We start from the raw sequence: 72,089 nt of genomic DNA, 5'->3' as shown, positions 1-72,089 counted from the left end.
GTTGTTGAATGGACCACTATATTTCACTTTCAGTGGTGCAGATCGCGATGTACAGTGACTGCGAACCTCAGAAAGACAAACCATCTGAACACTTTGTGATGTCATAATCATCATAACAAGTCAACCATCATAAAGGTCAACCATAGCGGGCGTCATGCAAGCGCTTCTCTCTCATTGGCTCCATACCTCTTGCACATTGTTGGAGCTCGGTTGGGCGCGACAGGCAACAGGTGCTAGACTCTTCACATGATATCTCTGTAGCTCAGCACCATAAAACTACCAATGTCTCTCGGCCTGAAGTGGTGCATTCCTGGCTTCTTCCGTGCAGGCAGCTTCAGCAATGCGAAAACACACACACTACTGCTATTATTAATTATTTCTATAGTGTTACCAGATGTACGCAGCACTGTACAGAATCACAAAGAAGATAGTGCCTGCTCCAAAGAGCTTACAATCTAAACAAACAGGATGTCATGGATATAGTTAAGGGGAATGGTTAATCTGCTGGCTGGGCTGCAGGGAGTAGGGTTATGGATTGAAGGCTGGAAAGAAGAGGGTGGTGAGAGCAGTTTCTATCAAACAGCCACAGCCTTCACGGTAGACACAGATAAAAACGCTAGGTTTGCGTTCGATTGTATTCATAAAAGCATTTTGGCTAATGTCCTTGGCTCCATATACTGACTCCAGTGTTCATAAGTACGTCAGAGAGCAGGGGCTGACGCTTCCCTGCGAAGGAGTGCAAAGCACCGGAGCCCCCTGTGGGCGTCTAGTATCCCAGAGGCTTTTCCCACAGGCCAAAAAGACAAAATCTGGGTAAAAGGGACAATGGAAAGTTCCCTATTTGAAGGTCATTGTGGCTTTGTGTTTTGTTATAATGCCGACATCAGTCAGCCCTATGGGATTGGATCTAAGCCAGATTGTTAATATGTACTTCTAAGTTTGCAATATTTACAACTAGTGCAGAATCCCTAAACCTTGCATTCTACCAGACATCCATTACACACACATAGATGCTACTGAGGGCCAAATATTTTATACATTTTATTACTAAAATAATAACAGTTATGATCGTAGCTGGACTCTAGGATCCATGTCATACAGAATGTGTTTTCATCTCCTGACTGGTGCTTCTGAGTCTCTGATTTAGCCTAGAGTTTGAGTGTGGGTCCTCAGTATCCTTTTACAGTCCGAGCGTGCCTGGACAGCTGGAGGGTCCACCTGCAATGAGCTGAGCTAAAACTCAAAGAGTGTGAGGCTAGAGGCTTCTGGAATGGGGATTTTCCAAAGTACAGAGAGAGTCAGGCTAGCGGTTTCTTCCCATGGGCAATGAGCACCTACCAGAGTACAGTGAGAATCAGGGTTGGGAGTTTGACACCCCCTGGAATGAGGACTTTTCAAGGTACAGAGTGAACCAGGCTAGGAGCTTTGTTCCAGGTCTCAGCTGTGGGTTGATGAAGCACACCCTGGCCTCTGGAGTTATGTAAGCAGGTGTGAGCATTACTTGAGCAATGCTTCCAGTTATTTCTCTTGCCTGTGTTTTTCCTGTGTAGGTGTGTCAACACAGCAAGATCTGACGTAGAACAGAGTGGAAGTAGCAGCAGCCCAAGCCGAGACCTGTCAGTTGGAGCCAGGAGAGCGAGTGGACTGGAGAGAGCAGAGGCATCGCTCTCCCTCTTCACTGTCACCAGGTTTCCAGGAGACATTCCCGGGGCAGCAGGCTCGTTCTCCAGCACAGCCTTCAACATCCACCACGGGTCCATTGCAATGCATGCAGGGCTTGAAGATGACCCAGTGAAACCACGAGATCCTCACCTCAGGAAGATCTGGAGAACCTAACGAGTCTGCAGCTGCCCTACCGCTCTGGGGCGACAAAGGATTTCTATTAAAGCCTAAAAACAAAGAGAGACTAGTTCAGCCCCAGGTCTAGGAAGACCCAATCTTCCCTGGGATTATTCACGTGTCTTTCTCACGAGCCAAGAAAAGAAAGCCTCTTGCCTGTCACCCCGTGGAACCATGGAGGAGCTCACCTCCTACTCATCCTGTTTCCCCATTCATCAGGGCCGAGCAGTGCTGAGGGTGCGAGCCCCCAAAACCAAGCCCAGCCTCAGTTGCCGGCGGAAACGGGAGTTCATCTCGGAGGAAAAGAAGGACAACTGCTACTGGGAAAAGAGGCGAAAGAACAACGAAGCAGCCAAGCGCTCACGAGAGAAACGCCGCCTGAATGACCTGGTGCTGGAGGGCCGGGTGATGGCACTAAACGAGGAGAATGTGCAGCTGAAGACAGAGCTGCTGCAGTTGAAACTGCGCTTTGGGCTTATCAGCGCCTCCTGCTTCATGGAGGAGAGTCAACAGCTGGGCAGCGGAAACCGCACTGGCCACTTATATGGTGGCTACACCAGTGGTTCACCTGCCACCCTCAACTCTGACTGCTCAGAGACAGAGCAGTCAACTCGAGACCCTGCCAACCTTTCTTTGACAAAATACTCCCCCCGTGGATCCCTCTCCGACATGTCTGATGGGTCCTCCAGAGATAGCCCTGTCCCATCTATGTTCTCCGAGGTCCAGATGGTGGGAAGATCCTTAGATCACGAACTACACCCTGCGTACAGCATAGACACAGACCACTGCAGGATAAACAGTGAGTGTTTCCAAACCCCAACAACCCCCCAGTGTGAAGAGTTCCACAAGCAACTGAGCCCAAGAGGAGGGGTCATTCTATTCCGTGCCAATGGCTACACACTGGACCCTCAGCAGAGCCAAGAGATGTGGGAGAGGAATCCTTTGCATGGACAATTGGACGAAGGCAGCCCCACGACTGCCAGTCCTCTCAGTATCGCTGCACCCACTGAGGACCAGTACAAGATCTCCAGCGACTCTTTGTCTTGCCATCAGTCTGGGACCCTTCCAGAAGCCTATGGGAGATCAACAGCAACAGTACCCCATGAGAGCACCGTGACAGGCAGCCTCAAGCCTCACCAAGAGGACTTACTCCAACCAGTCGTGCCCCAAGACTCCCTCTGCAAGGGCGCAGGACCAACACATGTCTGCCAAACTCCCAGATCTGGCTCCCCATACGATGTATATCAGAGCAAAGAGAGTGACTGTGAACAGGAGGGGGCTCTGGTATCACCAGCCCCCACTTTCCCCATGCCCTCAGACTCACAGCAGGACGTCAGAGTGTCTGCCCTACCTCACAAGCTGCGTCTAAAATGCAGGGAGCACAGCAGCGGCTGCCAAGAGCAGGGAGCCGGTGGCGCTTTGCAATCCAGTGTGGTGAATGTGGACCAAGCCCAACACACGAGAGAAAGTCCTGAAGAGGAGAGCCAGTTGCTTCAGCGGCGTCTGTTGGTGAGTGAGCAACTATGCCGTGGAAGAGAACAGTTGTACCAGGCAACAATCACCAGTGGCTGGTCGGAAGCAACAGGCCTGGGCTGCCCAGCTCCTTCGGAGGCAGCTGCCAGGCTTCGCCTGGTGTATGGGCTGCGGGAGCAAGACTGTACTGGCCTAGGGAGAGCCCTCGGAGAGAGATGCACATAATTCCTCTTTTGACACTGCTTCGGACATTTTCAGAAAAGAGGCAAGTGCGAGAGGGACTCAGACTTTTTTAGGTCACCGACTCCGTCTGACTCTGACCTAGCACAAATGAAAGCTTAACGCAAATCATGTGTATAGAAATGTGGTAATAAAAGTGTGAATAAACTGAGTGGGCTTGCACTGTATCATTAGGGGCTCTGGGCCAGGGTTCAGAGGTGTCGTGGGGAAGCTTCACTGTGGAGTGCAGGGAGTTGGCAAGGTGGGTCATACCAAGGGAGAGAAAAAAATACCCAGCTTTGCCTTCTGCAGACAAGTTAGCCCTGCAGTAGGTGTGACATGTGTTGGCTTAGTGGAACAGGCTTGTCTGAGCGGAAGAGTTGGAAACCCCTCAATGTTCCCCTTTCTCTGTCATTGCGTTGGTGTGTATATGTGTGTCAGTGCATGTCAGCAAAGCATATATTCCTGCAGTGATGTTTGCAAAGTCTATTTTCCACAGCCCCTCTAGACCATTCCCTGTCCCAGGAGCCATTGGCATTCTTAATTTAACCATGGACAGTGCCCCTGAAGCCTGTGACAGAGGGAGGGACAGAGAGGAAAGGGTGGATGTGCTGAACTCCTAGACACTGTTTTCTTTCATGTGTGCCATGTGGGGGTGGAAAGAGGTGAAGCTGGTACACAGCCAGGCTCAAGAGCCTCAGAAACTATTTCTGCTAATTAGCTGACTGTATAATCTCTCTCCTGGGAATGTAGGTCAGGAATGTAGGTCAGGGAGGTGGGGCAGAAGGGACAGGACTCCTGGTACAGTGATTTCCCCCCCCCCCCCCTCCTTCTGAGCTTGAGGTTCTGCAAAAGATGGGATGAAGTGGACTCATCAATCCTGACAACTCAGGCCACAGTGCCACCTCCCTCTCTCATTCTTGCTGGCCCAAAATAACATGATTTAGGAACTGGAAGTTCCTGCACCATCTCACAGCACAGCAGACACTATCCACCACTCCCTCTAATGTAGATATCTAGGGCTTCCTTCAAGATCTCACCGCACAGCAGACACTGCCCAGCACTCTCTCTAACGCAGATATCTGGGGGTTATCTGTCAGTGCAGGAGACATTGTCCAATATTCTCTCTAATGCAGATATCTGGGGGTTCCTGCAGGATGTCACATCACAGCAGACACGGCCTTGCACTCCCTCTAATAGGAACTATCAGGGAGTTCCTCTACGAAGCCACAATGTTGAGAAAATATTCTCCTTTGTACCTAATGCATTCTGGGGAAGACGGGCTGTAAAGCTAAATAAAGAAATATTGGGAATCCATACATCTGAAATCAGGGCCTGTGTGTGGTCTTAAAAGTTCTCCTATACCACCTCTGGATAATTGCCTCTTTGTCCAATTAAAAGTGTCATAACTAACACCCCCTTTTACAAAACCACAAAAGCAGTTTTTAGCACAGGCTGGTGTGCTGAATGCTTTGCGCTGCTCCCAACGCTCATAGAAACTCTATGAGCGTCGGGAACAGCACAGAATTCAGCGCGCCGACCTGCACTAAAAACTGCTTTTGTTGTTTTGTAAAAAGAGGAAGGGGATAACTTTGCAGGGGTTTGATGTTCAGAGGTTTTTAAGCCACTACCAGTGCAGGCAGAATGAAGCTGGATATTCTGGGCCAACCATGTCCAAGTAGTGGAATTGAGTATCTGGGGTCCGGCACCCACATAGCTAAGCCAGCAGAGGTGGAATTCCTTTCACGCACTCCTATCTGCCTCCTTAGCCATGCCAGCCACCGGCTGTGAAGATGCTTGGTACCCGGATAACTAGCTCAGCTTTGGATGCGAGGACTTGCGTCAGCTGAAACATACTGTAAATTCTGGTGAGCAAATTGGGCACGGATCCCCAATATTTGTGAACGCCCCTGGTCCATCCAGGCCAATCCAATTCAGGCACTCATTGTTACAGAATAGCGCACAGCCTGATCAGATCTTGGGTATGCAATTAGCGTGAATGAAGTGCCAAGATAGAAAATTTGAATATCCGACCTCCCGAATGTCAGGGCCTCAGAACAGATAAACATAAGTTCATTTATTGCTGCTACACAAGTGATATTTTTGGATGACCTTCATAGGAGTGCAATGTTTTACAAGTGTGAAAAATGCAGAAGAAATCCTGTCCTCGAAACCCATATGCCATCCCGAGCCGGCGGTGCATTTTCAGCATTAAGGCCAGTATTAGTTCCCGGGCTGTCTTCTGAGCATACGTAAACACCCTGATCTGAACCCAATTCAATGCACTTAAAAACAACTTGCACTAATCTTCTGCGGACTGGAGGGTTTTGCGCAGGCTGCGGACATTAACACACACACAGCTGCAGTGCCATTTGCTCCAAGTGCTGGCCTTAGGTTTTGAGCATCTGGGCTTTTGTGCATCAACATTAACAACTTGAATTATATCCTACACCTACATTGGAGCCAATAGGCTTCTTTCATCAAAGCGCTTAGCACCTGCGATAACTCTTAACAGCTCAGTTTTGAATGGATCGAAGAACTGTGGGAAGCCATTGAAAAGAGAATTAACAAAGTCCAATCTACTCCATAAGTTATCTAATTAAACCAAAGCCCCAAAGTGGCTCCAGGATATCAAAGATATACTGTACATATATGACTCAGATGTTAATAGCGAAGAGAAGTTAGCAGTCAGACTTAAAAGCTTGGTCCCTTTTCACGTCCTCATACTCTCCCTAATCTGTTACGTCATGGTTTTGCTCCATCCACTACGGTCCAAATTCTCTATAGTGCGCTGTAACTTCATTGTTTTGATTTTCATGGGCGATAAACACCACAATAATTGACTGCATCATTTAAAACCAATTACAATCTAATTTTAAAAAGTAGGCATTCAACGCTCTTTCATAGAGGTATCTACCAGCACCTATGTCTAAAGCAGGCGTGGATTACAGCAAAAGTGGACGTAGGTGCCTATGAGCGCCTCTATAGAAGCGATTCTCATTGAAAGTAGGTGATGGAAATGTAGGCATGTGAAACCCTAGCCTATATTTCCGGGGACTACTTTTGGCGTGGCTGAAATTCTCTAAACGTGATTGTCATGTGATTGGCGCCACTTTTCTAAGTGGCTGCTGCTAACGACGTCATGTAGAGAATCCGGCTCTAACTGACCTTCATCCTACATTTCTAAACACTAAACTCATGTTCCAGGGACTTAACAACATAAGAATTGCCGTACTGGGACAGACCGAAGGTCCATCAAGCCCAGGATCCATCAAGCCCAAGGTCCATCAAGCCCAAGGTCCATCAAGCCCAGACCGAAAGCCCAGGATCCTGTTTCCAACAATGGCCAACCCAGATCCCAAGTACCTGGCAGAAACCCAAAGAGTAGCAACATTCCAGAGCTGAGATTGTGACGTCATAATGCCTCATTCCACCAATGCCTAAGAGCCAACCTCAGCAGTGATGTCACAATGGCAGAAACCCAAAGAGTAGCAACATTCCAGAGCTGAGATTGTGATGTCATAATGCCTCATTCCACCAATGCCTAAGAGCCAACCTCAGCAGTGATGTCACAATGACTTCATTGCCCTAGACTTGGCTCACATAAGATCATAAGAGTTGACGTACTGGGACAGACCGAAGGTCCATCAAGCCCAGAATCCTGTTTCCAACAATGGCCAACCCAGATCCCAAGTACCTAGCTAGATACCAAGGGGAAAAACAGATTTAATGCTGCTTATCCTAGGAATAAGCTGTGGATTTCCTCAAGCCATCTCAATAATGGACTATGGACTTCTCTTTTAGAAAATTATCCAAACCTTTTTAAAATCCTGCTAAGCTAACTGATTTCACCACATTCTCTGGCCACAAATTCCAGAGTTTAATTACACATCGAGTGAAGAAATATTTTCTCTGGTTGGTTTCAAATCTCCTACTTAGTAGCTTCATCACTTCATCCCCTAGTCCCATTCACAGTGAGTTAGATTTACTGGGGAATAGCACTGTGTGTTCAAATCCATTGGGAGGAATTATAGAAACTTCCAGATCGGGGACTTCTCAAGCCGAAGGCCGGAGCATCCATTTGAGAACTGCAGTGACTTGCCTAACTGGCCTTCTAGGTTGAATGCAGGCCAAGGCATTTCAGAAACATCAAAGCAGGCAGACAAATGTTTAAGTCTCTGTATTTGTTCTGGCACAATAAACCAAAAAATTTTTGTGCATGAACATAAACTTTTATCTTTAATTTGTGTTTATTTTCACTTGGGTGACAGTTGTGTTGAAACTAGTACATGTATAATACTCTAATCCCAGAACATGCGTAAATGTTAATTCTACTTTATCTCCGACAAGGTTGAAAACCCCTCCCCTCCATCTCCTCTATTGTTTATTCTAGCTTTTAGAACATAAAACATAAGAATAGCCTTACTGGGTCAGACCAATGGTCCATCTAGCCTTGGGTTACCAGACTTTACTACCAAAACCAACAACCTGTTTGCATACCCGAAAATCGTTGGCTGCAGATATCGAACCTTCCTAGACAGAACTTTCAAGTTTCAAGCTGGTAGACAGCAATCGTGGCTAGGCTATTTCATCAATACCGCTAGGTTGACCTACAGCATCTTCCGGAAAGAACTAAAGACCACTTTGTTTAAGAAATTCTTGTCCTAGCCAGACACTCTCCCGCGAACATAACTTCAACACCTTATCCTGAATTTCTTCCTCACACTAGGTATCCACATTCCCTGTCTGCTAAAAATTCCCTCTTCATAATTGTATCCTGATATTTCGCTGATGTTAGAATATTTTCAATTGTAAGATGTAAAATACATTACTTGTTGGAATATTCATATTTATCTCTATCTCTACCTCTCTCTTTATATTTTTATCTTTACTTTTCATTAATTGTTTCTTCAGGTACTTTAGAGAGATTGGAGAAACTGGGACTCTTTTCCCTGGAGAAGAGGAGACTTAGAGGGGATATGATAGAGACTTACAAGATCATGAAGGGCATAGAGAGAGTAGAGAGGGACAGATTCTTCAAACTTTCGAATAATAAAAGAACAAGAGGGCATTCGGAGAAGCTGAAAGGGGACAGATTCAAAACAAATGCTAGGAAGTTCTTCTTTACTCAACGTGTGGTAGACACCTGGAATGCGCTTCCAGAGCACGTAATAGGGCAGAGTACAGTATTGGGGTTCAAGAAAGGATTGGACATTTTCCTACTAGAAAAGGGGATAGAAGGGTATAGATAGAAGAGTACTGTGCAGGTCCTGGACCTGTTGGACCGCCGCGTGAGCGGACTGCTGGGCGCGATGGATCTCGGGTCTGACAGAGGCAATGCTTATGTTCTTATGTGAGCCTTTGGGACAGTTAGGGAAATTTCCAAGTACCTATCTTATTTATTTTTATCTATTGCATCTTTTTAATGCATCATTTTTGTAAACCGCTTAGAAACCTCACAGTTATTAGCGGTATATAAGATTTAAATTAAATTAAATTGTGACTCTGGGCAAGTCACTTAATCCTCCAGTGGCCACCGCTTTGAATGTCAAAGCCACAAAAAGGTGGAGGGCAAAGGGAAGTACAGGACAATCAAGCCATTGTGACATCACTGATGAGGTTGTCTCTTATTGGTGGAATGAGGCATTATGACATCACAATCTCAGCTCTGGTTGCCAGAGACTGAAACTCTTCACACTACTACTATAGCGCTACCAGATGCACGCAACCCTGTACAGTCACAAAGAAGACAGTCCCTGCTCCAAAGAGCTTGTCATGGATACAGTTAAGGGAATGGTTAATCTCCTGGTTTGGATGGTGAGCAGTGGGGAGTAGTGGGTTTTCAGTCTGCTTTTAAACAAGGGAAGGGAAGGGGCTTGGCGAACAAATTACCTACAATGGATAAGTTTAAAAGAATATTTCCAAAGATTATACTATTTGCAAACACGATGTAGAACCTCTAATACTATCAATTTATTTGTTCACTTAGTCGTCTTGTATTCGTATTCTCTTAAATGAATGATTCCATTTCTGTAACATGTATAAAAAAACATTTTCAATAAAAACTATTAGAACTACAAAAATAAATTAGGGTTTATTTACTACCTTTTTGAAGACATTCAACCAAGGCAGCGCACAGCAAAAAGAAGTGAAACCTAGTCAACAGACACGTGTTCTCCAAACAATATGGCATCTAGCTGACAAGGGATGACGTCCCATCGACACTGGCAGCCACCAGCCTAGGAAAATGTTCTTCACATTTTCACACTAAAAATGCAGAAAAGATGTGCGACTCCACCCATGAGCAAATGGAAAATAATCATAATCTGACAGCCTCCCCATTCAAAGGTATTTAGCAAGGCAGATTGCCTAGAAAAAAGAAGCTTTCCTGCGGGGAGAAGGGGTAACCACGTTTGCATTTCCACATCTCCTTGTGCGTTTCAAGGAGAAATGGCAGATATGTGAAAATATACCTTGAAGCAAGACAAGATTCTAAAAATCATTCACCCCCATCGACTTCGTATTTAAATATCTCTGTGGCCTGAAAGCACCGGAGGAGAGTCTCTGGAATGAGGGGGCATAGGATGAAGGTGAAAGAGGACAGACTCACAGGTCACCTGAAGAAATACTTCTTTATGGAAAGGGGGGTGGAAGTGTGGAACTCAAGGGAGAGTAGATGGCGTGGATGGGCAGACTGAATGGGTCATATATGACTAGGGTTACCAGATGTCTGTATTTTCCCAGGCATGTTCAGGGGTGGACAGCTTTTCAAAACCCAGCACTTTGTCTGGGTTTTGGAAAAGCTTCCTCTAAATCACGCCAGGCAGGAGGGCATCAGTGCGTTTGCGTGATGTCATCGCATCGCATGGATGCCCTCCTGCCCGATGAAAGCAGGCAGTGGGGGGGGGGGGAGAATGGGTGAACTGGACGGGTCTAGGGGGGAGAGTCTGGATTTTACTAAAGTATATATGATGGTATTCAGATCCAGGCTAAAACCCACTTTTTTGAAGTTGCGTTTCAGTCCTTAGCCTTCCAACTTGTACTTCACTATATCGGTTTCTCTGTAGCCCCTACCCTCTCTGCTTTGTCCTGTCTGTCTGTCATCATTAGTTTGTAAGCTCTTTCGAGCAAGGACCATCTCTTGCGTGTTTAATGTACAGTGCTGTGTGCATTGGTAGCACTACAGAACTAATAACTAGTGGTAGTAGAAAGCCTTGATTTTTCTCTATTTTTACGTATTCTTTCATGAGCATCCCTTAATGTTATCACCTTCTCTGACCGAATGAATGGTTTCAGAAACCTCTCTATTTAAGGGTGTCTCCACAAATGTTCTCGGTATCCCAGAGAGGGTGAGAGTTCCTTGCATTCATGGTGACGAAGGAAGACAACCATCTCATTTCTCATTCTCCAGGGTGCATGTGAGCAGCTGCTCTCGTGCACCTCTTCGTTTCCCTCTGCGTCCTGCTCTGAGCAAACCTGGCCAGGTTTCACCACAGCTGCTCCTCCCAGGCCTAGAGGCCAGTCTGTTTCCTCCTCCACAGCCAGCAGCTAAACCCGAAGTGACTGAATTTACGTAATGGCAGGGCAGGGTGTTACTGTAACCTGTTGCACTGCTCCACAGTCATGTGTAGGGCCCTCACGTGGAGACCCACCGATACAGAGCAGAGAGCTTCCAGGGTTTGAGGTTTCAAGCATTTTATTTCCCACCAGTTTCTTTCTTCCTGGCACGCCTCTGATACAGAACACGAGCATGAAGGTGGATCTCCTCCTCGAAAAACAGTTCACTGAAATTCATTCATGCCATTTACAAACTGTGTGTGACCTTGGGGAGAGCTGCTTTATCTAGAGCTGAGAAGTTACTCCCACCAAAATTAGCACAGCTGGTCTAGTCCTATAATGAAGTAGGATGCGTTGTCAGAAATGCAGGAAGGACATAATATCTCCTGCCTGCGTATCCACCATAACTCAGTTCTAATCCCCGGATCTTTCTTTGGAGTGTATGATTGCCAAGTGAGCAACTTTATCTCGGTTCTAATCCCCAGCTCGGCCACTGACATATTTGTCTTATTTGGCAGACTAACTGGAATGCACTATGCATGGTCAGGGGTCGCCATTTTTTAAATGGCGGCATGGAAACAGGAGCGAGTGGGTTTTGCCCCTGCTTCCCACTTACAGGCGCACAGGGAGGGGGGCGGTGAAGGGTCCAGGGGATTCACCAGTCATTTGTGGGGTTGGGATTTGGGTGGGAGTTCTGTGACACCCACATGGTCCACCAGGTACATTTTGGGAGTCAGGAGTCTGGGACACCCTCTTGAGCCATGAAGGATGATTTTGGTGGCTGGGGGTGGGATCTTCTATTCCCGCGAGGCATCTTTACACCAGCCTTGAGCTTGTGCAAGAATTCAGTGCTACAAAATGAGACTCCAGACTACAAAACTTTCAGAAAAGAAATAAAGAGCCTGCTATTCAAGAAATCCATCAAAACAAACTAACACCACAGGAAGCTCTTCAGACCCCCAAAGTAACCCGTTCAACTCTGTAACTCTTCTGGAAATGTCCAGATAGCCTCTTATGTAATCCGCAAGGGAATGGCACTAGATTTTAGCTCAGCTTGTTTTTTTATTGGAAGACATTTCGTATGCAGTAGCTTGTGTGCATTTTATGTGTCCCCCTGTTCCTACCATTTCGCTCAGTGGTTTTGGGCTGACTTGCCCACATGCATTTTTCTTCCCGCCTCAGGAATAACATTAGCACAGTTCATTGCATCAGCCCCACACGTAGCTCTGGGGGGGGGGGGGATCCCCTTTGTTATGTGTCAGTTGGTACTATTTGGGTTTCTGCCAGGTACTTGTGACCTGGATTCGTCTGTTAGAAACAGGATACTGGGCTCAATGGACCACTGGCTGACCTAGTATGGCTATTCTTATCGCTGTGTATGTTCATCCTCTGAGGACAGTAGAGAACAGAAGGAATTAATATTTACCTTCTTTGGAATCTGCCCAGAGGCGGAATCACAAATCTGATCATAGAGCTCACTGGAGTCCTGCTCTTTCTTAAAATCTCTTTCCTTCAACTACTGCCTGCAGACGGGATTGTGCTCCTCTGTTAGCTTTTATTTTCTCTTGCTAACATCTGCAAATCACAGGATCACACAGAGCTTGCTTTTCCACAGCATTTACACTCCAGTTTACAACCAATGAGATAGCTAAGAAGCTAAATTTGTGTTCTGTGAGATTCAGGACAGCTAAGATTCCTCCCTTCACTTCGCAATCATTCTTCATGGAGGTGGTAGAGATATAAACAGGAGAGGCACCAAGAGTCCTGGGGCTGTATATAGCACCAGAACTGGAAGGGAAGATAAATATAGAAACAGAGAAAATGACACCGATAAAGACCCTACGGCCTATCCAATCTCCCATCCACACCAACTACTAATCTCTACAATCCCTTCCTCTCCCTCGTAGATCCTCTCTCTATATAGAAACAAACAAAATGACACAGATAAAGACCCTATGGCCTATCCAGTCTGTCTATCCTCACCAACTACTAATCTCTACCATCCCTTCCTCTCCCTGAGAGAAAATGACACAGATAAAGACCCTATGGCCTATCCAATCTCCCATCCACACCAACTACTAATCTCTACAATCCCTTCCTCTCCCTCGTAGATCCTCTCTCTATATAGAAACAAACAAAATGACACTGATAAAGACCCTATGGCCTATCCAGTCTGTCCATCCTCACCAACTATTAATTTCTACCATCCCTTCCTCTCCCTGAGAGAAAATGACACCGATAAAGACCCTACGGCCTCTTCAGTCTGTCCATCCACAACATTAATCTCTACAATCCCTTCCTCTTCCTCAGAGATCCTCTGTATATAGAAACATAGAAAGCGACAGAGATAAAGACCCTACAGCCTATCCAGCCTCCCATCTATACTGACTACTAATCTCTGCCATCCCTTGCTCTCCCTCAGAGATCCTCTGTACATAGAAAATAACATAAAAAAAGACCCCACAGTCTGTCCAGCCACACCAACTACTAATCTCTGCAATTCCTTCATCTGTGCTTATCCCAAGCTTTCTTGAATTCTGTGAAGAAGTATTTCTTTTTTTTTAATTTATAAATTTTACACATTATTATCAAGCATATCATCTTGTACAGAAAGTGAGATCAAGAAAACATAATATTATTATTTACTTTCAAACCTGAAAATAAATCAAAATATAAAAAGAAAATTAAACATCTTAACTTAATCACACACTAGTCCTCAATTTGGGATCCAAGATTAACGATAAGAGTAGAAATTAAATAATATTTTAACAGAGAAAATCACTTAAACTGCTACTGATAAGAGAGCTAATTATTACATGGGTACAGATGGTTCTACGCACTCGAAGAAAGGAAAGCAGTCAAATGAGCTGGTTCTACAAATACATATTTCAAGGAACTGTATCTAATGACACATTTACAAGGATACCTGAGAAAGAAAAGACCCCCTCTCTGTCACTCCTGGTTTTAACATTAAGCACATAAGCATTGCCTCTGCCGAGTCAGACCATAGGTCCATCATGCCCAGCAGTCCGCTCCCGCGGCGGCCCCCCAGGTCAATGACCTGTAGTGATCTATTACTCAAGAGCATTTTGTCTTGTATAGTAACCCTCTGATTGTACCCTTCTTCTCTTCTGAGTCTCTCTCAAGACATCAGGAAATATTCCATCTACCTTAGCTTAACAAAGAAAAGCCTCCATAGACTCCAACTAATCCAGAACACCGCGGCCAAACTTATCTTCTCAAAAAACAAATTTGACCATGCCTCTCCACTCCTGTCCAAGCTGCACTGGCTTCCTGTCATCTCCAGGGTCCATTTTAAATGTGCCTGCTTAACCTTCAAGATGCTCCACGGCATCCTTCCACCTCTTATTCCTCTATCCTGGAATTCCTCAAATCCACTCTCCACCAGATCCACGCAAAAATTAAAACTATCCTTCCCCTCCTCAAAGGGTATCTCCCTCGTCAGTAAACTCGGGTCCTCCCTCCACTTCAGAATCGCTCAGCTCTGGAACAGTCTCCCTTCCCCTCTCCGCAACTTGAGCCCCCTTCTATCATTCCGTAAGCTTCTGAAGACTTGGCTCTTCTCCAAAACGTAACCCGTCCCCTCCCCATTATTATCACACTTAACCTCTCTCTTACTTACTTTTATAAACCCACTGGAGTTCCGCTGCTTCCTAAACATGTAAACCGTGTCGAGCTCCACCAGTTGGAGATGATGCGGTATATAAACCCAAGATTTAGATTAGATTAGATTAGAATATGGAAGCCCAGGAAGTCCTTGGATCTATTTTTAAAGAAAAGTTTAAGAATCCAATCCTTGTCTGGGGCCAAAGCCAGTCAATAAGAGAGTGGCTGGAATAGCCAGTTCTCTATCTGACTGCTCCAATAAAGTAGAAACGTCCAAGGGTTCTTCCTGTGGTTTTCCCTCATCTTCTTTCTTTTGAGGATCCCGATTTCTTGTAGGTAAATAATATACCTTTGTAAGAGGTGGTAAAGAATTCTCAGGTATTTTAAGGATTTCCAGAAAGTACCGCTTTCTCATATCTCGTGGAGAGATTGATAAAACTTTTGGAAAGTTAATTAAGCGCAAATTATTAGCCCAAATATTATTCTCTAAAGCTTCCAATTTTTTCTTCATAATTATATTATCTTTAACAAATAAATCTTGATTACTCTTAATTGTTTTTAAATTCTTCTTTTCTTGGATATCTAATTTCAACGATACTGTCTCTTGCTTTATAATTTTAATTTCTTCTTTCTGGATTTGTATTTCTTTGTCCAAATTTTTTACTTGAAGGTTAAGGGAATTTCCAAGATTAGACACCAAGTCCCAAAGAGAGTCTAGAGTGACTTCAAAGGGTTTAACAGGGAAACAAAAGTTACTTGTGCCATTGATAAATGTTCAATCGGCTGGTTTACCTCTCTGAAATCTTGATTCTCTTTAGCTGAAGTTGTCCCCGTCACTGGTTTTTCTGAGAGGAGAAAATCACTCTTAGCTATCTTCAGTAGCAAGCCCTCCGATGTACTGGCCTCTCGAGAGGAGAACACTTCCTCCTCTGGCGTGCTCTCCTCAAGCGGTGAGCTTGCTCCCAGCAGCAACGGCTGTATGGGCGGTGTCCTTATGCCGGGGCTCAGTGTAACATCTAGCCCAAGGGAGTTTGCCGCGGCACTACTCTCTGCCGGCACTCCCAGCGGGCGATTCCACGACGAAACCTGCTCACTTAGGAGACGCTTAAAGATGTCATCTACAGCAGGCAATGGAGCTTCTGAGCATCGGGAGGCTCCACCAACGTTTCTACCCCTTCTCTTAGGCATTTCAAAAGGTAAGTGAGACACTCCTAAGTGCCCTTTCAGCAGCAGCAAGCGGCAGCCATATTGGATCAGGCCAAGAAGTATTTCTTTAGATTCCTCCTGAGTTTGTCCCCTTTCATCGTCATCCTATGCCTCCTCATTTCAGAGCTTCCTCTCAACTAAAACAATTGCATTAAACATCAGTGATATATTTATTGTTTATCATATCTACCCTTTGCCATGTCCTCTACATTTATCCCATGGATGTATTTAAATGTCTCTATTATATCTCCCACCTTTCTTCCAGTACTGGATCAGATTAAAATTCTATCAAGCCCAGTATCTTGTTTCCAACAGTGGCCAACCCAAGTCTCCACCAGGAGGTTATTCCAAGGATTCATCACCCTCTCCATAAAAAAGTATTTCCTGTTACTTTGAATTCTAAAATCCTGCAACCTTAATTCATGTCCTTAACTCCTTAGTCTCTAATTCTGAATTTGCCATCTTGCAGTTGCCCTTGCAAAAAGTTAACCATTTCAATATGGAGGGATACCAGGGTATGGTTAAACTTTAATGAGAAGTGGGCTAAGAATCAGAGTTCAAATCCCACTGTGAGTCTTTGGTTAAGTCACTTAACGTCATAGAACATAGAAACATGACGGCAGATAAAGGCCAAATGGCCCATCCAGTCTGCCCATCTGCAGTAACCATTCTCTCTTCCTGTCTCTTTAAGAGATCCTACATGCAAACTGAGATTGTAAGTCCAAGTTCAGGGAAATTCCTAATGTACGTAAATGCAACATCCCTTGAGCACGAGTCAAAATCCAAATAAATAAATAATTACATACATTCATATATGCATTATGTTCAGTGTTATGTTGAAGCTTTGCCGTTTAAATTGGTGCCATTAAATAGACTAAGTGGACGGTACTGAAAGTCAGCGCTCCGTAGTTCACCCTTTATTAGGTACTGTTGCTCTCGTTCAACATTGAGTTACGTAAAGCAGCCATTTCACCATCTGCCAATTAAAAGGTTAAAGTTTATCTGTTCCCCATAATGCTTCTGACTCCTCCCATACCTAACTGGCTAATTTTGCGCCCGTATAATACGTGGCAGTGACTTCACCAGACAGATGTTCATGTTAAGCAGATGTATCAAGGGCGAATGGCAGTCCCTCTGTGTCTACGGGAGGGGGAGGCCTGACATCTCAAGATCCAGATGGAGAGCGTTGTCCTGCTTTCTTCTGGGTAAATCACACAGAGAGGAAAGAAAGAAGGCTAAGTTGCCCTCACCGTCTCTAACCTCACCACAGGGCATAACTCTTTCAATTATATCTTCAAATTCCCCAGATTCCCTTAGCTAAGGTCAGGGCAGGTGGCGGAATGATGGCTCCTCGAGGCCCTGGCCCACTTACATTGCCTCTCCAGAGCATAATCTGCCACAACATTTCCCAGGAACGCTGCTCCCCAGCCTTGAAGCTCTCATTAGGCCAAGCACAGCAAGCCTGGCTTAATTACACTCCCATATTCAAAGTTATGATAAAATAGGAAAGGGATAATGGCTGCCTCCACTGCCCTATATCCGCAGGGCGGTCACACCTTCCCAGCTAGCACCTGAGCGCACGTGAGCAGCCAGTCTCGTGCGTCTCTTTCAGTCCCTCTCTCTCTCTTGCTCTGAGCAATCCTGGCCTACTGCTCCTCCCAGGCCTACAACTCTGGCCTACTTCCTCCCCCTCAGCCTGCAGCTAGAACCGAAGAGGCCTAGTGACTGTGTTATTTACATAATGGTGGAAGAGTGACTGAGTCACGGTGTTACTGTAACACTACAACAGTTCCACACGTGCAGAAGCCTCACATGGAGACCCACCGATACAAAGCAGGCAGAGGTTGGTAATTATAGAGAGAGATTACGGGGCAGAGGAGGTGCTCAATATAGGCCCTTTGTCATTTTATTCAGAAAATAACCTTCTAATTATAGTTCTCTGGGGAAAGAGGTGAGAAGAACACACCAGGGAAACAGAAAGAAAAGCAAAAAAAAACAGACGTAATTCCCTTCTTACCTCTCCCTCCCTGCTCGCTTACAGGCCTGTGCAGGCTGGCTCTGCTTTCAGACTGTGGATCCTAGTAGTGCAAAGCAAGGTTGGGAAGGGGATTAGGAGGCCCCTGAGGAACCTGTGAGATGCACTCCCAGAAGTCTGTGGAACAGCTTGCACAAAGCACTGGGAAAACTAGTTACAAGGTAGCTCACCCACCAGCTTTGCACTTAGGGGCTCCGACCAAGGTTGCCAAAGTGGTGCAGGGCCTCTAACACAAAACCGACACAGAGAGGCTTAAGCGTTCTTACGGGAGAGAACAAGGGGCAGCAGGACACAGTGAAGGAGTTACTTGCATCCCACAAGGTGCTTCAAGCATTTTCCCTGTCTGCCCCGGTGGGCTCACGGAGTTTGAACCCACAACCCTGTGCCACATTCTCCCTGGCTTCCTCAGTTCAGAACAGAATGAGCAAAAGATGACATTAGTAGAAAACATAAGCCACTCCTAAAATCATTTCATTGACAGCAAGAGGGGAAAGTGAAGGGGGAAGTATAAATTCTTCAATTCAGAAGGAAGGCCAAAACGTTAAAGATGAGAATATTTTTCTACATGAAATTATATATCACAAAACCCCAAGGGGGGGGGGGGCTTTTTCAGAAAGAGAAAGGGGATAGGATTCGACCTAATAGCTTTCTGTGGTTACACTCAAAGCAGTTCATGTATTATTTTATTTATATCCTAAGTGGTTTTACTTTCAGGTACTTTATCATATTTCTCTATCTGTGCTGGTGGGCTCAAACTCTATCTAGTGTACCTGGGGCAATGGGGGGATGAAGGGACTTGCCCAGGGTCACAAGCAGCAGTGAGGGATTTGAACCCACAACCTCAGGGTGCGGAGGCTGTAGCTCTAACCACTGCGCCACATGCTTGTACTTGCAGTGGTGGGTTAAGTGACTTGCCTAGAGTGGTGGGGATCAAACCCTGTCCCCCTGGTACTTAGACCACTGCGCTAACCACTAGGTTACTCCTGCACTCAAATATTTTAGAACAATCCAGGAACATGAAACTTTTGACGTTAACATGGTCAGAAAAGGTCAGAGATTTATAACTTATTATGAACCATAAAACTCTACCTGTCGCCTTCGGATCAACCTCCTCTTCTGCATAGCTGGTGAAGAAATGTGTGAAAAAAATTCAATTGCAGGGTAGTGGAAGTATTTTTCTTTGTCTTTATGTGTTAACCCTTTTCTTCTGAGTGGCTTATGACTGAAACCAAGCAATGAACAAGACCTTTTCATTGCTCTGGCTTTGCACACGTGCCAGCAGCCATGGATGAAGAGGTCCTTATACCCAGATTAGGACCTCTAATTCCCCCATCAATGGATCGTGAGCATCTGTCAGTCATCTTTAGAACCAAAAGCCCTCAGCGCCATCTGCTGCACGCACGATGAACTGCAAAGCTGGGAAAGTGGACACCTCTCATCTTGTTGTAGGATTTTCCAGATTTCAGAAATTGAAATTCCTGCTCTTTGTCACACATCCCTGCCACCTACCCCATGGACACAACCACGTAACGATAAGTATATACCAGTCAAGAAGAGTAGGGCCAGATTAGTGGTCTTCCCAAAAAAGGGGAAGAGGCCTGAAGAGCTCCACACAACAATTTTATCAAGTAACAGTGTAGAGGTAGGGTTACCAGATTTTCCTCATTCCGCCCCCCAGCCCCAACCCCAGACAGCATCTGCAATGGGCGTGATGTCACCGCATCCTCCTGACACGAGGACAGGAAGCTTTTCAAAACCCAGACAAAGTGCCGGACATGTCGGCAAAAAGGAGGATGCGTTTGGGGAAACCCTATGTAGAGGAAGAGTGTAGCGTGGTGGTTAGAGTTATAGCCTCAGCACCCCAAGGTTATGGGTTCAAACCCTTGTGACTCTGGGCAAGTCACTTAATCCTCCAGTGCCCCAGGTGCATTAGACTGAGGCCACCAGGACAGATAGGGAAAATGCTAGAGTACCTGAATATAAACCACTTAGGCTATAAACTGTTAAGAAATAAATAACAGACTTAACAGGTCAGAAGAATCCTCGGTGTCCACCACAAAGCTACATCTCAACACAGGGCCATATTTCGGCACTTAGAACCTGCATGAGGAGTTGTAACGCTCTATACACTAAGTTTAAGAGCAGTTCACATTCAATTAAGGCTGTTTTCAGTCCAACAGTAATGAAATCCCTCCTAAGACCTGAATGGTCTATAAAGCCAGTCGTAACCTCTTCATCTGGCCCTCCTCTTCTTGACTGGGGTCTGTTGCATATCATAACCTAAAGCCTGATGCACTGTGTTCTTCCCTGTCTGTCCTCTTCACGCCATCTCCAAATGTCTCTGCCTCTCCCCCGCCCCCCCCCCCCCCTTGGAGGAGCCATGTTAAGCACAAAGAGCCATTTATATTCTTCTTTACCACTTTATTGATAATATTTCCATGAATACATGAAACGGACATTTTTTCCCAGACTGAGACACAAGATTGAGTTTCTCACTGCCCCGCACTCCCACCCCCTCTGTCACGCTGTCCTCCTTTCCCCACCTTTCTCCAAATTTCCCATTGTTTTCCCTTCTCATTTCACCTTCCGTGTTCCTCCTTTTCTCTCCTGGGCCAGTAATCCCTCCCCCCCCCCCCCCCAAAGTGCTCCCCTAGGAATCCCATGAAGTATGTTTCTCATGTCATGGATAGTTTTCAAGAGAAGCCACAGCGGGGTTAGTGCCGAGTCTTTGAGACAGTGAGAAGGCCCTGGGGGGGGGGGGGTCAATAGGGGAAGTGTGAGATGCCCCTGCTATCCAGCAGTCTTTAATAGGGAATGCCACAGCTGAGGTATGCGAGAACTTTTCATGCCATGATTAGGGGATAGCATCCGCCCTTTACTTCACACACTTAGGGTTTCCCGTCCGCCTTCCTGGTAAATTGAAGTCATATATTCTGATTTCTTAATTCATTCAGGATCCCACGGTCCGCCCTCAAGGATGACCACTGCAAAGGGAAGCCCTGTGTTCTCACTTTCCCCACCCCCCAGGAATCGCCATCCAGACTCGGTTCACAAATGGCCAGTCGAATCTGACCGTCAGACATTGCATACAGCCTGTTGCACTATGCAGGGTGGACCTTCGATGTGTATATAATGTATAGAGAGTTTGCTATATATATTATACAGATAGATTTATATTTAAATATGTACACACAGATGAGATTAGGCGTAAGTTAAGACAGAATACATGTCAGCAGTGCATATTGGAAAATGAAAATCTCTCCGTGCTGTCCAGGGCTCCCCCCCCCCCCCCCCACTCCAGTTTTTGAAGAATTTGATGCCAGACGGAGGGTCACCTGGCTCTCCACCTCTGAGCCGCCTGAATCGGGCTGAACTGTGCGGGGTGTGCTCTGAGCCCTGCACAATCCTTTAGCCAGGCACCACAGTGAGGGAGGGAGGAAGGAAGGAGCACCTGGCCCAGGACCCAGAAGGCAAAACAGGGATGGCAGGACACATCTAGCCCCTCTGTTAGAATCTGGACACAAAAGGGTCAAGAAATGACATCATCACAAGGTGATGACATCATCATGCCCCAACAGCCCACTGGAACAGGAAGTCCATCTGCTCGTACAGATGCATGGTGAGAGAGCTGTGATCTCCTGCCACCTTCTTGATCTGGCGCTCTCTCACTAAGGCACCCTCCTCCCTACCTCATTCAATGTGTGGCTCTTTTCCTCTCATTTTGAGCTCTGGCCGCATCCTTGGCGACTGCCCCCTTGGCTGCTGCAGATGTTGTTATGGGACCAGCGACAGGTGCAAGGGCAACTGGTCCCTTCGTAGTCACCTCCAATGACTTAAGGCTGTCTTTAGGTTTCTGTCCTGGTGCTGTCAAGGTCGTTTTCTCCATCTCTGCTGCATTCTTGTTCAAGGGGTCCAGCCCACTCTTAGGGAGAGATTCCTTTGGACTTGTAAAGCTGGCAGGTTCTCGGTGGGATGCTGCAGATGGCTTTAGAGAAGTGGGTTTATCCTTGGTGGCCGAGGATGTTACTGTGGTGTGTTCTTCGACCACCTCCAGGAGCCATCTTTCCTTATGTCCTCCCTCCTGTTGCTTTTTAATGCAATCTGGGGAGAGGGTGTTGGGTCTTTTGGGCTGGGTAGAGTCAAGGGCAGCCTGAACTGGCTTTAGAGAGGCCTGACCAGGCACTAGATCCTGGTCCTTTGCTGAGGAGCAAATTTGATCTGTCCAAACCTCCCTGGTGGTTCTCCTATGGATGTCTTTCGGTTTCAGCAGCTCTAATTCATGAAGAACTGGAGATCTTTCAGGGGCCATAACACCCCTCGTTTCCCCTGCTAGAAGATGGCTACTGGGAGAAGGAGAGATGCTTGGGGCTTCTTGGGTTCCTTCACCTCTCCGGGCTACGTCAAGTTCCTGCACAGGGCTTAAAACTTTAGGTTGGCATCGAGGGCCCAAAAATGCCTCTTCCACCTGGACCTCCTGATGGGTCTTGCCCATGTCCTCGCTCTGTACCCTCTCAGGAGTCTTGGGATTGCAGCCTATGCTGACTGTCTCTGATTTGGAAGTACCTGCAGGTGTTGGGCGGGAAGGCATGAAATCTGTCATTGCTTGGGCATCGCTTGTCCTGCTGCTTGCACATTCCAAGCTTGTTCTTGTGGGTTGTAGGTGTGTGATTGGTGTACTCTCCTGGCAGACATTCGGTTGCCCTCCATTGCCTTTCATATGAGGATCTTGAGGTGGTGCTCTAGATTCAGGCATTTTTGGGTCCTCCGCCTTGGGTGATGGGCAGACCTGATTTGATGTCTTAGAAGTCTTTGAGGTATCTGTTAACTTGTCTTCTGAATTACTTCCCTCAGTCACTTTCTTTTTGTCATCAGGAGTGATCTGTGACCTCTCCACCTTCTCATCCCCCTGGCAGGTGAGTAAGGTCTCATTGCCGAGGTTCAAAGCAGATTCTTGACGGCCCATTCTCCTCATGGCAACCTGCTTAACTGTGCCAGCATCACTGGGTGCTAGGGTCTCTCCATCCGACTCCACCAGGCTCTGCAGACCAAGCTCTCCGTGAAAGTCTTTGCGGTAGTCGGAGTGGGTAACCTCCAGACTGTGCTTGCGCATTGCTACCTTCTTCTCTGAGGTCAAAGGGGAACTCAGTTTCTCTGCAGACTGCACTCGCTTAAGTAACGGGGACCTTGGGGGCTCAGCGCTCTTCGGCCGGGGCCGCACCACAGGAGGTGAAGAATGCAGCTTGACTGGAAAACTTTGGGTGGTGTTGGAACTTCCCACGGTATGGCCGGGCAAGGGTGGGGGTGACAACTGAGTGGGTGAGGGGGTGTGAGCCAGTGGAGAAAGTGGGATGTTCCCTGCAGACTTGCAGCGGGCAGAACGGTACTGGCGGTGGAGTTTTGGAGAAAGCCCATGCAGCGTGCTAGGCCGGATGTGGTGGGATGGGGTGGCAGGTGAGTTTGGGGTGCTGGAAGCCGGGGAACTGCTCTGGGAAGAGGCACCTGTAGGGTAAAGAAACAAACCGAGGTTGATTAGAAGATTCTCTCTTACCCCACATAAATCCAAATCCCTTCCGCCAAGTAGTTTTGTCCTGTATGGTCAAAGTTACTTGGACAAAAAGGGGGTGAGGCTGGAAACATAATAAGGGAAATGTGGGTAGACAAGTTAGTTTCCACAAATAGGAGAGTTCAAACTGTCTGCTGAAAGTATTTGGTAATATTCAGTCGAATATCCAGTTAACCTGCTCTGCTCTGTGTTGGTTGAACCCCAGATGTTCTGCTCTTAGAGACAAACATCGGCTGCAATCGGTCACAGCACATTGCAGACAAAAAGAGAAAATATATTGTCATAGTTAAGCTCTCAAACTCATTGGCAGAGAATGTGATAAAAGTAGGTCTATAAGAAGTCACCTACACCAAAAAGCATCAGACATTAGCACATGGAAGTGTTATAGCACATCATTTCAGGGCAGGCAGTCACACCGGCGGAGCGTGGGGCTTCCTCTTAAGTTACACGTGCCATGTTCACATTTAGACGCCTGTGGTTACATCAAGTCTAATGCTTATGTAACTGTGGGAGCCCAACTATTCGGCACACCAGTACCGGATTACTCTGGGGGCCCACTTATAGACTTGTTCCCTTAGTGTAGCTGTGGTTTAAAAAGTTTGGACAAATTCCAGGAGGAAAAGTCCATAAACTGTTATTAAAATAGACCTAAGGAAAGCCACTCCAAGTTTATTTTAATCTTGATGACCTGCCTATCATAAAATGTCTAAGCAGCTTATGCCCGGAGTCAACTAAGATGGAACCTTGCCACTTTTGGGGACTCTTGCCAGGCAGTGGTGTGCCAAGGGCGAGGCAGTCTGCCCTGGGTGCAGCCACAAGCTGTGGGGTAGTGGTCTGGTGTGCGTGGCCATCAGCTCTGCTGGCCCCACCCCATCTGACATCCTGTTCCGGGCAGGGGACTGGCAGAGCCGATAGCCACACTCACCAAACCACAGCACCAAGACTACTCCACACACACTCACCCCACACCGCTTGAAGAGGGAGTGCTGTGCCTAAAGGAGAGGGTGCTCCACCCTGGATGGCAAGTAGTGTATGTATTGTACACCACTGCTTCCAAGTACTTGGGACTTGGGTTGGCCACTTTTGGAAGCAGGATACTGGGCTTGACGGACCTTCGGCCTGTCCCAGTATGGCTGTTATTATGTGAGCCAAGTATAGGACAATCAAGTCATTGTGACATCACTCCTGGGGTTGGCTCTTAGGCATTGATGGAATGAGGTATTATGACATCACAATCTCAGCTCTGGAATGTTGCTACTCTTTGGGTTTCTGCCAGGTACTTGGGACCTGGGTTGGCCACTGTTGGAAACAGGGCTTGATGGACCTTCGGTCTGACCCAGGATGGCTATTAATATGCTCTTAGATGGCATGAATGGAGAGGCCATATGGACTTTAATCTGCCTTTATTTTCTCTGTTCATCCTTGAAATCTTTCATCGTAGATTTCAACCACTGAAGGGCCCTGAGATGTAGCAAAATATTAAATGGCACATGGAATGGAATGGATTCTCTATCTATACGAACCCTCTCCCAGGAGCCATTCGTTACCTAGGTAGGCAGAATCCGGGGTGGAGCGGTAGCTCTTTGTAGGTGAACGAGCGTTCAGGCTGTGTGTCGGAGAGCCAGGCAGGCTGTCGCTGGAGGAAAGGGAGCGGTTCAGAGAAGAGAGGCTGCGACTGGTGTGCAAGAGGTTGGATTGTTTGGTGATCTTACGAAAGAGGGAGCTTCGTTTCTTACTGCTGAGACAGGGAAGGCATGAGACATTTACAGAGAGCAACCTTCCATCAGCATTCTACCTATCCCTTCATCCAGTCCTCCACTTTCCTCCTATCCGTCCATCCTGCCAGCCTTCTCCACGCTTCATTCATCCCTCATCCATCCTTTCATCAACCTTTCCCACACCTCATCCATCCTATCAGCCCTCCATCGTCTTCCTATCCTCCCACTCGTCCATATCATCGCTCTGTATCTACCCATCCATTCAACGTTTTACCATCATTTTTCTCTGCTTCTTTCTGTTCTCCTCGGTCTTCTCACCTCTCCTGTCCTTCCTTCGACATGCTCCTTTTGCTTCTTCTTGCCATTTTGGACTTGTAGCTGGATTTACGAGCTGGTCCAATTTTTATAGAGGTGTTTTCAAATGGAGTGGTGGTTACCATCACTTTATTTCCACTCTATAGAAAAAAGCAGATCACAGAGAGGGTCCTGTTCATTAATTTCTGGGGGTGGTTTTAACCTGAAACACGAGCCATTTTCAATTTGTATCTACTACTAAATTTCCAAGTAGTTGTTTGTAAGGCTTGTCTATTATACTATCACTGTTATCAGAGTGGAAAAGCCTCAGAAAATGGAGCAGTATACCCAATTCAAGTTCCAGTCGTGAATAAATTCACTGGCTAAAACCCTGTAAATCTATTTTATTTATTCATTTTATTAAGTTTTTCATAAAGTCAGCTATTTAGCAATGTATTTTCAGTATTAGTAACTCGTGATTGCCGTTTTAACTTTTCTATAACAGACTCCACGCTGTTAGCCTTCCAAACGATTCATGGTATACAGAATCGGTAAATCTCACACAATGAACTTAAGAATTTCTATCTTTATCGTATAGAGACAATCTAAAGGATTACTTATCTCAGGGACTTCTCAGTTGCTGCTGTCCCTGGAGTATATCCTTTTTATTGATTTATAGGACCGCTGCTCCATTTTATTGGCCCACTTTCAATATGGGCAACTTTTCTGAACTTCTCCACAAACACAACTCCCTCCCCCCCCCCCACCAATCTCTACTTTCCCTTTGCTCTAGAAATGCTTCTTCAGACTAAGGGAACAAGTAGCCAGGCTGTTGAATAACTGAGATATTAATACATCTGAACAGGTCGGGCATTAAACAAAGCCCAGTTCTGGTGGATTGAATAACATTTTACCCATTATATACCAAAAGCTCTTAATGCACAGAACAGAACCATGATTTCTGCTATCAAAGTCTCAAATGCCATTCAGACACCTTCCTGACCTCTCAGGATCTCAGACACGCAGTCCCAGCTATTCCAGCCACCTGTTTGTTGCCGAACCTTGCCCCTCACCTTCAAGATCAGCTCAACCACCTCTGTATGCACAAGGCCATGAACCGGCTCTCCGTTGACGTGCGTAATGAGGTCTCCTGCACAGAGGCCCGACTCATGAGCTGGCCCTCCTTCTTCAACATGCTGCATAAGGCAAAGACATCTGGTCAGTGGAGAAAATTCACCTTTCAGCCCCATGCCAGGCCATCGTGAACTGCTAATACGGCCCAGGATATGTCACTCATCCCCCAGCAAGCACTGGGCTGCTTTGAGATGAGAGTCAGAAAACCAGGCCCGAGTTCTTCACGATGCCATTCTGCTGATTTTCTACTTTTCACTTTCTCAGTTTTCTGTATAACACCTTCTAGTTTACTCTGGCATGGGTTTATCTCTGAAGAAAACCAAAAAAGGTTTGGCAAGATGGAGATCCAGAAGACAAAGACCAGTGTTACCACAGGTAAAACAGGGTCCTTGAAAAATGTATTTCTTTTTTTTTTTTAAGACCTGACGTGGTCACGTTTTGCCCTTAAGCAGCATCAGCGGTACAATGATCAAGCCAATGACAGTGTTCAACACAAGGGGGTCAATGAGATTCAACTGAGCAGAAATGGTTCCTGGCTAGTTAAATCACCTGTTTGGGGCTAACCGCTAATTTTCAGCAGCACTTAACAGGTTCATTTAAACTCAAAATTGGCTCTATGGAGGGTGTTCTGGGATCAGAGTCAACACTAGGCTAGTTAACTGATGATATTCAGAACATAATCATCCAGGTTAATCACATAAATACATATGATGTGTCCTTAAAAGACAAAACAATTTAAACCAAGAATAGAACCCTTCAGCAATGTAACTGCTTTTTGCATTTATAACAAATCATAAGGAAAGAAATGTACAACCCAACCACACAAGCATGGGGAAGGCAACCTGCTCTGTGCGACAGATACAACCCAACCACACAAGCTTTGGGAAGATAACCTGCTCTGTGTGACAGATACAACCCAACCACACAAGCATGGGGAAGGCAACCTGCTCTATGCGACAAACACAACCCAATCACACAAGCATGGGGAAGGCAACCTGCTCTGTGCGACAAATACAACCCAACCACACAAGCATGGGGAAGGCAACCTGCTCTGTGCGACAGATACAACCCAACCACACAAGCTTTGGGAAGATAACCTGCTTTGTGTGACAGATACAACCCAACCACACAAGCATGGGGAAGGCAACCTGCTCTATGCGACAGATACAACCCAACCACACAAGCATGGGGAAGGCAACATGCTCTGTGCGACAGATACAACCCAACCACACAAGCATGGGGAAGGCAACCTGCTCTGTGCGACAGATACAACCCAACCACACAAGCATGAGGAAATTAACATAATCTGCACTGATTAGCTGGTATAGTCCCAACAAGCTTCTTGGGCAGACGGTCTTCTTCTACCATCATTTACTCTGTACATTACTATATCTTCTCCTTACCCAAATGATGTGATGAACACTGTATATGTCACTGTCCCCCATGTACACACGGATGGCACGCAGTGTGAAGCCATACTTTTTCCCTGAGCGTTGAATGGTGATGGGGGAGCGCAGGCTGGTGACAGCAGGGGAGTAATCCCGGCTAGGAGAGGAGTCCCGTGATGAGGGGTTGGAGGAGAGTGACCTTGGCGACATAGGACTGGCCAGAGGCGAACTGCTGTGCTGCTCCACTGAAGGGGAGGAACAAAAAAGAAATGAAAGGAGGAAGAAAAGAAGAGAAAAATAGACAGAAAGAGAAGGGAAAACAGAGGAGAGAGTGATGAGAGGTAAAAGAGAAAGAGTGACTGATCAGTCAATGTACAGAATATGCTTAGGCAAACATCAAGCAGTAGGATGGAGAGAGAGCAGGGCAAACACTGAGACCGGACACCTCTCTCACCTGTGTATCTCAAAGGCCACGCACAACACATGAATCAGAGGATGAATGAAGCCAGGGGTGCGAGTGTTACCTGCAGGGATGATCACAGATAGTGCGGTGGTGGATGCGGATTTGATGACTTTCCCTCCCGCTCTGGGGGCTCGTTTCTCTGCCGTGTCCCCGCTGAGTTGCTGCTGGTGCCGGACTCGTCTGAGCACTAGGTCATTGGTGGCTCTGGGTGTGGCGGCATCTGACTCCCGCGTGGGCTGTGTCTCCACAGTTCCCCCTCTCTCTGCAGTGGATGCAATGTAAGAGCAGTCAGAGACTCTTTCCGTGCCCCCCTCTCATGTCTCTTTCCTTCCCCAGTTTCCCTTCCTGGTCTCCCACCTCTTCTACTTCCTCCCTCTCTTACCCATTTGCACTTCTATACTGCCCCCCCAATATAAAAAAAAAATCAGTTTACAGAATCTACTGAAATGCAATGCACATTCTTAACCCCTCCTCTCCCTCTCATCCCTCTCCCTTCTGGTTTTGGGTGTGGAGGGCAGCAGGTCTCTGATGGGAAGAGGTTTTTCTCCTGTGACTGGCATACTGAACCACTCCAACATTAAATCCAGGACTGCAGGCCCTGTGCTCCAACGCACCGGTATCTGTACTCCCCTCAGCAACCTCCAGGGCCTCCTGATCCTTGGAAATTTTGGGCTCTGGTGGATGAGGCCCAGTGGAGACCCCACTGTCTGTGACATTCTTCGTGCCACTCCTATTCTCTACGGTATCCTCCAGTGGTGTGGCAAAGCGGTTGGCGTCCATAAGAGCAGAGAATCGGCGGCGGGCAGCGAGTGGGGGGCTGGAGTCGCTTTCTGTATAGGAAGACTCAGAGGCTGAGAAGCGCTTCCTGCAAGACATGAATGCACTACCTTGTAAGTGAATGCTGTTAAAACCTCCCAGGCTCTACAGAAGCATAGTGCCTGTGACATAGAAACCAGTGCTCTCAGGCACTCGGAGGCTCTTCCCCAGTCCCAGGCTGCACACACACAGCCGCTAACAGCCTCCTGGTACTAGCTACTCACAGCTCAGGGGAACTACTCCTCCAGCTCTTCTCCCGCATGCTGAAGCTACCCAGGCTCTCCCGTTTCCTCGCTTTCTCTTCCCGGTTTCTGTTGTTCTGCTCACGTTTGGTCACCGTGGCCGCCCTAGGCTCATGCTGGGAGAGGTGTTCCATACTGCTGTACACCTGCAAACCAAATTGGAGAAAAGGTGCTCAGAGGGGCGGATCAGTACCACTTTAAAGCTCAGCCATTGCTTGCATCTTGTTCTTATCCTTCTGCAGTTCCCTGTACTCCAGTCCTGAAACCCTCCCCCCTGCATCTCACCCCCCCCAAACACACACTATTCCTTCCATGTCTTCAGTAAGTGTTCTGCATTGAATGGCATCACCTTGCTGAATCTTGGGGAGCAGGAGGAGAAATGACGGATCTCCACAGGTTCATCTTCATTTGTATCGTCCTCATCATAAGAATTAATGTGATGGTATCTATCCGAGCGAGCTGAGGAAAAAAAGCTGAGAATAAGTTCTCTGGCCCCTAACCTCTATCACACACAAGAACTGGATTATCTTGTGGGTCATGAGATTCCTCTTTTCCAAATATTATGGACACTTTTCCACTCTACTCCTCTGCTTGTTGCTGGACAGTGACACTGAGCCTAAGACTGTGTTCCTGGCCACGGGCAGTTAATATCTTTGTGAGAGAATGACGTCTCCCACCCCGTGCCTCTGTAGAGCTGAAAACAGCTCATGCCAGCCCTCTTCTCTGTGGTGATGTGCTCTATATGTCTGCTTAAAATGGTAATCATTCAATCATTGGGATGATATGGCCATATGCGATGTAACTGAGGGAGCAGGGTGATATGGCTGTGTGATGATATTGTATTATGACATATTACTGAAGGAGGAGGGTGATACAACTGAGGGAACAGGGCGATACGGTTTTGTGATACTGTGTTATATCATATCACTGAAGGAGCAAGTGATATAATCATGTGATATCGCTGAGGGAGCAGGGTGGTAAGGCTGTTTAATATCACCATATTTGTAAAACCGCCTAGTTATAGGCAGTTAAGAAATCTTTTAAATAAATAAATTATGACATATTACTGAAGAAGAAGGGTGACACAATCATGTGATATCACTGAGGAAGTTACAAAGAAGTGAGTCGCTAAGGGTCACTTGCTGTCAAAGTAACTGGTGTCCTCCTCTGATTCCAGGTGAGGAATGAATTCAGCCTTCTGCCTCAGGACGCTGTTCCAGTTCAAATCCTTAAAGAAACTGTGGGCTTTCACTTCATAGGCTCCACCTGGCACAGAAGGAAGAGAGAGTGTCAGAGAGAGACAGCAGGGGCGTGTGGCATCAGTGCCATGCTTCCTTACCTGTGCCCAGTCTGAGAAGCGGGTTGGTCTGCAGCAGGCACGAGATTAAATGCTGTGCATCAGCAGGCAGTGCCTCCTCCCCTGACGGCCACAAGATCTCATCTGGAAGAAACACAGAATGCATGTTACACACAGTGACAAGTGTTTGGTACACACAGCAACTGACTATGTTACATGTCACCTCAGATGCCAACTACATGTTGCAGGAAGCACTTGGTGAGGGACCTCAGTTTTCTTCATCTTAACAAGAGCTTATTGCCACCACTTCCCCCTACCCCCTGGACACTGTAGTAATACTCTATGAGCTCACGATTCTAGGCCATAGGCGGAAGGTACATACCACTGATGACCTGTCCAAAGAGCTCCTCAGGTGTGTCTCCAAAGAAGGGCACACAGCCCACCAGGAATTCGTAAAGGATGATTCCCATGGCCCACCAATCTACTGGTTTCCCATAGCCTTGTCGCAGGATGACCTCAGGGGCGATATACTCTGGGGTTCCACACACCTGCAGGGAAAGCACCTTCCAATCACTTAGCCCACTTCTCACCCATTCTCAGCCCTTCATCTTTACATTCTTCAGCCTCTCTGCTACATCTTCTCACTCAAAGTAGAAGCATTGAAGTGCCAATGTACCCCATCCAACTTATCCCTTACCACCCCCTTCTCATGTAACTATGTCCAAATCTCATCCAGTCCCATGCCAGCTCAACCCAAATCAACCCTACCCCATCCCCTTTCCACATTATCCAACCCAATCGCGTCACATCCTGTTCCATGACTCTTCTTCCAACTCCAACCCCATGCCCTCTGCATCTCATCCAACCCCACCTTAAGTCATGAACACTCAATCCCAATCTAAGACAACTCCATCTCTTCCACAAGCAAAACCATTCAGGTCCTTTTTCTATGTATAAATTGCCCACGTTAAAACAACTTAATAGAACACAAAGACGTTGAGCAACCTAGAACCGACAATCAGACAGAAAAACGTGAATTAAAATACAATTTTGATATCCCTCATTAAAGTAAAATTCAAGCATAAACCAAATATAATGAAAAAGAGAAATGTTGGCTACAGCGATGGAGAGCTTACATGACCCATATGAAAAAGCTGAAATAATAGGCTGCGTACCGGGGGGTTAATTTTATACCAGATCACCCGCTTCCAATATACAAGGGGCCACAAAGCACAAATCGTGGCTAGACTGATACCTCGTACATTGGGAATGGGTAGAAATGTGCATAAGAATCATATGTCCACCTTTACTTCACCCAAACTTGGCTCCAGCACACGCCTGCATGCATGTCATATAAACAAACATGCCTTCTTGTCACTGTATGAACTTTTACACAGGAAATCTCAGGGTAATTCTATAAAACCCTTATTATACGAGAGAATTCCTTTCTAAAATTATCCCCATCTGTTCCAAACCTAAAGCTTCATAGTGTAACTGAAAGAACAGGGAAGTTACGCAGATGCCACAGAGAAAATCCCACATCTTTCCCCATCCATCCCTCCGCATCTCCACTCCCCCCCCCAACACCATCTTACCTATCCATAGCCACCCATCCCATCTCCACCACATCCTGTCCGTCTATAGCAACCCAGTTCAGTTCCCACCCCATCCAAAGCTAGCTGTATCTTTGACCCCCTTCGCATGAGTTCATAATGAAGCCAAACAATCCAATCTGAGACCCCTCTCTTCTCACTTGCCATCCTTTCGTGTGGATTCATGGTTTACTCAGCCCCCCCTCCCATTCCTGTCAACTCCTTTTCAAGAGAGACCCACCTGCTTGTCTAGGAACTCACGGGCGTCCTTCTCAATGTGGCCTTCGTACAGGTTGGTGGTCAGGCTCATGAGCCCCATCTTTGATAGGCCAAAGTCTGTCAACTTGATGTGACCCATGGAGGTGATAAGGAGGCTGGAAGAGGCACAAGAGGGATTTAGAGAGACCTTTCTACCAAGACACACTCCTAGAGAAAGCAACTGCCAAGACCTCGCAATTAGGAGGCCTTTAAAAGCCTCTTGGCAGAAATCAAGATCCTGCTCTGACCACAAATATTCCCAGAGGAAGAAAAACTGAAGGTAGGAAGAAAGAATTTGTGAATGGTCTTTGCCCAGACAGCTACACCCTGTATCCTGTACCCACAAGATGTTCATCCTCACTCCCCCCCGCCCCTAATACAGTCTTCTGATCCCAAGGAAAGGCAGCTGCTTCCCAACTCAACCACAGGATCCCAGCCCCCCTCCTTCCCCCACTCACACTGCCTGGGGAAGTCGGAGGACGAGAGGTACTTTTTGAACCTAGAAAGAGCAACAAGAGTTGGTCCATACTTGTCTGGTTTCAGGTCTCGGTGGACAATGCCGTAATTGTGCAGGTATTCCAGTGCCAGGACTGTCTCCGCAAAATACATTTGTGCTAGCTCTACCGGCAGGGCGCCAATGTTCTTCAGGAGCGTAGCGCAGTCGCCACCTACCAGGGGAGGGAAGAATGTAGAGCACAGAGCTTTGGGAGCATGATGGAAACTTACGTAGGCTGATGGGCGCTAGTTACTAGTGATATAACACTTTAGAGAATGACCCGTTCCTGTTCCATTCCTGCAAGCTCTGCTTTAACCGCACAAGCCTCAAACACTTATGATTTTAAAATGTTCAAGGCTTGACAGAGTTTGCAGGAATGGAGCAGGGATAGAGCTCTTGGGGATGGGAAAAATTTGTCCCCGTGTCATGTTCTAAATTTACTCACCCTTCCTGCACACATTAAATCAGTTACAGCCATGAAGCCTATGACAGTCAGACTACAGAGGTGCTTTTCAGTCTTTTTGTGCCCATGACCCTCTTCTCGTGGCCAAATCAAATTGTGTGACCCCTCCCTAAAGGTGCAGAATACAGTAATGGAGAGCCCAACCAGATTGTGCCGTCTCGACCCACAGTTTGGGAAGCTCTGGACTACAGGTTTTGCTGACTCCTTCTGCACAATGTACCTTGCTTGTTAAATGTAGGAAACTGTGGCCTCGGCCTACCTTCCACGTATTCCATGACCATGCACAGATGCCTCTTAGTCTCGAAGGAGCAGAACATGCTGACCACAAAGGGATTTTCAGCAAAGGTGAGGATGTCCCTCTCCACGAAAGCCTGCTGAATCTGGTTCCTCAGGATAAGATTCTGTTTGTTAACCTTCTTCATGGCAAAGCGCTGCCGGGTTTCCTTGTGCCTCACCAGATACACAGCCCTGTGCCAAGGGGGAGATGAGGAAGTGTTACCACCGCAGGCAGCAGGGCAGAGGAGACGAGGGGGGGCCCAGGTAGTAGGGATCAGAGTGAGGAGTGGAAGGGGGCATTACCATCCCAGGCAACGAAGAGCACAATAAAATTCAGAAAATGGGACGGAGGGTGTCCATTTCCCCCAATCAAAGCACAGAATTAAGAACTACTTCATGGTGGTCCATCGCCTTCCCCACCATTCCCTGCCTCTCCTTCCCTTCCAATTTGGGGCCTGGAGGCTATTTACAATATCCAAGCTAAGGATCAGTTTACAAGTCAGGCCCCTTGCCCACCAGCTTTTCCTCTGAGATTAGATAGTACTCCAACTGAGGAAACAGGGTTTGTGGAAAACATTTCAGGCATTTTTATACCATCCTTGGGGGGGGGGGCACTGAGGCTAGGCTTGGAAATACACATGTACTTTGGAATTTTCTAAGCTATGATTCTACTTGGAAAAAGGATTTGGAAATTAGGGCATTCTCTGTGGTCAGAAGCGGGCACAATGATCACTGCCTTCTCTCAACTAGAGAACCCACACTTCCTTTCAGATGCATCGAACGAAGGGCATTTCCAGACCATCGAGTCAGCCAGCATCATCGTGGCTTGAAATATAGCCCTCGCCGCAAATGTTCCTCGCTTGCAGGGAGCGGGGGAAGAAGGAAAAAAGGGCGAGTTGGATTTCTTTTCACAGAAGAGAAAAACAACATTAGCTTTTCAGCACACTGCAGGCCGGACTAAGTTCTCTCCTCGAGGCCAAAGCAAGTCCATTAGTTGGGGCATGGGCCAGATGGAAGAGCTGATCAGCACTAAAAGGCCAGCTGTTTTACACTTCATTAACAGATCTGTTTTCCACTAATGGGTCAGTCCAACACTAATTTTCATGGTTCATTATGACGGCGACAATTATTCAAGTACGATAAGTCTCTTCCTCAAGTGGCTCCCTGAGGCAGTAGGAAGCAATGTGGCTCACCAGAGATCATGAGGGGTGGGCACTTAGGGAAGGGGGGGTCTGAGGAACTTCTGCTCAATTCCACAGTGACTGAGTGCCAGGCCCAGGGTCACATTCTGAGAAGAGTCTAATCTCATCTAATACCATTTAGTTCAAGGTGATTTACATCAAAAAGAAGCCATTATCATGCTATGTTTGGTGTATTGCATACATGTCACATTCAGAGGCTTTGTTTAAATTGACAATAAAATTTTGAAACTTCAAAAAACAAACAAACAGAAGCCATTATAATTCTGTGGACAAATATAATTCCTTGGCTATAAAGATGGTCCTTACCCATAAGCCCCGTTGCTTATCAGTTTGATGGTGTCAAAGTCGCCTTCACCTGGAGGTTTCTTTGCAGCGCGATCCTGGAGGGAGGAAAGGACATAATGAGCTCTTAATTGGGAAGGAAACCACTCTCAGTCCAGAGTCACGTTGCAGGATGCTTGGATAGAAAGAGCCCTCACCGCAGGACGGATCACGTATGCACACACTGAGCAAGAGGGGCTGGCTGGAGGCTTCTCATTAAGAAGGATGGTCATCAGCCCCGACTTAATTCCTGATGGGCTGCTGATGACATCATAGGCAACCTTACCTGAGAGAAGTCTTCGGTCTCGGGCGTATTCGACCCTCCACTGTCCTGCTCCTCTACGTACAACACATCTGGGAAGCAGCAGGAAAAGAGGCAGAGAAAGACAGTCATGGTCACCTGCCCACAAGGACAGGGCAGAGAGGACATCTTCTGCTGCCACACTGGCTGAAGAATCGAGACTGAGCTGAAGGTCTCGGTATGGGGCGTGCAGGGCGGGAATGAGGTGCGATGACAGCTATGTGGTCTGGATGGGAAGGTGGTGAGGAGCTCTCTACTGGGGGAGGGAGTTACCTGGGAAAGGGTCTCTGGTCAATCCCAGTTGCCTCAGGATGTAGCGGGGGATGTCGGACTTCAGCAGGTGGCCTTCTTTCGCATGGTCCTCAGCAGCTTCGAGCAGATGGTAGAACTCTTCTGGGTTAAACTCCTGAGAAAAAGGTGTGACAGAAGTTGGATCATGCACACACTAGGCCCGAAATACAGAACTAGTCAGATGACCACAAACCGCTCCCCAGCTAAATAGATAGATAGGCTATCTCATGCTAAATATCCCAGTCTCTGGATTGGACGGTGACTGGTGGTCATGCAACATTCAGTGGCGTGCTGGCTAAGTTTAGCAGCCTAAAGGGTGGTATGTCTTTGGCCAAAAATAGACTGGAAATTCAATGCTGATGGCCAGATACAGCGTAGGCACTGAATTTCCGTGATCTCCCATGGTCTGAATATGAGCCTGAATGTGCCCCATCTCTGGGAAAGAGACAGCCAGTGACCACGCAAGAATCACAATGGGCCATTAAAAGGAAGAATACTTAGTGGCCACACGTCACCAGGGTGGTAAAAGGTGCTCATTTTGGGGGGGGGGGGAAATGGCACTGTGCATGGAGATAACAGCATGCCAAGGTGGACTTGTTCATGGACCGTAGCAGGAGATAAACCGCAGAGGCTAATGGAAAAGTTACTTGCATGCTACAAACCCTTTATTTAAAGCAAGAATGGGAGAACATCGCAGGGGAGGAGACATAGGCATCCTGGGACTGTCTGCCAAGTCTCTTCCCTGAAGAACGTCAATCGCTCCTCCTAAACTTACTTGCTCCACTTCATCACTGACGCTGAAACCGTGGATTGAAGACAAAGTTTTATTTTATTTTTCTTTCCAGCTTATGATTTATCTTTAATCTTATCTATTGTTTTGCCTTTTGTCTTTGTTTTGTTCTATTTCTATCATTTAAATTTCTCCAGAATTCTACTGTTCAACGGCTCCCCCTTCTGCTTCTATTCCTTTCTCTCCTCTCTTCTACCTTCCAAAGTATTTAGATCAATGCTGTCTTGTTAAAATGTTTATTTTATTTTTATTTTTCCTCTAACTCTACTTTTCACTTCTCTATTACCCTCCAGGTACTTTAGTTAGATTGTGAGCCTTCGGGACAGTAAGGGAATTTTCCAAGTACCTTTCTTATTTCTAATCTTAATGTATATTTTCTGTAAACCGCTTAGAACCTAACGGATGGAGCGGTATAGAAGAAATAAATTACATTACATTACAAGAAGGTAAAGAGAGTCCATTAAAACTGTAGAAAGGAGGAATATTGACCACAGGAGAAGCTGCAAAAATGTGAGATCCCTAAGATCAATGAAATCAAGAAGGCGAGTGACAACATCTTTAAACAGCTCAGGGCTTTTGTAGAAGAAGAAACCGAGACAAGGGGAGTGCTTGTCGGGAGGATTTTTTAATGGAAAAAAAAGCATTAAAAATTCTGAGGCAGAATGAAGAGGAGGAGGAGGAGATCCAGAAAAGAGCGTAAGAAGAGAGGAAAAAAAAGGAGGTCTGGAAAGAGGCATCAGGTTTTTAGCAGAGAAGGGGGAGGCTCAGAATGGAGGATGATGTAGTGACAGAGAGAGGAGATTTTAGGTTGTAGTAGAATGATTCGTTGTTACTTTCCCTTTACAGGGGTTTATGTGAATAAGTTGGACTTTACAACCTGTTATCAAGGAAGGGGGGGAGATTTTGATTGTTATCATGAACAAAATTTCATGGCTTGGCATTTGCTGTGTATCTGAAGCACTTACTCTCCGCCCGGTGGCCAGTGATTGTAATTTTTGGTTATGTTGCATCGTCATCATCAATAAAAATTAATGGCAGCTTAGGGGTTGCTGCTTGCACCAGGAACGTTACAGAGTTCCAGGGGAAGGGAAGCGGCAGTGCGCGCAGTGGGAGGGGCAAGAAAGGAGCATGTGGAGGTTGGGGGGGGGGGCCTCAGGGCCGCTCTCATCCAGTGGAAACATTACAATATGGAATTCCGACCTGAAGAGAACTGTGAAAAATGAAAAGATTCTGATCACTTGGAAGCAATAAAATAGAAATCCCAGAGGTATCAATCCCAAGCAATTACTTTATGAATCGTATAGAGAGAGAAGATCCTCAAGTACCCAGAAAATGTGGAAGAAAAAGAATCGGAGTGCTACTGAATTGACTGAAAGGGACAGTCAAGCTCAACTCTAGAAGATCTCTTGGCAGGAGAAAAGTACTACAGTCCGAGAGAGTAAGATCATACTCCACACACTCTAGCATAGGAATGAGGTTCACTGCTATCGTAGCAAGCACAGAATTAAGCCTCCGGCCACCTAACCCTCATGGGATCTCTCAGAGAGTATGGCAGTTATTATGACTCTGTCCCTCCTCAGGCTCTCATCAAACATCAAGGAGCTTCGAAGGGCTTTTACCCAACACTCACCAGACATTCAAGGAGTCTTGCTGGTCGGGAAATGATGATAAGCAGTTTCTTCATCAGCTGAGTCACAAAGGCAACTTCTAAACTCTCAGAGCGCTCAAAAGCCTGTAATACACAGCAGATCCACTTTGCCATTATCTCTTAGGCCTCCTGTGATCCTCTCTCTCCCAATCAGCACGTCTCCTCATCCCTCTGGAGAACTCACTCCCACCACCCTGATTTTCTCCTCCAGGGAACTCTCACACCCACAACCCTTTGTGCTCCTTTCTCTCCCATCACCTTGTTCTTCTCCCCCTGTTCTGCTCTTTCTCCTCTGAGGCACTCACTCCCATCACCCCATTCTTCCTCGTGGAACTCACGTCTTGCAACAATTTCTCAAGGTTCTCCTGCAGCTCCAGGAAGTAGACTGAAGTGATGAGCCCCTCATGGGATTTGGCCAGGCAGTCCCGGGCCAGCTCGATCACTTGATGGTGAATGAAGCTCAGTACACCATCGGCCAGAGGCAGCACACTCTCCGGTGCAAAGGTGTCCACAAAGTCCCTCAGCTTCTCCTCCATCTGTGCTGTGGCCTGCCAGGAACCACATACAATTCAAAGGTGAGGAAGGGAGCTCCTTTCACTGGGTAAATGGGACACAGGCGAGGGAAGAACTTCTAGTACTAGGTCCATATGAAAAAAGTGTTACACTTCTTTGCTTGTGCCCTACCTTGGTGATACGGCATATACCAGACCCTGGGCTCTAGACATTACCTTTGGGAAACGTTCTTTGTACACGTGATTCATCATCACAATCTCGTTATCATATGAGGAAGGGGATCGTCCAGGGCTGTGGAGAGACAGGAGGATTGTTACTCGTGCAGATTCTGCTGCCAAGAGAGGCCTGAACCACTCAACCTGTCACCAGCCCAGCCTAAGGAGAAGCTCCCATCACCCCCTACCTGAATCACACCACCTAAACCAGGGGTCTCAAAGTCCCTCCTTGAGGGCCACAATCCAGTCGGGTTTTCAGGATTTCCCCAATGAATATGCATTGAAAGCAGTGCATGCAAATAGATCTCATGCATATTCATTGGGGAAATCCTGAAAACCCGACTGGATTGTGGCCCTCAAGGAGGGACTTTGAGACCCCTGCTTCTTGGAGGGTTCCCATAGACCAAGGGTGTCAAAGTCCCTCCTGGAGGGCCGCAATCCAGTCGGGTTTTCAGGATTTCCCCAATAAATATGCATGAGATCTATGTGCATGCACTGCTTTCAATGCATATTCATTGGGGAAAACGTGACTGAATTGTGGCCCTCAAGGAGGGACTTTGAGATCCCTGACCTAAATCCAGGACAAACCAAGAAGAATCTTACATCTCTCCTAGTTGAGAAGAGGCCCTGAGCCACACCTGATGTAAGACCTCAGCAGCCCAGGTCGAAGCCCTTAATCACCATGTGACACCAATTTGGGCTGAGAAAAGGCACTTTGATCTACCACTCAAGTGCAAAGCAAAGAGAAGCTCTGTATCACCCCAGCTCAAAGCACCAGAAAAGAGAGGCCCAGGCAGAAAAGGGACCCCGAATCTTCTCGAGACACAGGTGATAAACGAGAAGGCTTCTCTCTTCCTTACCTGAGACTGCGAGAGCGGGGCCGCACCGCAGGAGATCGCCGCCCTCCGTCGTCATCCGTGATGCTCTCGCTGCTCCCAAAGTGTTTGGACAGAAAGTGAAGCTCATCCATGGTGGGCTGGAACGGGAGCTGGTGCAGCCGCTCCTGCGACGAACAGGAGGACTGCAGAATTAGAGAGGAGACCAGTCAGGGAGTGGCCCAATCACAGGAATGGGGGGGGGCTGGGGTGAATCACACAGGCACCCCACACAAACTCACAGCCAGCTCTCCGCCCCGTCTCCCCTGAGCCGCTGCTCCCCGCGGTACTCACAGAAACAGTGGAGCTGGGCGTGTTGGTTCCATACCCAGAGGAAGGAAGGGATGCCAGAGACCACCTGCGTCCATCGGCCCTGCAACAAGAAGAGCAAAGGTTCACCTACTGGGTGGCCTTTCAGCTGGGACAGCTAGTTACCGAGACCCAGAAAGGGTAAATGCATCCCTTCCTCAATCGTCCCACGTCCACTTAGTAAAGGGGTTTGTCTCTCTTGTGTGTAAGGGGGTAGTCCAACTGGGGCGCTGCCCTTCCCTTGCTCCTCAGCTCCCATTTCACTGGGGGTGGTGCACTCTCCCTCCACCCCCAGTGCAGCGAGCCTTGGCAGCATGCTCCTCGCGCCAGCATTGGATTCCCTCTGACGTCACTTCCTGCCCTGTGACCCGGAAGTGACTCAGAGAGGAACCAAGATGGCGCGAGCAGCAGGCAGAAGTTGCTTACACTAGCAAATATATGGGTTGGGGAGATGGATGGCGCGAGTGTGGGGCGGAGAGGTGCCAGCGCCCCCACCGACTTGGCACCCGGGCAAGTCCACACCCCCTTCACTATGCCACTGATGGGGGGAGTGTGTGGGGGACCATAGTGGTCATATGATCAGTGTGGGTACTTTTTTGGCCCTTTGTGTTAAAAACAGGTCTAGCCCAAAACGCTCTGGAAGTTTTGCAAAATGTTTGATTATCACTGTAAAATGTCCAAGAGCTAATCCTGCCCAAAATATGCCCCCTTGATTTAGACATACTGGAGATGAACCAACCAGCAAGAGGTCTAAAAAGTCAGTTTCAGAATTGCCCACTTGGACGTTTTGACTAGTAAGACACTCAAATGCCTGAATAGTAAAATTCATAGTTACAGTACCAGAAGTAAAAAGGGGAGGAGTCAACAAAGCACAGAGATGAGAAAAAGGGGTGGAGTCAACATCTGCACAGGTAAAAAGATCCAGGGGTTCCAGACCCAGCTGAGGCCCTTAGCCTTAGGTTTCACTGTAGCTCCCAGGCCTGGCTGTGACACTTCTTCTTATGCTTTGTCATGGGTTCAAGTCCTGGCTGGGGCTCTTTCATTTTTGTTCAACTGTGGGTTCTAATTTCAACCTAGGTCTCTGCCTTGTGCCTTTGCAGAAGAAGACAGGAGGAGTGACAAGTAGGAAATTTGAAATCTTACCTGCGAGAAGAAGCAAAGGAAAAGTGCGCGGGTGCGCTCGGAGAGAAATTGCGCGGGCTGTCCAAGGGGCTGCTACCTTCAGAAGAAATCAGAACATCAAACCATCACATGAGCTGAAGGTCACAGGCCGTCCCCGCTAGGCTCACAGAGCTGCTCCTGCTACTTACCAATATGTCCCGGGAGCGGGGAATGTGGTCGCGGAAGTGTCGGCGACGTGCTCGTCAGAATCAAGCTTTTGCGGTTACTGGTTCGGCAGCTGCAAGAGAAAGAGTAGGGGGTACAGATTGGTTATGGCCTGATGGTCACTTGTAGCCCCTCCCTATATGCACGCAGCATGTTACAGGACACATCTGCTGGAGACCTAGCACCTTATCCCTGTATGCAGCATGCTATTCCTACAAGCCTTGCCCTGCTTACAGCACCCCCGCACAATGTTCCTGCCTTACAGAACAATACATGCGTCCCACATAATCAACACCTGGACTGCACACTGCGTATCTGCCCCACACAAAGCACAAACGATCACCTGCACTGCAAATAGCTCACCTGTCCCTCACAGTACACATGCTAAGATCCAGCTAATCGGCTCCACTTCCCTCTCTACCACATCCAGAGACAGAATCTCAAACGCTCAGGGGTTTTATCCTCTTGTCAATCGGTAGAACAGAGATACTGGTATTAAGGACAGCACAATTACAGCATGTCAGACAGACGTAATCACTACTCTGGAGAAGAGGGAACAGGCAGGAGAGACTTCCTCAGCTGGAGAGACACAAGCACCAGGTAGCAACTTCCTGTACAGAGCATGAGGGCCACAGAAGGGAGATATGTGGCGTCCAGATGGTGCGGACGTTTCTGTGTGTATCTCAGGGAATGTGGGTGTAGGGCAGGGGGTCTGCGCCATTGTGGGCCAGAAATCCTGTCTGTAAATCCACCTCTGGGATTTGTGCTTGCATGTGTGAATTTGGTACAGCTTTGCACCAGAACGCAGAGCAAGCTTTGTGTACATAAAGCTCGTGTACACGTCTAAAAAGGAGCCATTCCCGAGACAGAGCTTGGATGGAGGTGCAGCCACAAGCTGAGAACCAGGGAAGCCCAGTTCAAATCCCATCACTGCCCTTTCTGATCTCCATTGTCTCAGGTACAAAGAGATTGTGAGCTTCTAGGCTTGCAGATGGATTTGGAATAGACAAAGATTCATCCCTGTCCCCACATTTTTCAATCCCATCCTCTCGGTCTTCATTTTTTTCTCTGCATCTCATCACTCAGAGCAGAAAGATGATTTTATGCAATTATAGGGGTCTAAGGCATTGCAAATAAACATTTGAAGCCTATAGTGTGTGTGTTCTGATTTTAATTTTGATTGAAAGAGCATCAACAAAAGTATGAGGCATGCTGGGTTCTACATTGCCCACAGAAAACCAAACATCAGCTCAGTAATAGTGATATTTTAGTCCAGCTCTCCTCAAAATTTTAGTTCTTGTTCAGTTCACAAAATCACAACAAATAAACCAAGAAATTTTTTTTAAATTGGGAGCAAAACAGATACAATTGCAAACATATCAAGAACAGCTCACAGAATATCACACACAAATAACTCACTCCCCCCTTTTATACAACCGTAGCACATTTTTTAGCACCGGCTGCAGTGATAAGAGCTCTGATGCTCATGAGCGTTGGAGCCGTTACCGCCGTGGCTGGCAGTAAAAACTATGCTACAGTTTTGTAATAAGGGTGGGGGAAAAAGGTTAGTGCTTTTCTCAGTGTGAAGCCAAACCAAACAGCATTAACAGACAATGTCCATTTCCAAGCAACAAAACAAAGCCAGCAAATAAAGAAAAGAAAAATTCAATCAAGTACAGCCCTCAAAATATCAAAACACAAATAACTTAGAGCCTCTTTAACAAAGCCGCAGTAAACACACCACAGCTACCGCAACTTTGTAAAACAGTGCTTTTCTCTTGGCCATTTCCAGAAACCTTGAAACCTATACAAGGAATCTTTAACATTAACCTATAGGGCACGGCTTATTGCCTTTTCAGTGAGAAATCAAATGGCCCAAAGTGACAAAAGAATAACAGTGTCCTCTATAACTGTTCAAGTTGAGCATTAAGTTACATTGCATTATATTACATTAGTGAATTTTATTCCGCTATTACCTTGCGGATTATAGAAGAGGATTTCTGGACAAGTAATGGCTCACCTGGTTCAAAGAGAACGAGGCCGAGTTGCTGGACTGGCCAGGAAACAGCCCAGATCTCAACTCCGTTAACCTCGGAGCCAGATTAAAGAGATCAGTAGCAGCAAAGTGACCATCCAACAAACATAGCAGCAATAATCAACCCCTGGTTCCACAGAATAACATCTATTGATCTCTAAAGACTTGTGGACAGCACGCCAAGAAGATGCGAGGCAGTAATTGCGGCTTAGGGATATCAAATGCACTACTAGCGAGACTGATGAAGTAGAGAATGACACGGTGACAAAATTCATCACCGTTCCTGTCCCCGCGGATAACCGCGGGAAACCATCTTCATGTCATTCTTTAAGGAGAGAGGGAAGAATCAGAGTATGAATGGCCACAACCACTGACCCGCAAGCTTTGCTTTGAAGAATGCTGGTGTAGAAGGACTGAGGTTGAAACAGACACTACAGAATGACAGTCTCTGGTATCCAGAGCAGATATTGTGATGTCATAATGCCTCATTCCACCAGTGCCTAAGAGCCAATAACATCAGTGATGTCACAATGGCTCACATAAGAATCAGAGTATCAATGGCCACAACCACTGACCCGCAAGCTTTGCTTTGAACAATGCTGGTGTAGAAGGACCGAGGTTGAAACAGACACTGAAGAATGACAGTCTCTGGTATCCAGAGCAGATATTGTGATGTCATAATGCCTCATTCCACCAGTGCCTAAGAGCCAATCACATCAGTGATGTCACAATGGCTCACATAAGAATCAGAGTATGAATGGCCACAACCACTGACCCGCAAGCTTTGCTTTGAACAATGCTGGTGTAGAAGGATTGAGGTTGAAATAGACACTAGAAAATGACATGGGATTATTTCCCGTGGTTATCCGCGGGGACGGGGACAGTGATGAATTTTGTCACTGTGTCATTCTCTATGATGAAGTCATTGGATAACTGGACAAGTTACCATTAGCAGTTGGGTAGCTTATGAGCAGCATTCATTTGTGAAATGTGCCAAATATTATGCCGGTCTTGTTAAGAGATTACAGAGTTTCTGTTATTAGTTGAAAATTTATGCATGTTATAGTCATGTTTGTTTGGTTTTTAAGCAAAATGCCTTAAATGCTAGGCGTTTCCACAATTTTGGGCATTTAAGGCCCTGGTAATAGCGCATAAAAGAATCTACGCCACCACCCCAGCCTACATAGAATCCAAGCTAACCCTGTACACCCCCACCCGTCCCCTCCGCTCGGAAATGAAGAAACACCTATGCATCCCCCCCCCAGGAGCTCCTATAGCCACTTCATCCCCCAACTCTGGAACCAACTCCCCCCCACAAATCAGATTACAGAACTCATTGAAAAGCGGTAAAGACCCTCCTCTTCAACTAAAATTACAACTGCAATCTACCCCTTCACCCCCCTTAACTTCTCCCTTCCTTCTACCCTCTCTTCTCCATTCTGAACCTGTACATTAATTGCCATATAGTCATTGTACTTAAACTGTACAGTCTTTGCATTGTCCAAATGTACTCCACTGTGAATGTTTGCTTGTAGGCCGTTCTGAGCTACTGGGAGGACAGGATAAAAATCTAAATAAATAAATAATGTAGGTGACATAAATAGATAGGAGATCTGATAAGAGACATTGAAATACTGTACCTCTGTGGAGGAGAGACTTTCTCAATTGCTAGGAAGATCCAGAAAGAGGAGGCTTAGGATAAAGGTGAAAGGGCACAGGAGTGACCTAGGGAAATGCTTTGGTATGGAAAGGGTGGTGAAGTCATAGAACGGTCTCCCAGTGAAGGCAGTGGAAACCAAGATTCGAGAAAGCTCACGACAGGTTCACTGGATCTCTAACGGAGACGTAAAGAGAGGGATGGGCGGACCGGAGAGGCCATAATCTGCAGTCATTTCATTCATCTCTACCAGTGAAAGTATAACACACAAAGACAACGGAGATATTTTCTCCCCATTTAGCACTTTTAGTGTAATCTGTATTCTCTGTGTGGGACTTCCAGGCCTAGTGCAAGGAAAGATTATTTTCAAATAGAACCAGTATTCCCATAAACCCCTGCAGTGGCGTTAAAAGCCCCATGTGTCCTTCCCAAGCCAAAACCATCCCCCACCTGTCCCCTAGTAAATTTGCTCACAGCGAAGGACAGGTTTTCCAATGGGCAACAGTTTGAAAATGACCCCATTAACGTATTACTTGGACAATGTATGTACAGCTTGTAATACCAATAAAGTTTTCTCAGTCTGACAAAGGGAGCAAAGACTCCTTAATCCCTTTGGATGGTCTCATTCATGGAGGACTGCGCAGGTGAGAGACTTTTATCTAGCCACTGAGCCAGTTCATTCAGAGACAGAGGTAGACAGAATGAGAGAGGCAGGAGGGAGAAAGAGAGAGACAGCAGGAAAAGAGAGTGAAGGAATTGATGGAGACTGTTAGGACAAAGAAAGAGGTGGAATGAGACACTAAGAAAGAGAAGAAGAGACAGAGACCGAGATGGACGTGAGACAAAGAGAAGGAAGATGAGACAGAAACAAAGAGAGTGGAGTGGGAGGACACATCTGGCACTGCTGTGCCCTTCACATGCAGCCGCTATGTACAGCTCTAGTGAAGCAGACGAGCCAAGAGAGAGAGAGACATGAAGCACACCCAACACACGCCTCACTGCAGGCACATATGAATGGACAGACAGACGGTCTGCTGCAGGATCCCTGAACGCATGCTACAAAGCCCGGCCTGTGCTCACTCCTCTCATACGCTGCAGCAACACGGCCCCCCTCCCATGCTGACTCTCTCCCATCCCTTCCATCAGCTGCACAGGAGCCACAGTCGCCCTTTTTACCTTTTGGTGCGTCGAAACATGTCGCTGGAAGAGCAAGGGGAGAAGCCAGCCAGGGGGTTCAAGCTGTGCCTATGGGCAGGGGCATGGTGATCAGACCCAGGCAGGATTCCTGCACTGCTCACTGCCAATGACAGGGAGAGAGGGAGGGGAGGAGGGGGGAGGGAGGGAGGGAGGGAGAAAAGGAGCCGTGTGCCTGCCTTCTCTCTGGGAATGGACCAGCCCTGTGAGGCAGAGACAATGGGACCAGCACCAGAACCTGACATAGATGCTGCTCGCACATCCTCATGTACCACTTATTCATTCATTTAGACGAACACAGAGAAACACTGAAATGCCAATAAAGCTATTTCAATTTGACCTTTAAAATGGGTGTATTCCTTTTCAAAATTCTTAGACACTGCTTACCCAGATCAAAGATGCATCTCCCGTACTCAATCAATTCAGGATTAACAAGACGCTTCCTCAGGGTTTGGGGGTCCCAAAAAGCTGGAAAAGAAAATACAGGGAACAGGGTACTTACCCACTGCTTTTCCTCGGCAAGGGTAGATCTTTCTGAAACCCAAGAGAAGGAAAACCTTCAGTGTACAATGCAGAGAGAATTATAGTGTGTACAGCACACGTTACTACAGGAGCACCATCACAGCATCCTCACGTCATACCACTACCAAAATACCACATCATCACCCCTGGAGTACCACCTCATCACTCATTCAGAGCATCAACACACTTTAACAATATTATTATCACACTGCTATAATGGTGGCATTGGATTATTATCAGAATACCACTGAGCATGATGGAGCCCTTTTGATTGTGCGTGGACAGCAGCCCACAAACGTTTCATCCCAGGATTTGCGTTTCCCAAAATATTCTTCAGGGGTTACCTTGTTGACAGTCAGCACCCCATCAGATATCAAGTAACTTCAGAAATCATGCAAGCATCGATCACGTACGAAACCTGTAATAACCTTTTCTCCATCAGCATTCAGACTCCTGAAACACGACCGTGTCAAATCTTATTGCGCAATAAAGCGACCGAGCACCGAGATTCACCTTCGTTGTGGTTTCTCACTTTCCAGGCTTTGGGAAGGCAGCATCTCCCGTTTCCCCGAAGCCATTGCATTACTATCACAGCAAAACAAAGAAAAATCCAACGGGTCTGCACCAAAAACGAAAAGAAACTGCAAAGAGGAACTCTCATTTGGAGTCAATTAAACATTGCTTTCCAAGATGGCCGTCATTTGCATGGAGAACTTTCGCATCCAGTGTGCGTCAGTCCGACTTCAGCATTGCCTGTTACCCACAAACTTTACACTAGAACGTTGTGTTCCAAATGGTTCTCCACTTCTGAAGCACAGGACAACTTGGACCCCTGAAGAAGGAGTGTTTCTCTGAAACACGGGCCATGATGGGTCCGTTCTCCATGTCAATGAGAGCCATCTCTTGGAAAACAACATTTTATTGACTCTGTACATTCCTCTCTGTAATTCTTGCTGAAGTACCAACCATAATATATTACAAGCAGGGCATCACCACACTGCCATAACAGTAGCGCTGCATTACTCTCTGAGCACCGTCACATTTACTGCTCTGCCTTGATGTTGTTAAAGCAGTAGGCCTAAGGAAAACGTCTGCCAACGTTTGGTTTGCTTTCTGTTGATTTTCAGACTTTTTACCAATTTTTGGACATTATTTCAGCTCATTTCACACATTTGCTTTAAGAAAATTAATTTTAACGCTTGCTAACCTCCGACACTTTCTGGAACACTCTCAGCTATGTTCTCAAGATGCGTCTACACCTGCCATAGACGCGGCTTAAGCGGTTGCGTTGAAATGGTACATACAAATCCTCTAGGTCACTGAGATCATCTCAGCAACATCTACTGACCATTCCTTCAATCCGACAGCTTTTCTACGACACAACACGCAAAACCGTCCTGTGGGTTGGTGCTGCGTGCCGGTGCCAGATTGCGGTAAGGGTTTGGGCGGGCAATGCCGGTTGTCGGGGCTCGCAGGCGGGGTGGGGGGCGATGCCAGTTGTTGGGGGTGGGGGCTCACAAATCGAGTCAATGCTCAGTTTGCAAGGCACGATTTGCAAGAGTATTTTGCTTGTCTTGCAAAACACTCGCAAACCGTGTTACTCATAAACCGAGGTTTGACTGTATATATAAAAAAGCAAAGCTGCTTGCTCCAGTCAACCCCACTTCCCTGTTTTTCCCTGTACCTCTTCCTTTTATTTTTAATATTGTCTCCTTATCCGTTCTCCCTTCGTTTCAATTTTTGTCTCAATAGTTACTTTTAGTTTTGTTTCTCTATTCCCCAGATGTAAACCGCTTTGGTTTGTAAAAGTGGTATATCAAGACTTAATAAATTTAAAACTATTCCACGATGGTGAATATGTTTATGTTTATTTAAGATTTGATCTAACGCTCCTGCATTTTACTGACCTAAGCGGTTTACAATGTATCAAACTAAAATGAAATTAGGTCCTTGAGAAAAACGACCCTATCTGTCCCGAAGGCTCACAATCTAGCTAAAGTACCTGATAAAATAAAAATATGTAATACATTTCTAAGATTACTCACTTAACTGGTCTTTTTACTACGGTATGCTTGCCGTTTTGAGTGCGCGCTAAACACTAACGTGTCCATAGATAAGTTTCAAGGTTCATTAGGATTTTATATACCTCCTATCAAGGTTATCTAAGCGGTTTTACAATCAGATACTCAAGCATTTCCCCTATCTGTCCCGGTGGGCTCAATCTATCTAACGTACCTGGGGCTAGAAAGGATTAATGGACGCATTAACGTTTAGTGGAAACTAGCACGCCTTAGTCAAAAAGACCCCTAGATTTAGGTGCCTAACTTTAAACAACTCTCTTGGAATAGCCCCCGTCTCCTAGAGGAGGTGCGGCCTCCGTCTACGCAACACCTGGACTGCCTCCAGCTGCACTGAACCCAGGAAGACGTTCTCAGATCCACCAGCAGAGGAAGACGATGGGATTTGATTTATTCAAGTTTCTAGACCATTCTCCCAGGAGAGCTCATTTTCAGTTTACATGAATTTATTCAGGTACTCAAGCATTTTTCCCTGTCTGTCCTGGTGGGCTCACGATCTATCTTATGTACCTGGGGCAAAGGGAGGATTAAGTGACTTGCCCAGGGTCACAAGGAGCAGCGTGGGATTTGAACCCACAACCTCAGGGTGCTGAGGCTGTAGCTTTAACCACTTTGCATCAAACAACCCCAGCAAGCTCAAAACCCAACCCAAGGACAGGACCACAAAGGGTAAAGGGTCATGGATCTGATATACCGCCTCTCTGTGGGTGCAACCAAAGCGGTTTGCATCTGTTATATGCAGGTGCTGCGGGGCAGGAGTAAGGTGCATTGGCAGAGGAGTGGTGAAAAGGTTTTGAAATTGCCTGTCGGATGAAAGAAAAGGGATAAAAGGCTTCCATGACATTATCTGAGTGAATCGAGCAACAGAAAAAGAAAAAGCGTCTCTTGAGAGCCAGTGAGGTCACTGCTGGTTCTGAAGCTCTAAAAAGAGGGGGGGGAGGGCTGCAGGTAGCTAATGATGTGGCCTAGTATTGCCCCTTAGGAATTTCCCTGGTTTGCCCCTTAGGAATTTCTGGCAGGAATTTTCATTAGCATTTGAAGTCCCTTATGAAGCTCCTGGGACAGGTCCAGCTGACCACAAGTAGGCCCATCTCCCTGCCTTGCTCATAGGGGATTGAGAGACAGCTTCCAAACCAGCCATTTGAATAGTCTCATCCCCTCAACAAAAGGAAAAGCTCCATTAGCTACTGTTCTTACAGTGATGCTATTTTCTCTCCAGATAGCAGCAACAATGTGAGCCACCCCCTACATCTAGTGCTCCTGCACATTCCCTACAGCGCCTCCTCCTGGGAGAGCCTGGTACTGCAGGAGCAGTGAGCTTCCCACAGCCAGTGCTTCTGCACCATTCCCTACAGTGCTTCTTACTGGGAAAGGCTAGGAATGCAGCAGCTACCACCTTCTCCACACCCAGCTCTCCTGCACTGTTCTCTACAGTACCTCCCCCTGGGAGAGCCTGGGACTGCAAGAATTGTGAGCACCCCCCACAGACAACTCTCCCACACTACTGCATCCCCTTCCTAGAGCAACTGAAACAAGAAGGAAAGCCCACACATAGAGATCAAAACTCACACTCAAAAAGTGGAAGGCACCTGTCACATAACTGGGAGAGAATGACCAAGAGGGGGGATCCTCAATACCAGCCTTTTGGGGCAAATGACCAAAGAGAGATGTAGAACAAACTGCTGCCAAAGCTCCAAAATATTTCCCTTTTCTGTCATCACCCACTTCACAAACACAGTAGCATCCCAAGTCCTGACAGAACAAGAGACACAACTGACCTTTCATCCATGGCCGCACTCATGCCCTCAGCCCCTGGGAAACGGTTCACAATGGCACCAGACGGGCTCATGCAATTTGTGTGTGATGCCAGCGTGAGCCACCAACATCTGGCATGTAAAAAGTCACTTGTGATTGTTCACTACCACTCCAGGATGGAGAGATGGGAATGAGAGGAACCTCCAACGCAATCATAGTCTGAGAACTATAGGAGCAGGATTTCCTAAATCCCACAGCAAGAGCTAAGAAGAACTCTGGCTTTGGAATCCATCTTGAACAGGAGTTATCGGCATCTGCATTAATATTGACCTGAGCGATATCGAAATAGACAGGCACAGACACACCGCACCTCGTGGACTCCTCCTCACACTGACACGTGCCTCACGCTTCTCTCTGTGGAAAACCATCCACTCCTTATGTTAATGGTACAGGTGATAGAGCAGAGTCTCTGAGAAAGATCAAAATTTCAGCTGATTAGCGACCAGCCAGAAATGTGGAACGAAAAAAAAAGTGGAGAAGGGACACAGGTCAAACCACCGTGCGGACAAATACGTTTATTTAAAGTGTCAAATAATTTCAGTTAAAATCGCACAAATATATAAATATATACAATGTGGCGATTCCGCTTTATCGCAGCGTTATTTGGACTGGAGTTCGCGTTTGTTTAAATAGTGTGCCAGGTGGCAGGAACCTTGTTATACTCACTGCAAGTTACCTTGTTTTTGCTTGATTTTATGTCATTTGGCACCATCTGTTGGTCTGTTTTTCACACCCTGAAGAAGGCCGTTGTGGCCGAAACAAGGACCGTGTTGGGTCCAGTATATGTTTTATCACAAAGGACTTTATATGCCTGCCACTTTTTATTTATTTATATATTTGTGATTTGAACTGAAATGCATTTGTCTGCACAGTGGTTTGACCTATGTCCCTTCCCCACTTCTTTTTTCGTTCCAATTCCCCCGTGGGGTTGTGTTTTTTCCTTTGTATTGTATGAGACATAGCTTTACAGAGTGGTCCATTGTGTGGACTAGGGATAATAGCCATGCCACGGTGTGTATAATAGTGATAATGTATAAACCAGTGATAGAGTGGATATATCAGTGCTACAATGGGAGGAGTGACCTAGAGGTTAGAGCACCTGAAGTTGTGAGTTCAATTCCTACTGCAGCTCCTTGTGACTCTTGGGTAAGTTACTTAACACTTCATCATCCCAGGTACAAAATAAAGACCTGTCTAACATAAGTAAACTGCTTTGATGGTGTAAACCAGTGGTCCCCAACCCTGTCCTGGAGGACGACCAGGCCAATCGGGTTTTCAGGCTAGCCCTAATAAATATGCATGACAGAGATTTGCACATAATGGAAGTGACAGGCATGCAGATCTGCTCCAGTGAATATCACTGTTGCTGTGTGTGTGTATGTATATATATATATATATATATATATATATATATAGGTCTACAGCATAAATGTGAATGCAAATGAATATCAGTATTCCAGTGTTCAAATGTTCTAGAGCACAAATGTCAATGCACGAGAATATCAGTGCTGCAGTGTACATATTGATTCTAGATCAGGAATGTTAATGCAAGTGAATAGCAAGCAGTGTTCATATAGGTTCTAGAGCAGGAATGCCAATGCAAGTGAATAGCAGTGTTCATATAGGTTCTAGAGCAGGAATGCCAATGCAAGTGAATAGCAGTGTTCATATAGGTTCTAGAGCAGGAATGCCAATGCAAGTGAATAGCAGTGTTCATATAGGTTCTACAGCAAGAAAGTGAATGCAAGTGAATATGAGTGTTGAGGTGTACTTATAGATTCTAGAACAGTAGTGTCAATGTAAATGAATATCAATGTTTCAGTGTACATATAGAAGTTCATTTTTCAAAGTATGTTAATGCAAGTGAATAGCAGTGTTCATATAGGTTCTAGAGCAGGAATGCCAATTCAAGTGAATATCAGAGTTTCAGTGTACATATAAGTTCTAGATCAGGAACAATGATGCAAGTTAATATCATCAGTGCTGCAATGTATATATATAATTTCTAGAGCAAGAGCACCAATGCAAGTGAATATCACTGTTCCAGTATATATAATTATATATATATATATGTGTGTGTGTGTGTTGAGCATGAATGTCAATGCTGTGTGTGTGTGTACAAATATAGGTTTAGAGCATAAATGTGAATGCAAGCAAATATCAGTGTTGCAATGTATATATAGTTTCTAGATCAGGAATGTTAATGCAAATGAATATCACTGTTGCAGTGTACCTATATGTTTTAAAGCAGGAATGTCAATGCAAGTAATTATCCCCATTCCAGTGTTGCAGTGTACACATAGGTTCTAGAGCAATAATGTGAATGCAAGTGAATATCAGTGTTCATATAAGTTCTAGAGCAGGAATGTCTTATATACCTTTTTGTAGTTACACAACCACATTCAAAGAGGTTTACATACAGGTACTCAAGTATTTTCCCCATCTGTCCCAGTGTGCTTACAATCTATCGATTGTACTTTGGGCAGTGGAAGATTAAGTGATTTACCCAGGTCACAGGGATTGAACCCACAACCTCAGGGTGCAGAGGCTGTAGCTCTAACTTTTATACCACACTCTCCACCCAGTGTTAAAGTGTATCTTTAGGGTCTAGAGCAGGAATGGCACTGCTATAGTGTATATACACTATAGGTTCTAGAGCAGGAACATCAATTCAAGCATATATATAAATTCTAGAGTGGGAATGGCATAATCATAATTTAAAAAACCATCTAAGTCTGTTTTGGGCTTAGGGCGCTAATCATCCAAACTCAGCAGCGTTGAAAGTCCATTCTCGAAAAATATGTCCAAAATATTTTTTTTTAAAGAATCGTCTACTTCTATGTCCAGCCATTTGATTGTCCAGACGTGGGAGGGACCAGCAAAGTGATGGACTTGCCACCAGACATGCCAACAGGGTAATGGGGCACCTTATAGGGCACTGCTGTGAACTTCACAAAAAGAGTGCCACATAAACATCTCACCACAACTCCCTTATAGGTCATGGTGAGCCCCCCCAAACCTACTATACCCACCTGTCTACCACCCCAATAGCCCTTATGGCTGCAGGTGGGGTTTGGGGTTTTTTTTTTTGGTGGTCTCATATTTTTCACCATGAATGCAGTGGTTAGAGTGGCTTATGGGCCTGGGTCCTCCTCTCTATAATTCACTAGCCCTCCCCCCAGACTACTTAAGCCACCTCTGTGCAGCTCGACTAGGTGCTGATGTTCTGGAGACAGGGGGGGTCATTAATCACTGGGGGAGTATGGAGGGGTCTGTACTTTGACCCTGCAGTGGTTGTCTGGTCACTTTGGATCCTTCTGGGCATGTAAACCTGTTTTTAGATTGCCTAAGTCACAACGTATAAGTTCCGTCTAGTTAAACTATCGCTGCAGGATGAGTAAGCCTAGGTCAGCCCACATCCCGCCTACCTCCTGCCATAACCACTCCTTGAAAAACACCCTTTTCTGGGCACACAGTGGCAGTGAAAAGGCCTAAGCTACTTTAAGATACGTCTAAAACCCATTTCGATTATCGGAACTTGGACAACCTGTCTTTCAGGTCGTCGAAGTACTGATTTAGGCGGGTTTTTACACGTATTTCCGTTTTGATTATGAACCTCTTGGGTTCTAGAGCAGGAATGTGAATGCAAGTGAATATCAGTGTTACAGTGTATCTTTAGGGTGTGTTTATTAATACTATTGTGTATATAGATAGATAGATAGGTTCTAGAGCATGAACATCAATTCAATTCTACATCAGTGTTCTGGAATATATACAAGTTCTAGAGCTGGAATACCATTGCAAGTGTATTTCAGAGCTCCACTGTATACATAAGTTTTAGAGCAGGACTTTCCAATGCGAGCGTATATCAGTGTTCCAGTGTGTATTTACGTTCTAGAGCGGCAATTTCAATGCGAGTGTATACGAGTGCTCCAGTGTATACGTAGGTTTTAGAGCAGGAATTTCAGTGCTCCGATGTATACATGGCAGGACTAGAGTGTATTTCTCAGGGCTGCAGTGTATATAAGCTGCGTATATTACATGCTGCAGCGTATAGAGCAGGGAATGTGGCTGGATACGGTACAGTGATATGCACACACCCAGGCAAGCTTTCTAAGTGTCGCTGGCAAACGATGTATCCATCACTATCCACCTTTTCACATGAATACAAAAATGGTAACGCTTCAGGGGCTAGTCTACATGACTAAAGGGAAAGGAAATACAGAGAATGAAACAGGCACGGGGAGACCGTCAGAAGGCACACACACACACACACACACAGACATTGAAGAGACACAAAGAGAATGGTAGGAGACAGACAGTGGCGTTCTGGTACCTGGATTCGTCTGCGTCTGATGATGCCGGAATCATCCATCGCTTGTAGCAGGGACCGGCAGCTCCTCCGGCCCCTGGTGAATGAGAGGGAGGAGGGGGAGGGGGAGGGAGGGAAGATGCAAGCCTCTTTCAATGCAGCTACATGGAAGTTGGCATCAGCCAGACCGTACAGATAAGAGAATTAAGCCAGTGTGCTGTGCGTGAACCAGCAGTGCCGCAGCCCCCACCCTTGCTGCACCCAGGGGAAAGGGATGCCCTGATCCCACCACCAAGTAGTCACCCCTCTTCTGAAAAGAAAGCAGCTGCTTCACAGCACAATAAACTTCAGGCCCAGGTTGTACCTCTAGCATGGAGTTTATGGGAACTATAACCCCCTGCCCTGTTATCTCATACATGATCAGAGGCAGATTTAGGGACAGCAGGAGGTGGTGGCCTCAGACCAAGTCTCTCTTTGCTCCTTGGCCCAGCTTCTCTCTGCAAAGGTCCCTCTGAAGCTACTGTCACCTGTGCTGGGCCATTGCAGAAGCTAAGCCCAGTACACTGGCAAGCTAAGCCATTTTGGCTTTTCACCATCAATGCATGATGGGACTTGTAGAGAAAAAAATAAAAATCAAGAACTATAAGTCTTGAGGTTAAAATCATAAGATCAGCCCATCCTTTTTCACCTAGTGAACTCTTTGATCACCTTAGTGAGAGTGGCTGCTTCAGGAACTGGGATCTGCTACTCTGTTGTGACCGAGTGTATGGGAAGTATTTAATTCTCAGTGACGGAGCTCAGAAACAAAGACCTGGGGCACAGCATTAATCTGGTTGCAAGTTCTTCCTTTCAGTTGGAACGAGTGCTTGCTTCTGACTGCAAACTCTGACATCAAGACCCCCTAAGGAGGGGTTTTCCCTGAAGTCAGTGCTCTCAGAAGCCCCCAGCCTGCAGTGTAACAACCTGGAAACCAGGTCAAAAATAGATGAATGCTGTGTTCCAGAAACCTGCATTGCATGACAAAAGAAGCATTACTCCTGAGCTGGGGGGGGGAGGAGAAAGGGATGTCTCCTGGCCTTTCAGCCTGGAGACTACACCACAGGACTGACTGACAGACAGCAGGAAGGTCTGCAGCTGCCAAGAAAAAAAGTCTCTCTTAGCTCCATCTCCACTGAAGCCACAGCAAAAAGGCAAAGGAAAGCCAGACGAGTAAGAGCAATCCCAGAGAAATGAGACTAGATGGGAGGAAGGTGTTGCTCTAGCCCGAGGGTCTCAGGAGCTTTGCTTGTTTTCACATCACAGGTGTTGCTGTAGCAACGGGATAAGATCTCTCATCTCCTTATCTCAGCCCTAGCAGTGCCCAGGGAAGAGGGCAGCAGATGCCAGCTCAGAGACTTCTGCAAAGCCACCTGTACGTGTGTGGGTGAGAAAGAGCAGGCGCCTGAAAAATATGCCTACAAAGGACTATACCTCAAATGCCCTGGGAAGCCTTTGCCAGTTTAGAGATCCTCAAGCTAAGAGGGCAATAGACTGTTTTCACATGCCACAGAAATGCAGCATCTGTCTGTCCAGGGAGGTTAGCTGAATTTGGTTCCTGTGCTGAGACAGACTTCCTTAGGTATCAGTGAGAGGCAGCATATCCACATCCCTTCTCCTGGGGGGTGAGCTGGGGGCTATAAGACACTTTCTGCAAGCTAAAACTTGTTAGCTTCCAAGATCTTTCTCAAGATCAGCCTATTAACCACCTTTATGAAGAAATTCACCCAAGGCAGTGTACAACAGGTAGATAACCATTAACAAGCACTCGGTGGCCTTCCTAACAAAGGAGCTGGGAGATGTGGGGAGGGGATGGCTGCAGCAAGTCCTAGGAGGCAGCATGAGAAAGACTTTTCCAGTGCATGCTCTCCCCAGCTAATGCAGAACCCAGACAAATCCCTCTCCCCACTGCTTCAGAGACAGAGAAGCAATCCTAATATTATCCCAAGGAAGTTCACAGAAAGATTCACTTCCACAAGCACAGCAAGATCATGCTTGCAAAGAAACCAAAAAGAAATTAATAAAAAGAGGTGATTCTTGCTGTTCTTGAGGGAATGAAGCTTAACTTTTCCTCACCCTACACTGCTTGTTCAGACATTTTTGGATCAATGATAGGTTTACTTCTCTATAAAAAAAACCAACCCAAACACACACCTGGGCAATGCCTGGGAAGCCGCAGGACCTCTCTCCACAGAGCTGAAAGTGGCCTGGACAGCTGATGGAAGCTGTTTAAATGTCTGGCAGGAGCACAGTTTCAAACAAGGTCTGCATAGCATTGAGGTTTCCAGGCTGAGCTTCAAAAGGACTTTTCTATCTGTTGAAAACCAATCTGCACTAGGAAGACCTCAGGGGAGCTGTCCACGGTGCTGAAACCTAATCCAACGACACCCAACCTTCAGAGGAATTTTCCAGAATGCCAAAATCTGCAGGACGCCCAGGCAGGACATCATAGGAGCCTTTCACCCTTCTGAAAATTAATTTGGACTGTGCGTCACAAGAACCTTCCATGGTTCTGGAAACTGATAACCCAGGCTGAACGTCACAGGCACTCTATATCAGTTCTGGGTACATTACGACCTAGAAATTGGCAAGACGAGTGAGGTGATTAAATTTGCAGACAATACAAAGTTATTCAGAGTAGTGAGGACACAGAAGGATTGCGAAGACCTACAAAGAGACATAAATACGCTCAAGGAATGGGCTGCGAAATGGCAAATGAGGTTCAACGTGGATAAGTGTAAGGTGATGCATGTCGGTAACAAAAATTATATGCACGAATACAGGATGTCTGGAGCTATACTCTGAGAGAGCCCCTAGGAAAGAGACTTGGAGGTACTTGTAGACAAGTCAATGAAACCGTCTGTGCAATGCGTGGCGGCAGCAAAAGGGCAAACAGAATGCTAGGAATAATTAAGAAGAGGATCACAAACAGATCTGAAAAGGTTATCATACCATTATACTGGGCCATGGTACGCCCCCACCTGGAATAATGTGTCCAACACTGGTCGCCGAACATGAAAAAGGACATAGCACTACTCGAAAGGGTCCAGAGAAGAACGACAAAAATGGTTAAGGGACTGGGGGAGTTGCCGTACAACGAGAGGCTAGAAAAACTGGGCCTCTTCTCCCTTGAGAAGAGAAGACTGAGAGGGAATATGATCGAAATATTCAAAATATTGAAGGGAATTGTCTTAGTAGAGAAAGAGAGACTGTTCACCCTCTCCAAGGTGCAGAGAACGAGAGGGCACTCGCTGAAGTTAGAAGGGAAAACATTCCATACAAACGTAAGGAAGTTCTTCTTCACCCAGAGAGTGGTAGAAATCTGGAACGCTCTTCCAGAGGCTGTTATAGGGGGAAACACCCTCCAGGGATTCAAGACAAGGTTGGATAAGTTCCTACTGGAACAGAACAGACTCAAATAGGGCACTGGTCTTTGATCTAAGGGCCGCACGTGAGTGGACCACTGGTCTGACCCAGCAGCGGCCATTCTTATGTTCTCTCTCTTTCTTTATTTTTTAAACAAGATATATATTTAAACACTTTGGACTCATGACATACACACATGAGAAACTCCTTGAAGCACTATTGATGTCTGTTTTGTAAAATTTTCATATGATGCACCACACAGCTGTGTCCTTAAGTTTTGATGTTACTTATGATTATTTGTTGTTCTGATTGCATAATTACATGATTTTATTAGTTTGTTACTGCACATGTTGTCGTCATCATTATTGGATCCCACACACTTTAATGTTTGTACCATGTATTGAAATGTTATATTTATTTCATCTATTTGTGACATATATTGTGATTAGTATTGTACCCTGGAAGCATTCCATGAGTGGGTAAAACATAGATCACATCAGCTTATTGTTTTTAATAAAGAGATTTTATTTTAGATCTGGGATCTGTTTTCTTTTGCATCACTTCAGGTGCAGATCTGATGAGCCTCTTTTTTGAATACTAAAACACAGGGGAATGTTTTTTCTGGAATTTAGTGATCTGCTGGATCCAAGGTATCATGCTTTTGGTTTTGATCAGTGTTTTCAGGGGGTGAATAGGTCATTGGACAGCATTAGATGTGGTGTTTACTGAGAAGTGTGACAGGGAGAGTCTGTCATGCTGGAAGAAACCCTGCAGTGCTCTAAAACTATCCCTAAACCTGTTCCTAGAAGCAGGCAGGTTAGGGAAACTGCCCTGCAGAATTTATCCCCAGTGAAAGGCAGCCCAAAAGTGACCCAGTTATTCTTGCCTAATTCTAGTGTAAGAAAAGCTAAAGGCAAAAAACTACAAGTACCAGCAGGCACCAGGCCGTTGATAGCAAAACCCACAGAGGGATTAGCTCCGGCAATCAGCTTTCCAGAGGAGGCAGTACAGACAGTATCAGAATTCAAGGCAGGATGAACTAAGCACAAAGGATCTTTGAAGAATAGAAAGGAATTGTAGAGTAGAGAGTTGACCGGGGACAGAAATCCCACCCATCCCCGCCAGGATCCTCTCCGTCCCCACCCATCCCCGCAAGGAATTACCTCCATCCCCGCCCGTCCCCATAAAAAGCAGCAATTACTTCTGTCAGGATCATCAATTCCACAGTTTCTTTTGTGTTTGCGCTGCTGTTTTCCTTGTTGAATCTCTTTGGTGGAACCCTTTTTTTGGTTTCTGTTCAGGTAATTAATTTATAAACCCTCTCTTTTACTAAGGCTGATGGGTCCATTATATTATATGGACGAACCCTGCTTCCAAAGCCTTCCATCCCCGTGGGCCAGAGAGGGGTCCCCATGGGAGTCCCTTGGGTTAGGGGGGGATTCTCACTGGACCTGTGGGATTCCCGCGATCCCCGTTCCCGTGCAGATCTCTATTGTAGAGCTCAGCAGGGAGTGTGGACAGGCCCACGTGGTCTCATCTGAGAAGCAAGAGAAAGGCAAATAAGATGGCAATACGGCCTGGTGACTTATTTTAAAACAAAGTGACAATAAAAACAGTCTCAAATTGAGTTTCTGTTGATATCTCTGTGATCCTGAAATGCAGGATGAATGATGCCGTGATCTTTAAGAGCAGCGTCCAGTAAAGGCTATGCCCCAAATAGAAACCCAGTTTTGGCATATGAAAAATGTCTTCTTCAAGGGACACAGACACACACATTTTCTGTGCATAGAGCATTTTTGTAGTTCTTTTATATCCGTAGATATAGCAGTGTCCCCTGAAGAAAGCATTTTTCATATGCTGAAATTGGGTGCCTTTCTTACTGCTGCTTGTATATTACAAGGCAAGATCTCTTCTTCCCTTCTTGTTTCGTTCCATTAGCCCAAAACATTTTTCCATCTTCAGAAACGGGCTAAAGAAAAAAAAAAACACTTTGTAATGGTCCAGCAAACGACCCAAACCTGCTTTTGCCAAAGGAGCTCTCCAAAGTACCACACAGTAGTCAGGGATGGGCAAGAGAGGGGCGAGCTTTCCATGGTGCTGAATCCAACTGTGCTTGCTGATGCATCGGGTCAGACAAATAGGAAGCTACAGTGTTTATACGGGAGATAAAGCAATACAGCAATGCTATAGTGTAAATATTGGCGAGACAGCTGATATTTCAGTGCTAGTGTGCAGAGCAATAGCCTAGCGGTAGTTCAGAGGTTGGAGAACTTGGGGAACTCTGGGGCTCAACTCCAACTGCAGCTCCTTGTGACCCTAGACAAGTCCCTTAATAATAATAATAATAATAATAATAATAACTTCTTCTATACCGCCACAATCGTGCAACTTTCTAGGCGGTTTACAACAAAGAGAGCTGGACAATCAGCGAGTTACAACATGTAGATAGACAGTGAATTTACAGTATACAGAATCTTAAAAATGCAGCGTATTACAATATACAGTTTGTTCAGAATTTCAGAGGGGGCATAGTAGGAAAAAGAAATGGAGGTGGTGTTTGGAGTAGTTAATGTTTAGGTGATATGTCTGTCGTATAAGGCAGTTTTTATGGCTTTTCTAAAAGCGACGTAGGTCAGTCTAGCTCCATTAATGTAGTTGTCTAGCCAGTGTTGTTGTTTGTTTGCTTGGTACATAATAATTCTGTCCAGAAAGGTTTTGTATTTACAGCCGGTAATGCTTGGATATGCAAATAGATTGCAGTTTCTGGTTTGTCTTATGGGACTGTATAATATGAAGTGAGATAGCAAGTATGTAGGAGCTAATCACCAGACGAGCTTAAAGCACATGCAAGAGAACTTGAATATTATTCGTGCCTCGACTGGCAGCCAGTGCAACAGGGGCTGTCGTGGTCGGTTTTTTTCAATCCGAATATCAAGCGGACCGCTGTGTTCTGGACAATTCTAAGTTTCCTCAGTTTTTTGGGGGTATACCCATATAAATGATATTGCAATAATCCAGGATAGAAAGCACTAGTGATTGCACTAGTAATCTAAATGATGATGGGTCGAAGTATTTTTTGATGGTCTTTAACTTCCATAATGTCAGGAAACACTTTTTTACCACTAAATTCGTTCAACCATTGTCAAATGTGTGTCTAATGTGACTCCCAGTATTTTCATTGTTTTAGTAATCGGGTAGTCGTGATCTTTTATGTGTAACGTTGTTTGGGTAATTTTGTCCTAGGTACAAAACTTAGATTATGAGCACATTAGGGATAGAGAAAGGACCTGCCTAAGTAAAGCACCCACAGAAAGGTGGTATATCGGATTCAGGATCCTTTTATCTTATATGGGTAATACAGCAGACTGGGGCTACAAGCAAGGATTCCACTTTAGGTTTTTAACTAAAAACAGCTAGGACTACATTTAAAACAAAAACTGTAAATAATATGGTACTTTTATTTATTCAGTTATTTCGCCCGTCCTCTCAAAGGAGCCAACAATATAATCGAGACAGGACAGAGATGGCATAATTTACAGTATAGACATGATAATAAAACATACATTAAGCAGCCTCTGGTGAGAGTTAGTGGCGTAGGTGCGTTGACTCTGATGGCATTTCTGGGAGCCTGTCCTTAAGGCGCTGGGTTTGTGAAAAGGAAGACCAGCTAGTGTTCTAACGGATGGGGATATGGTGTGCCATATTCTGGGTATGAAACGTGAGTAGGAGTGTTTGCGGGCTGTTTCAGTTTTGAGGGAGAGGCCGGGAGGTATGGCCAGTCGTTTTTCTCCTTGGGACCTCAGTGATCGCTTTGGGAAGTAGATTTGTAGTTTAGTTTAGTCATGTAGTGTGGCATTGTTTCTTGGAAGGTTTTGAAAGCAAGGCCTGGAAGGCGCAGTGTTTTTTGAATGGGCAGCCAGTGCATGGAAGCTAATGCAGGGGTAACGTGGTCTAAGGTGCCAAGGCTTTTCAGGAGGCGGATTACAGCATTTTGCACTCTTTGGAGGCGGGAGAGAGTTCTGGTAGGCAGGCCTACTAGTAGTGTTGCAATAGTCTACACGGGATAGTACGAAAGCGTAGAGTAGTTGGGCAAATTTGGGTTCTGAGAAGTATGCACATATGGTTTTTAGCTGGCTGAGGTAGTAGAATGCTCTACAATATTTTGCACATCACTGCAAGTCTGAAATTCACAGTACTCCTAACCCCAGTGAGATGCATAAGAAAGGTCTCCCACTTGGCAGCTGTAGGACCACCCGATTAAATGGGTTTTGGAGTAAGGTCTGCCCTTCAAGGCAGATTGAAACATAGAAACATGATGGCAGGTAGAGGCCAGATGGCCCATCCACTGTCTCCTCCTCTCCCTAAGAGATCTCATGTGCCTGTCCCACAATTTCTTGAATTCAAGTCCCATTTCTACCGGACGACTATTCCACGCATCTACCACCCTTCCTGCTTCACAGTTCTACCTTTCACAAGAATCCCTTTACCCTCATCAGAAATTCCATGTTATGTCCTGAGCTAGTGCTACAGGCTGAAACCACTCGGGCTAATTCACATATAACAATGTTCAGACTCCAGTCCTATGCTGTATGCTTAGTGCTGTTTCATAACATCACCAGAATGCTGGCTTTGTCCTTTTCAGTGGTTTTCCAGCTCCAATATCGCCTATTAAGTCTTTATTTTTAACCTAACATGCAACTGACCCAGTTAAGGTGGCTCCTTGTTAAACTACAAAATAATAGCCCAATAACCTGTCTCATTTTACATCATGAAATCAAACAAATTATCTGCCCTTCTCAGGGACTTTCTCCTTCATCCTAGTGCATTCTGGGACTAACGGTCCTGTTTTCCCAGGTCCACAAGCAATAAGCAATTCAGTCTCCAACGCCAGCTCCTAATTTGGCCTGGAAAGGGAATCGCTAGAACTTCCCTCTCAGTATTTCAGATTCCAGTTTGTACACCTCATCTCTCATAATTCCACACAGTAAGAATGTATGCAGACACCCACCAATCAAGACTGCAGGGTGTGCATGAGGGGATATGGTGGTGTGATGAGATCCAATTAGTCACGGGCAAACTATAAATACTGCATTCCATCACTGTACACCTTCTCACTAATCTCTAACCAATAACACTCTCACATGTTGGTGTTTCTGTTTTGACTAAGTGCTAATTATAATAGAAGGAAAGGATGATAAAGGAGATGGAACTCCTCTCGTATGAGGAAAGACTAAAAAAGGTTAGGGCTCTTCAGCTTGGAAAAGAGACAGCTGAGGGCAGATATGATTGAAGTCTACAAAATCCTGAGTGGAGTAGAACGGGTACAAGTGGATCGATTTTTCACTCCGTCCAAAACTACAGAGACTAGGGGACACTCGATGAAGTTACAGGGAAATACTTTTAAAACCAATTGGAGGAAAATTTTTTTCACTCAGAGACTAGTTAAGCTTTGGAACGCATTGCCAGAGGTTGTGGTAAGAGAAGTTAGCATAGCTGATTTGAACCAGTTCCTAGAGGAAAAGTCTATAGTCTGCTATCAAGACAGACATGGGGAAGGCCAATGCTTGCCCTGGGATCAGTAGCATGGAATGTTTGCTAGGTGCTTGTGACTTGGATAGGCCACTGTGGGAAGAGGATACTGGGCTAGATGTACCATTGGTGTGTCCCAGTAGAGCTGTTATGTTCTAATATGTTAAGACTGATTTTTAATGTCTCATTTCAAGAACAGCTTCCATCAGAGAGGCCACATGCAGGAATAACATAGGAATGCATGCATCTGAGAGCCCCTGCTGGAGTTACCAAAGAGACACCCCCCACCCCTCCAAGCTGCTCAGCTGGTGTCTGGCAAGTCCTGCTTTAAGCACGTCAGTAAGATGGCTTTACATGGCTGCACCGAGGTGAGGCTGAGGTTAATTTGTCTGCTATGACACCATGGTACTGCAGCCAGTACTTCCTTGGGAGGGTAAGGTCAAAATTCCTTCTCTACAACAAGAGCTCTCTGTCCAGTCCTCATGATCCAGCTGCTCACTTGGCATTTAGGACCCCTGAGGAATATGTGTTAATTGTAACACGGCCCATGTTGCGTCCTTGTCCCTTTGTCATAAAGGGGGACCATCTTGCATAAGCCACGTGTTTGAGTGAAATAAAGGCTTGCCACAAAGTACATCATCTCTGCAGTATTTTCCTTTGGATTGGCTTTGTTTGACGTCTACTGTAGTTTTGTTGTGCTCCTGTATTTATTTCAGGATAATTATCATGAATATGCAAGAGATGGATTTGCCCAAAATAGAAGCAGTGTATAGAAAAATCTCTCATTTGTATTCCTTGTGGATAGCCTGAAATAACAACAGGACCTGCAGTATAAGTTCAGTGTTCTGATCCGTTACATACCACGAATGGAACCAAAGATCACAGGGCCCCCTGTCCAGTCCCTGAAATAGGCATCTTCGTGTTGCCCTAAAAGTCACTGCAGGCCAGTCCCTCCTTAATCTTTTTACTTGGAAGGATTGTAACTCTTCTTTGTTTCCTGGAGGGGTAGCTTAGCGAAGCAGGAAACCAGGGTACAGACCCCACTGACACTCTTTAGAATCTCAGGAAAGTCCCTTCACCCTGTGTGGCCGGGGGACAACTTGCCTGTACCTAAGTTAGCAGAAGCAGATGGCAGCTCAGTGAGGCCCAAGTCATCAGATGCAAGTTTGTTACCATAAATGACACAGCTAAGACCTACCTGAACATATAATTCTCCTTGAGCGCGGATTTGGAAAAGGTGATTAGATGTAAAGCCAAGCTGCCACCACCCATGCACGAGGGCCAGGGTCAGTCACTGTTCTATTTCCCTACGATGAGGTGCACAGAGAGAATAATTCTTAATGCTAAATCTGCCATTAGAACAAGCTCAGTCTGTTCATCCAGGCGTCAGCAGTGCTCAACGAAGCTACGGCAAGAGAAAGGGGGGAGGGAAATAGAGGAGGAAGTTAAATGAGACAGGTTTCCAATAAAAGAGTGAAGGTCAGCACAGGGCCCCTTTCAACTTCTCCTACAGTCTCCGCTCCAGTGCTCCTTGCCGTAGACTAGAGGGCACCCAACCACCTCCCCCTCGGTCCTCGTGGAACAGGAACACCTTGGTTCTGGCATCGCCGCCAGTTTAGCCAAGTCAGGGCATGTGTAGGTGTGACGTAATTGCTGAAGAGTCAAGAAGCTGAAAGGACGCTTTGGCAGGCCCATTAGAAATGCTACGCAACGGTCATTCGTGAGCCCACCAGACAAGAAAGAGAGTCAGGAGGGATGAGCAAATCGGAGCCTGGAAACAAATTTTCTATGAGGAATCGTGAACCCTAGAGAGAAAATATGTAGAGATCAGAGTTCCTCATTCCCAGCTGGTCAGATTTTTAAGATGTCCACAGTGCATACGAGGGAGGCCCCGCTTCCCAATCTTTCTCATGTATATGCATTGTGGATATCCTGGTTAGGTCCCAAGGCCTACTGCTATTATTTATCACTAATATAGAGTTGAAAGGCGTATGCAGTACTGTACATTTTGACTTAGACAGTCCCTGCTCAGAAGAGCTTACAATATAACTCAAACAGACAGACATGACATATAGGGCTAAGCCAAGGTGAGAGGCTTGGAAGCACAGCTACAGATTACAAACCACAAGAAACAGAAGTTAAATGAGAATTAAGCAGCAGGGAACTGCCACTGCACCTAGCCTGGCGTTTCCTCTCACTGCTTTGTGGCTTCTGCAGAGCAGGCTTAAGGAGGGGTGGAGATGGACTGATGCAGCAGGGAGGAGAGAAGTGCTGAAAGAGCCTCCCTTCCAGCATTCAGGCTCATTGAGGCACAGTGTGTGAGAGAAGGAGCCACGGGCAGCCCCATCACAGGTCGGCAACAGAGGACCATCCAGGAGAACCTGCAGCAGAAGCAGCACCAGGAAGCTGAATTCCCCCCTCGTCCCAGAGGTGGGTCGTAGGTAAGAGGACAAGGTCCCTAATCTGGTACTGGCTCACATAGGGCCACTGTCCTACCCTCCTAGAATTAAAGGAAACATCCCAGGTGAATGAGAAAAGAACTGGCAAAGGGGAGTTTAAAATGCATGTTGGTTCTGGAATTTCAAAAGGGGGAGATGTGGGGTGGATCAGAAGAACAAGAGAGAGAGGGAAACAGAAGAAAAGGGAATTTAAGGGAAAATGCTCATAAGGGCAGGCAGGCCGGCCTGCTGGCAAGTTCAATTTTGTTTGGGGGAAGGGAATGAAAGCAACACCCTTTGCAAAAGACCTGGAAAGAGAAATCTTATGTCCCACTTAAACAGCCGTGACAGCCAGGGTCCCTGCTCCATAGAGCTTACTGTCTCGAGTTTTACAGTAAAAAAAGAAAATCCAAATTTCCTTTCCGCTACAAAGCAGATAAAAAGGTTGGGCAAGTGGTACTACGGAAAAACTGGTGTCATTGGAGAAAGAGGATTAACCCACAACAGGGCTGCAGAATCAGTACAGCAAGCCTTCGACTCCGTCCAACTCCTAGTGCTGTTACTCTTTCAATTGTTTGGTTTGTTACATTTACCACAACGTTAAAGCCAGAACAAAGATATAACTAAAAAATTATACATTTACCACCCAGAATTGCTCCCAACTGAGCCCACAGTGCTAGGTAGGTTTGGGGGCTACATGGAGAAGATAAAACATTCATTCATTCTGTTTTCCCCAAAGAGCTCAGAATGGGTTACAGGTTAAACATACAGTTAACAGATTACGATAGGATGAAAACTTGTACTGAAATTATGTCAAATCCAAACTTGACACATACTTCAGGAAAACTAACCTGGGTGTATAGAGCTGTCATGGTTTCGTGACATTTCTCCTTCACAATAAATAATCATGGAATATTTTGAATTTTACAGAGATCCAAAATAAACTTCATAGAACAGACCCCAGAGCTCAATCCTCACTTCATATCGTGCCCCATCAAAAGACCGCATCAAGCATGGTAGATCAGAAATCAGACTAAGAGTAGAAAATAGTGAAGGTGAAGTGCAGACCCTGGAAGCTGATTCTATGGGAGGAAGGGAATCCTAGTGAACAGGAAGTCCCACAGACATTAGACTTGTGGCACAGCCTGCCACATTCCCATTCCTGCTCTCTTGGCAGGATCTGGCCTAGGAGTTTGCCAAATGTCAGCCTTACGGTAGCATTCCTGGCAAGGGCAGGCTTCGGAGATGGACCGGTCCAGTTCTAGTGTAATGGTCCCTCCCTCTGTCCCTATTCCCCTCACCATACCACATTTGAGTGATCTTTTAATTCAAGAAAAACATATTCAAAACCTAGCCTCTCTATGTATCTAACCCAAAAATTGTAACTTCCTGGAAATGTCCAGCCATCTTCAATTGTAATCCGCTTAGAACTGCAAGGTACAGGCGGAATAGAAGTCTCTAATGTAATGTAATGTAATATTCCTAACACTTTAGATTAAGCAAGTAAAGAAAACCTTAACAAACAAATCGGTCCTGCTTTCTTAAACATCAAAATCCATAATATTCTTGCGGCTCCCCTGAGGTGACTCAAGAAATGTACAAAGGGACATAATCTTGACCCCCATTCCCAACATAAAAGGATTTGTTGCCAATAATAGTGGATTTCCAGTGGTGTCCATCCCCGTGCACACCTCTAACGTAAATGTCTCCTGTCTGTCTCTCTCCATCCTAGGCTGCCATGAACACCTTCTCCCTGGCACTGGCAACAGCTTGCATTCTGTCATCACTATGCAAAATCTCTGGTGGCGTAACGGGAAAATGCCCCTCTGGTGGCAAGCACAAGACTTCCCCCAGCTCTGAAATTCAGCTCCAGGAGTGCCAGCTCTATGCAGACAGTGAGTGAGTGGAAAACTAGTGGAGGAAGGAAGGGTGAGCAGGGCCTAAGAGTGGAAATTACATGCTATACTCAGTCACAGATTTATAACAAAGGTTAGAAAGGAATTTTTCAATCAGGGCACAATTAAAGGACAGAATCTGATGCCAGAGAATGGACAAAGGATACCTACAGAGCTGAGTTTACAAAAGGGTTGGGTACGTTTCCAAAGGCCAAGTCATCTACCTCTTGCTTCAGGGAAAACAGGGCCCTTCCACATGACCCTGACTGGCTATTGTCAGACACCAATTATGGCATCAGTGAATCATTGCCGTACAATGAGAGATTAGAGAAACTGGGCCTCTTCTCCCTTAAAAAGAGGAGACTGAGAGGGGACATGATCGAAACATTCAAGTTACTGAAGGGGATAGATTTAGTAGATAAGGACAGGTTGTTCACCCTCTCCAAGGTAGGAAGAACGAGAGGGCACTCTTTAAAGTTGAAAGGGGATAGATTCCATACAAACGTAAGGAAGTTCTTCTTCACCCAGAGAGTGGTAGAAAACTGGAACGCTCTTCCGGAGTCTGTCATAGGGGAAAACACCCTCCAGGGATTCAAGACTAAGTTAGACAAGTTCCTACTGAACAAGGACGTACGCTGGTAGGGCTAGTCTCAGTTAGGGCTCTGGTCTTTGACCTAAGGGCCACCGCGTGAGCGGACTGCTGGGCACGATGGACCACTGGTCTGACCCAGCAGCGGCCATTCTTATGTTCATATGGTCTCACCCGGCTTGGCACATCTTAAACCTTTTTGAGCCTTAACCCCCTATATGCAGCAAGTGTGTGTGTGCTGGGGGACTATGTGAATACTGTCCCTCTAAGCATCGCACCTGAGGGGGAACCATTTCAAACATGCTTAATCTCTACCTGTAACATGCTTAGCCGGCAATGGGGGGTCGAGTTGTTGGCTGATGGTGTACGTGTGCCAAATTAGCACAAATGAAAATGCCACCACGGAACTACTGTATATTCTCTTTGGATGGGGGTGGCTTAGGTGACGATTAATCCTCCGAGAAATATGCTAATAGCATTACATTCCTACAGAACTGCTGGGAATAATCGACACTGACTTGCGAACAGCTGAGTGAGTTCATTGTAGAACTTGTCTGTAGCCCAGGGGACTTTCATCACTCCCGACCCTCCAGGGTAGCAGAAACTTAAGAGAGAACAAGCTGCCCCAATATCTTCGAAAGCTGGACTTATTTCCCAAACTATTGGCAAAGCATATTCGTGTCCCTGAGAAAGGTGCCCCAAGCATGGAGGGAGGGGTAAAATGGGATAATGTGAGGTAACGAGAGGTTTGGAATCCTGCAGTCATCCCTTAACCGGACAACCAATTTCTGGAAATATTAACTGTCTACCAGCACCCCCCCCCCCCCCCCCAAACACGCAGACATGGAACACAGAGAAACACGTAATGCCCAAGACAGGCTGAGAACTGACAAGCACACCTGCAAGATCCTTGATCTGACGTCTGGAAATTTGCAGACGAGAATAGACAAACAACAGGGCCATGGACAAAAGCCCCAAGAAACACAGTAACCCAGAAGGTCCAGCCTGATCTAGTTTAGGGATTAAGGTTTAAATCCTGCTTAGTTGTGATATGACAGAACACCATCTGTCCAGATCCCCGTTCTTATCTGTGAATTGTCCCCAGGTGCTTGCTGCTCAGTAGATGTGGCTGAAGACCTCACCTCATCCCTCATGTCCAAGATCAAGGACGTTCTCTGGAATCACTGTGGAACTTTCAGCCCCAAGTGAGTGACACTTTCAAGCAGTGGGGAGGGGGACTGGAAGATCAAGTCTGCCCTTAGGGTTCATGCTGGCTTTTGCGATCCTAGATCTGAAATCTGCCCCCCTCTCTCCTCTCAGGTGCAAGGATTATCTGAAACGCATCGAGTGCTTCTATCGCTGCTCCCCTCCGGCCCCACTGCTATGGGTGTCCCTCTGGGTCTGCGATTCTGTGACTTCCAGCCATTCCGTCCTTTCCCAACATTGCTATTGACAAGTGGCAGGAGTGGATGATAGTGATGCAGGGCCATGACACAGGAATGACACGAATATGAAAGCTTGATTATTATTTTCACTATCCACAATCCTAAGCAACTCAAAGTCACATAAAATTGCATAAAAATAACGAACCATAACATAACATAAAATCAACTTATAGACCGCATAACCATGAGGATCTATGCGGTTTACAAAAAATTAACCTAAGTCACAAATGAAACTCAGAAGAAATTAGTTACCCAAAAATCTAGAGAACAAATGCCAACGTCACAGAACACTGAAAAAGCATCAGAATCAAACTGAATTTTCAAAAGTTATGTTACCGGGAATGCCTGACAAAATAAACAAGCATGCTTTCAATCCTTTACAAAATTATAAATATGATTTTGCATTTCATAATTCATCCAGAAGGCAATTCCACAACTCAAGGCCTGGAGGACGGATCCTGAAAAAGAAGTTGGAAATCAAAGTGGGAGATTGATTGGGAGAGGGGTCCATCTCTGCCTCAGTCAGCTGCAGCATTTGTGATACATTTGCAGGTATGACGTATGCAAGGAGGACTTGACATGTGCCCGGAACTGGCTCACGGACTGGAACTGTAGTAGAGACTGCATTACCTATGGCCAGGTAAAGATGCTCACAGCTCACGAAGGTGGTAAACAGACTCTGGGATGATACTCTCTACCCTCACCTAAAATGTAGACATATCCCCTAGAAGAGCTCAGGAGCCGAATCCATTCTTACCTCTGAAATTGAAAGCTAAGGAACAAGTGGACAGGGCAACCAGAACCCCTCTGCAACTAGTACAGGGACCAGACTGCACCCACCGCTACCATTGGATGTACACCTAACATTTAACTGGACGCCCATCATCTCCTGGTCACCCCTTCATAAGCAAAACTGACCCCGGCTTCCTGTTGCATGCAGTTGGCAGGTTAGATCTGAATGACAACACAGGGGTCAGGAGGCCTCAAAACACAGGATATTTTTCACTGCTTGATCACAGTCGAGTCTATCCGAATCCCTCCCTCAAAGCTAAAGGAGCCATCCCCACAGCTCAGCCATTAGGAGAGCCCCATCTAGTTTGGTTTGGCTGGTCATCTCTTGCCTCTTATTTTAACAGTTTTGCGTCTATTTTCCAGATGTACAAAGATGGGCGGGAACTGTGCGAGAACATCTGGGGGGATTCCTTTGTAGCAGTGCCAGAGCCCTGCTGGTGCCTGACCCTTACGGCTTCTGACCTGGAGCTGCCAGGTCCTCGCGCCAAGCAGAGCACAGCTAGAGCAGGGAGCCCCTGCCCAGAGAAGCGCTCCCCCCTGTTCCAGAAGTTCAAAGCTTCCATCCACAAGCGCTCTGTGTTTATGGAGGACATGGAGGGCAGAGGAAGTGGGTTCTAACCTCTTTTGTGTTTTTTTATT

The 72,089-nt window shown here is 46.1% G+C and overlaps 2 protein-coding genes across 2 annotated transcripts; one reads left to right on the top strand and one right to left on the bottom strand.

Annotated features, from left to right (window-relative positions):
- The first annotated feature begins 1,633 nt into the window (after positions 1–1,633).
- Positions 1,634–3,703, top strand: LOC117350697. The gene has a single exon (XM_033925194.1). It carries the CDS (start codon positions 2,014–2,016, stop codon positions 3,535–3,537), a length of 1,524 nt encoding a protein of 507 aa, XP_033781085.1. The 5' UTR covers positions 1,634–2,013; the 3' UTR covers positions 3,538–3,703.
- A 16,806-nt stretch (positions 3,704–20,509) lies between these two features.
- MAST1 (microtubule associated serine/threonine kinase 1) lies at positions 20,510–55,423 on the bottom strand. The gene is made up of 27 exons (XM_033923413.1): positions 55,385–55,423; positions 47,136–47,167; positions 41,732–41,820; positions 41,565–41,640; positions 40,407–40,485; positions 40,098–40,258; positions 39,238–39,313; positions 38,848–39,057; positions 38,492–38,593; positions 36,054–36,186; positions 35,766–35,833; positions 35,465–35,538; positions 33,940–34,148; positions 33,251–33,389; positions 32,705–32,837; positions 31,254–31,419; positions 30,914–31,015; positions 30,718–30,840; positions 29,924–30,033; positions 29,557–29,720; positions 29,131–29,381; positions 28,578–28,778; positions 28,069–28,298; positions 26,605–26,727; positions 25,556–25,692; positions 25,067–25,257; positions 20,510–23,455 (listed from the first exon to the last, which is right to left on the bottom strand). Exons 1-27 carry the CDS (start codon positions 55,421–55,423, stop codon positions 21,651–21,653), a joined length of 5,223 nt encoding a protein of 1,740 aa, XP_033779304.1. The 3' UTR covers positions 20,510–21,650.
- Positions 55,424–72,089: the final 16,666 nt, after the last annotated feature.

Source organism: Geotrypetes seraphini, chromosome 16, assembly GCF_902459505.1.
Source record: "Geotrypetes seraphini chromosome 16, aGeoSer1.1, whole genome shotgun sequence".
Lineage (NCBI taxonomy): Eukaryota > Metazoa > Chordata > Amphibia > Gymnophiona > Dermophiidae > Geotrypetes > Geotrypetes seraphini.
This window is presented reverse-complemented; position numbering and strand designations above follow the sequence as displayed.

Bases quoted from the DNA above. Each gene is read 5' to 3' on its own strand.
- MAST1 (XM_033923413.1), bottom strand. From the start codon at position 55,423: ATGGATGATTCCGGCATCATCAGACGCAGACGAATCCAG. The intron at 39,058-39,237 runs GTAATGTCTAGA...GGTTCCTGGCAG, and splicing joins ACAAAGAACGTTTCCCAAAG to GCCACAGCACAGATGGAGGA. The intron at 30,841-30,913 runs GTAAGGAAGCAT...CTTCTGTGCCAG, and splicing joins GCTTCTCAGACTGGGCACAG to GTGGAGCCTATGAAGTGAAA.
- LOC117350697 (XM_033925194.1), top strand. From the start codon at position 2,014: ATGGAGGAGCTCACCTCCTACTCATCCTGTTTCCCCATTCATCAGGGC.